Source organism: Ascaphus truei, chromosome 18 (genome assembly GCF_040206685.1).
Source record: "Ascaphus truei isolate aAscTru1 chromosome 18, aAscTru1.hap1, whole genome shotgun sequence".
NCBI classification, from domain to species: Eukaryota; Metazoa; Chordata; class Amphibia; order Anura; family Ascaphidae; genus Ascaphus; species Ascaphus truei.
In genome coordinates this window covers 41,089,446-41,161,534 of record NC_134500.1, presented here as the reverse complement: position 1 = coordinate 41,161,534, position 72,089 = coordinate 41,089,446, and the positions used below count along the sequence as shown (strand labels likewise).

The following is a 72,089-nucleotide window of genomic DNA, read 5'->3' as shown; positions in this document are numbered from 1 at the left end:
ACGGTGTTGCACACACACTGAAACATGTGGAGGATGGAGAGGGATTCCTCCGTAAGGTCCTTGGCCCCCCGCAAAGCCCCCCTCACCTGGTAGCTGCTGAAGATGGCGCCCCCTCAACCTCATGGCGCGCAGCTGGGAGCCTACGATCCGCAGCTAGAGTTGTGGAAGAACCGCCGAGCTCCACATAGACTCTGCGATTCAACCCCAATAAACATCTAAATTCTCCCCCAAACTCCCCAGCAGGATCCTCTGGAAGGCCCTAGCCAAGGGGTGCTTGTCCGGGAACCCCCATCGACCCCCCCAAGGAGATAAAGAAAACTTTCAGCCCCCGCAGGTCTACTCACTTTTTTTGAGGGGCAGCCATCTTCTCCTGCTCCTTCCCCGAAGCGAGCGGGAGCAGCCCTGCTCTTCGCGGGATGCCTCGATGACGTCACTGGCTCCCGCGAGATTTGAAGCGGGACGCATGCGCGGAGGGACACAGCGGCGACGGCACCGGGCGATGACGTAGCCGAAGCCCTAGACGGCACCAACGGAGTCTCACCGGCACCCGGACTCCCCCCCCCCCCCCCCCCCGAGACCCAGATATGTCCCTGAACCGGCGAGACCTAGCAGCCGGACACACCAGGCGGCGCACCCGGCGATGGGAGCAGAATGAGATGGGACCCGCAGCGGGAGAACCCTTCCGGGCCGGTCCCGATCCCCTTCGACTGCGCAGCTGCATGCACGCGGTGAAGCGTCGGCCACTGGGGGACGCAGGAGAATTGTGTTCCCTGGCTCCGGCACGTCGCGCGATGTGGCTGAGGGCCATAGGGGAGGGGGGGAAACGGGGAGGAGTGTGCGGTGGGTGGGTGGGGGGGGGGGGTCTGAGTAGCAGAGATGCCTATATGTATATGTGTCTGGATGTCTAGATGCCTGTGTGTGTGTGCCTGAGTGCGTGAATGCCTGCCTCTGTCTGTGTGTGTGCGTGTGTATGTGTATAAGTGCCTGCCTACATATGTGTGTGTGGGTATGTATGTGTATGAGAGTACCTGTATATATGTAAGAGTGCCTGTGGGTATGTGAGGGAGCCTGTGTGTGTGTGTGAGAGTGCCTGTGTCTGGGTATGTATGAGAGTGCCTGTGGGAATGTGAGAGAGCGTGTGTGTGTGTGTGTGTGTGTGTGTGTGTGTGTGTGTGTGTGTGTGTGTGTGTGTGTGTGTGTGTGAACTTGTATGTGTGTGAGAGAGCTTATGTGTGTGTATGAGAGAACCTGTGTGTATGTATGTGAGAGTGCCTGTGGGTGTGTGAGAGAACCTGTGTGTGTGTGTGAGAATGCCTGCGTGTGTGACTGAATATGTGTGTTGCTTATGATCAGCAACCCCAGCCCAAGCCCGTGAAAGGTGGAGGAGGGGGAGAGTAGGGGGTCCCTCCGCTCGGGCCACGCCCCCTGCCGTTCAGGCCTCCCGATCCCGACCACCCCCCGCTCCGTCTCCCGTTCCCTGCAGACCGCATATCGCGGTCGGTATATGTCGGCGCCTCACCTGTCAGCAATGCAGGAGCACTGAGGGAGGGAACGGGGCCCTGATCTTAGAGGGCTGACGGAGTGGGCTGGTGGGCGGGGGAAGGGGGATGCAAATGCATGCCGGGGTCATCCGAGGGTTGGGGAATCGGTGGCTGCCTCCTGCTTGACCCCACATGGGAATATGGAACACCATAGGGAGATAGGTCTGCATGTAGTCGACTAACGTCAGCGTCATGTGCGCCAGTGGCCCCTCCGCCTTCTTGGATGCAGCTATATGGTTACAATACATGCAGACCACCGGCACATTAAACGTTCACCACCCACACATTAAAACACAGAGGCACTTAAAGGAGGGGAGTCCGGCACCCTACCATATAGAGAGTAGACACTCACATATAAGAGGATAATGAAAATTAGGTAGCCGGTCCTCTGAACTCCTCACCAACAAGAGTAGTCGGGATTGGCGCTACGAGGACCGCACAATAGGAACCCTTTGGGGGGGCACGGAGCTCCTTACAACCTATAGTCACATAGAGGGCAAAAACAGGAGGAGTAGGGAGAAGTGGAGTTTTGGGGGAAACTCTTTAGGTGGATGTTATGTAAATGAGAGTTTTTTATTGCTAAAGTTATAAGTTATGCTGTTATTTAACTGTTGTCTGTTTAAAGGAGATGCGCCGGCAGGACAGTTCCCTGATCGGCGTGTATGTGTCCTCCGCTACGATCCCTACAGAATAGGGGTCGCAAACAAGTCCCAGGGAAGCCAGGACCCAGCAGGCAGGGAAGATCCCGTCGTCAGTCTGGGCCAAAGGATCCATCCCTTGGGCGCAAGGGCCACTCCCGGGGGCTCCCGGAGTGGGCTCTTGTCTTCATGTTTGTATTTGTTTTTTGTACATTACAGTATCTGTTGTTATGTGTCGTGAACCCAATCCCCTTGTTGTTGACCCTCATGTGCTACTCCCAGTCCCCCCCTCCCCTCCCCCTCCCTCCCCGTTGCCTCCCACTCCCTCCTTACCCTTCCCTCAAATACCTATCTACGAGTAAGCGCCCTGAAGGCAGTGATCGTCCGGCCCTACACATGGAAGCCACGGGTAAGTCAAGCAACATAATGATGCACGTAGTCACACACAGCAATAAATGGCGTTGACTTTTATATCTCACAATGTGCAGGGCTTTAACAACCCCACTAAACGCAAACTAGCCTTCACAGATTATAAAAGAAAACATGCAGATGTGTTGCTCCTACAGGAGACACATTTCAGCAAAACCAATACCCCCAAATATCTTGATAAAGACTTCTCCCAGGTTTTTTCGGCCTCTGCTGAAGTCAAAAAGCGTGGAGTTGCCATCCTATTCCGTAATAGCATCCCTTACGAAGGTCTGATAACCAAACGGGATAACGATGGCAGATTTATTATAATAGTAGGAACTATTAGGGGACAGAAGATCACAATCGCCTGTATATATGCCCCCTGCGAAAAGAGTGCAATTTTCTTCGAGAAATTCTTTAGAATCCTAAACTCGGTTGCACAGGGAAGCGTGGTCTTAGCAGGAGATTTTAATATGGTCCTGCAACCTCACATGGACAGATCAGGTGGAGCTACCCTACACAATAAAGGAGCAGGTATATCCCTACGAAGAGGTCTCAAATGTAACCAACTAATAGACATTTGGAGAGAGCTACATCCAGCAGATAGGAATTACACATTCTTCTCGCACCCACATTGCTCATACAGTAGGATTGATTACTTCGCAGTGTCCTGTCACCTGGTCCCCAAGGTCACCCAAGCGGAGATCCATGATATTTCATGGTCTGACCACGCACCCATAGAGCTCCGGTGCAACAATATTCGAACGGGTAGACCAGGAACGAACTGGAAGCTAAATGAATCCATTCTAAAAATTCCAGAGATCTGTGATACTGTGGGTAATGAGATAGACCAATTTTTCAAAGTAAATGCCGGCTCTGTCTCCTCACATCTGGTCCTCTGGGAGGCGCATAAAGCGACTCTCCGAGGTGCCCTCATAAATATCACGGCTAGACGAAAAAAAGAGAGAGAGGCAAAAATTGTCACACTCCAAATTAAATTACAAACTCTCTCCGCCAAACATAAAAAGAAACTAGACCCGCAAACCCTACAAGAGGTAAAAGACACTAAAATTGAATTAAACATGATACTGACCTCCAGGGCTGATAATTCATTGAGTTGGTCAAAGAGGAAATTTTACGAAAAAGCAAACAGGCCGGATACGATGCTGGCCCGCATGCTGAAAGACAGGCAAATTAAATACAACATCCAAGCTTTACGCTTAAAATCTGGTACCCCTACTTCAAACCCACAGAAAATAGTAGATGAATTCGGCTCCTTCTATGAGACACTCTATAATGGTGAGAAAGTGGCACATAATCCTAGCACGAGCAGTAAGCTAAGAGATTTCCTGGCTAGCTCCAACCTGGTGAGATTGACAGAATCAGACAGAGCCTCCCTAAATGCCGACTTCACACACGAGGAGTTGACACAGGCCATTAAGGAACTCAAACCTTCAAAGGCACCGGGGCCGGACGGCTTCTCAGGGTTATACTACAAGAAATTTATCAAATTACTTGCCCCAAGGTTGCTCCAAGTATTCAACGCTATTTTAGCGGGAGCCCCCATCCCCAAGGAGATGTTACAGGCGTCTATATCAATCATCCCGAAACCAGGGAAAGACCCACTAGACTGCAAAAGTTACAGGCCCATATCACTAATCAATACAGATATCAAGCTATATGCAAAGTTATTGGCCAATAGAATATGTCTTATCCTACCCAGACTCATACATCCAGATCAGGTCGGATTTATCAAGGGCCGACAAGCCGCAGATAATACCCGTCGATTTATAGATCTGATAGATTTGGCCACTATTGACACTGCTCAAAGTATGTTGTTAAGTCTGGACGCCGAAAAGGCTTTCGATAGGATAGACTGGCCCTACCTAAAGGAGACGCTTGCGGCATTTGGCTTTGGAGATCGGGTGAGTGATGCGATTCTATCGCTGTACTCTAACCCCACCGCCAGGGTTGTACACCAAGGCTACCCCTCTCGGCCCTTCCAAATTAGGAGTGGTACGAGACAGGGTTGCCCATTATCGCCCCTCCTATTCGCCCTCTGTATCGAACCCCTGGCGGCGCAAATCAGAGGAAACCCTGACATCTCAGGGTTAAACGCATACTCCCAAACCCATAAAGCGGCCCTGTACGCAGATGACATCCTCTTGATGATCACGAAACCCCTCACCTCACTACCGAACTTATTTGACCTGCTAAACAGGTTTTCTAAAATTTCCGGCTTCAAAATCAATCAAGCCAAATCTGAGGCTCTCAATGTCAATCTCCCCAGCCATATAGAAAAACTATTAAAACTAAACTTTAAATTTCACTGGCAACACAAATCTATAAAATATCTGGGTGTCCACATCACCAGAAACGTTAAAGAAATATACGACGCAAATTACCCCAACCTAATCCGGACACTAAAATCAGACCTACAAAAGTGGACATCTAAAAGGATCTCCTGGATAGGAAGAATCCATAGTGTTAAAATGAACTTACTCCCCCGTATTTTATATCTCTTCCAAACTCTCTCAGTGCCACTCAGATTGAAGGACCTGCACTCGCTTCAATCCGACATCTCCAAGTTTATATGGGGAGGTAAAAAACCAAGAGTCAGCAAAATTAATATGAAAAGGCCGGTCTTGGCTGGGGGTCTAGCGGTACCCTGCCTGTTATCATATTACAAAGCGGCACAGTTGAGCCAAATTGTGCAATGGCAGTCTGACCCGAGATCTAAGAGATGGGTCGAATTAGAGAGCGCAGCCTGTGAACCTATAGAATTACGTAATCTAATCTGGCTCCCCAAAATGGTGCGAAAAGGCGCCAACATGCCGCTATCCTCAATGACCAACTCATTGTCAATCTGGGAGGCCACAAAATTTAAACATTCCCTCACAACGACACGCTCTATGATGTCACCCCTGTGGAACAATTCCGAGTTCGTGCCGGGCCTATCGGTCGGTAATATCTCAATTTGGAAAAAGAAAGGTTATAATCGGATTAAAGATCTGGAAGGCCATGACAGAAAAGTTAAGACGTTTGATCACATCAGATTAGAAAAAGAGATCCCCCACTCAGAATTCTTTAGATACCTCCAGATCAGGGCGTTCTATAACAAATTTGCCCCGTACCCACAATTGACACCCTTCGAAAAGCTCTGTCTGGCAGAGACCGACACAAAGGGACTTACCTCGCAGCTATACAGCGAAGTGATCAGTTCTAGCAAACAAACCCATGAGATACCCTCATTTAGATTGCGCTGGGAAACAGACATCGGAGAATGTCTGGAAGACGAGGACTGGAGTGCTATTTTTCTAGCCACAGCAAAGTGCTCCATATGTACCTCCCTCAAGGAAAACGCATATAAGGTCCTGATGCGATGGTACCTTACCCCACTAAAATTATCAAGGTTCGTGCCGGGATCCTCCCCGCTGTGCCCGCGCCAATGTGGAGGATCAGCAGACCTGCTACATATGCTGTGGTCTTGCCCGCGGATCTCCTCATTCTGGGAGACAATTAGACTTTGGATACAGAGACTGTTTGATCTCACTATTCCCCCAGATCCGTGGCTGTTTCTCTTGAACAGACCACTAGCGGGTCTCTCTAAAGCTCATAATAAACGTATTGCTCACTTTGCACTCGCAACGCGGTGTGAGATCGCAGCACTATGGAAAAGCTCAGACATACCAACCATCCCAAAAATTCGGAATCGTATCTGGTTTATCTGCCAGATGGAAAAGTTAACGAGTCTGGTTAACGACACTGGCGACAATTATCTAAAAGTCTGGACGCCTTGGCTGGCACAGACAGACATCCCGGGGTTAGAAAGGGCATCAATCTGGCTATGATAGTTTCCAAGTCCGTTCTCCTTGGGAGAGGTGTGCTACACCCATGCTCGGCATAAGATGATTACATCTCAAACAGGTAACATACCTAGAGAGGCAGCGTAACAACTCTGAGACACACTCACGAACACTAGCATCCATCCCAACCCCCTCTTCCCCCCCTCCCCCCCTCTTCCTCTTGGATCAATGTTTGTCTACCGGTTTGTCCGTCCGTATGGTTGATTGTTTGTCGGTCTTCACGTTTGTTTGTCTACCCATGTAGTTGTCTACCTGTCTATGTATACGTCGTCTGGATGAGTCGTGTGTCAGCCGACTAACCGGCAGGGCGGTTATTGATTCGGTGACTGAGCTTTTACACCTGGTCCCCCCCGATTAGAAGGGGGGTTTGACACCATAATATGGACCCCGGAAAGCGAGCCGTGTCTCGATACCCCTTTAGGCCCACCAGTCTGACCACAGATTAAAGTTCTATTCCATTGATATTAGTAACATTATACTTCCAGATACACTGAGAATCACCATGACATAATGTATTTTGAAATGTATTGTATTGTATAATATTATAAAATTATAAACTAATAAAATTTAAGTTACAAAAAAAAGAAGAGCAGATGAGGGAGAACTAGAGCCATTGTAATCTGTGGTCTGGATTTTCCATCCAGCTGCCTGAGTTAATGGGAAGCTGTGGAACGGATCATTAACTATTCCTGCACTTTCTGCTCTAAAACGGGGCAGAAAGCTGCCTAACATCTTTGGACTATGTCACAATATATATATATATATATATATATATATATATATATATATATATATATATATATATATATATATATATATATATATATATATATATATATATATATATATATATATATATATAATATATATATACAGTGCTCGACAAATAATGATAACCAGTCGCCCGTTGCGAGTGGATTTAGGCAGCTGGCGACCCGTGCTGCAGCTCAATGAATTCCCCTGCTCGTGCCAATTTTTTTTTTTTTTTTTTAAATAAATAAATAATCCCCCTCCCTGATTGGGTTAAAAAAAAAGTTAAAAAAAATGGCGGCAAATCCTGTGGTCCCGGCGCGCGTGCACAGGGCAAGCAGAGTGTCCTGCCATTTGCGCTGCCTGTTCCCCCCAGCAACCCAGAATCCCCCGCATCCCTCCCCCCCCCCACTCCCCACGTGGGACAGAGGGGGAAGCCCAAACCAAGCCCTGCGCGCAACCCAGCCCCCCCCCTCCGCTCCCCACGTGGGACGGAGGGGGAAGCCCAAAACAAGCGCGCGATCCAGCCCCCCTGCACGCTCCGCTCCCCACGTGGGACGGAGGGGGAAGTGCCAACCCAGCTTCCCCCATGCGCGCCTCCTGCGCCAGTCCGCCTCCTGCCCATGATCTCCCCCTAATCACCTGCCCCCGATCCTCGCTTGCTGCCTCGTGGTGTCTGGGGAGCGTGCTGCGGCGTCGGCCGCTTCGGGGTGGGGGGGGGGGGCTGGCTGGGGGACCTGCTTCTGCTGCTGCTGAGGCCCACGCTGCGCTGTGTCCCATGTTTTGGAGAGGAACCCCAGCCATGTGGAGGGCCCACTGCCGTGCAGAGACCCCACTGCTGCCACGTGTGACCCGGTGAGTGTGTGAGTGACAGACTGAGTGTCTGTGAGTGTGTGAGTGTGCCTGTGTGTCTGAGTGTGTCAGTGTGCCTGTGTGTCTGTGAGTGTGCCTGTGAGTGTGTCAGTGTGCCTGTGTGTCTATCAGTGTGCCTGTGTGTCTGTCTGTGAGTGTGCCTGTGTGTCTGTCTGTGAGTGTGCCTGTGTGTCTGTGAGTGTGCCTGTGTGTCTGTCAGTGTGCCTGTGTGTGTGTGTGTGTGTGTCTGTCTGTGTGCCTGTGTGTCTGTCTGTGAGTGTGCCTGTGTGTCTGTGAGTGTGCCTGCGTGTCTGTGAGTGTGCCTGTGTGTGTGTGTGTCTGTCAGTGTGCCTGTGTGTCTGTGAGTGTGCCTGTGTGTCTGTCAGTGTGCCTGTGTGTCTGTCAGTGTGCCTGTGTCTGTGAGTGTGTCTGTGTGTCTGTGAGTGTGCCTGTGTGTCTGTCAGTGTGCCTGTGTGTCTGTCAGTGTGCCTGTGTGTCTGTCAGTGTGCCTGTGTGTCTGTCTGTGAGTGTGCCTGTGTGTCTGTCAGTGTGCCTGTGTGTCTGTCAGTGTGCCTGTGTGTGTGTGTGTCTGTCAGTGTGCCTGTGTGTCTGTCTGTGTGCCTGTGTGTCTGTCTGTGAGTGTGCCTGTGTGTCTGTGAGTGTGCCTGTGTGTCTGTCAGTGTGCCTGTGTGTGTGTGTGTGTGTGTGTGTGTGTGTCTGTCTGTGTGCCTGTGTGTCTGTCTGTGAGTGTGCCTGTGTGTCTGTGAGTGTGCCTGTGTGTGTGTGTATCTGTCAGTGTGCCTGTGTGTCTGTGAGTGTGCCTGTGTGTCTGTGAGTGTGCCTGTGTGTCTGTGAGTGTGCCTGTGTGTCTGTGAGTGTGCCTGTGTGTCTGTGAGTGTGCCTGTGTGTCTGTGAGTGTGCCTGTGTTTCTGTGAGTGTGCCTGTGTGTCTGTCAGTGTGCCTGTGTGTCTGTCAGTGTGCCTGTGTGTCTGTCAGTGTGCCTGTGTGTCTGTCAGTGTGCCTGTGTGTCTGTCAGTGTGCCTGTGTGTCTGTGAGTGTGTTTGTGTGTCTGTGAGTGTGCCTGTGTGTCTGTCAGTGTGCCTGTGTGTCTGTCAGTATGCCTGTGTGTCTGTCAGTGTGCCTGTGTGTCTGTCAGTGTGCCTGTCAGTGTGCCTGCGTGTCTGTGAGTGTGCCTGTGTGTCTGTGTGTCTGTGTGTCTGTGAGTGTGCCTGTGTGTCTGTCAGTGTGCCTGTGTGTCTGTCAGTGTGCCTGTGTGTCTGTCAGTGTGCCTGTGTGTCTGAGTGTGCCTGTGTGTCTGTCAGTGTGCCTGTCTGTGTGTCTGTCTTTGTGCCTGTCTGTGTGTGTCTGTGTGTGTGTGTCTGTGTGTGTGTGTGTGAGTGTCTCTGAGTGTGTCTGTGAGTCTTCTGCGTGAGTGTGTCTCTGCGTGAGTGTCTGTGTGAGTGTGTCTCTGCATGTCTGTGAGTGTCTGAGTGAGTGAGTGTGTGTCTGTGAGTGTCACCCTCTCCCTGTGTCGCCCTCGCCTTCTCCCTGTCGCCCTCTCCCTGTGTCGCCCTCTCTCTGTCTTTGTCTCTCATTCTCTCTGTGTGTATTCTGTGTCTCTCTTTTTTTGTCTCTCATTTTTGTGTGTCTCTCTTTTTCTGTGTCTCTCTTTTTCTGTGTGTGTCTCTCTTTTTCTGTGTGTCTCTCTTTTTCTGTGTGTGTCTCTCTTTTTCTGTGTGTCTCTCTTTTTCTGTGTGTGTCTCTCTTTTTCTGTGTGTGTCTCTCTTTTTCTTTGTGTGTCTCTCTTTTTCCGTGTGTGTCTCTCTTTTTCTGTGTGTGTCTCTCTTTTTCCGTGTGTGTCTCTCTTTTTCTGTGTGTGTCTCTCTTTTTCTGTTTGTGTCTCTCTTTTTCTGTGTGTGTCTCTCTTTTTCTGTGTGTGTCTCTCTTTTTCTGTGTGTGTCTCTCTTTTTCTGTGTGTGTCTCTCTTTTTCTGTGTGTGTCTCTCTCTGTCTCTCTATCTGTCTCTCTCTGTCTCTCTCTATCTGTCTCTCTCTGTCTGTCTCTCTCTATCTGTCTCTCTCTATCTGTCTTTCTCTATCTGTCTCTCTCTATCTGTCTCTCTCTATCTGTCTCTCTCTATCTGTCTCTCTGGCCGAGTCCATAGAAGGACAGGCCGCGCTGAGCCGTGCGGACGCTCCGCGCTGAGCCCCTGCATACTCAATGAGGATGCCTTGAGAGGGGGCTCACGCGAGCGTCCGCAGGCGTGCTGAGGCGCTGGAGTTTTCAGCCGACAGCCAAGCTGTTTTTCAAAGCACTGTCGGCTGAAAACATCCAATCAGCGCGGAGCAGCGTCAACGTCACGGCGCCTTGACGTCTCTTTATCTGTCTCTCTCTGTCTCTCTCTCTGTCTCTCTCTCTGTCTCTCTCTCTGTCTCTCTCTCTGTCTCTCTCTCTATCTCTGTCTCTGTCTCTCTCTCTGTCTCTCTCTCTCTCTCTCCCGCTCTCTCTCTCTCCCGCTCTCTCTCTCTCCCGCTCTCTCTCTCTCCCGCTCTCGCTCTCTCCCGCTCTCGCTCTCTCCCCCACACACTCTCGCTCTCTCCCCCACACACTCTCGCTCTCTACCCCACACACTCTCGCTCTCTCCCCCACACACTCTCGCTCTCTCTCCCACACACTCTCGCTCTCTCCCCCACACACTCTCGCTCTCTCCCCCACACACTCTCGCTCTCTCCCCCACACACTCTCGCTCTCTCCCCCACACACTCTCGCTCTCTCCCCCACACACTCTCACACTCTGGATCTGGATATCTTAACTGCCCTATACTACACTGAAATAACCTATACTGCTTACTTCCAGATCTGACTCAAGCTTCACACGGAAGACATCGAACCCTCCCTAACCCAGAAGACAGGTAACGAACACCTCCCCTCCAATGTATAACATTGCGGGAATGAGGGTACCTGGACTTTGAGGGTCTGCGGATCAGGTAAGATCCCAGACGGGATTGCTGCTTTAAATATTGTGAAGCGGGGGCATCCAGACACTAGTTAAGGGGTGCAGGAAACTAGTCATTCACATCTGGCTTTTTTTTTCTAGATTCGACATTTATACACACACACACACCAAGGACTAATTGTAGTATAATGTAATACAATAAATAAACTAATATCAAAAACGAATGTTCTTACTAGGAATTTATTCAATTTATGGCTTTTTTTAAAAATGTGTGGCTGGGGGCGGGACTAGAGGCGGGGTTGGGGGCGGGACTAGGGGCGGGACTAGGTGGCGAGTAGATTTTTTGGTTCGGCGAGTAGATTTTTGGGTGATTTGTCAAGCACTGTATATATATATATATATATATATATATATATATATATATATATACACTGTATATAAAATCTACTGTTTGTTTTTGGTGCATGGGGCACAGGGAGTTAAAGTGACTTGCTTTTTATGTACTGTATTTGGGGGTTGTCTTTGGGGGTTTATTCATCAAATTATTATGATGAACTGCCTTTTGAAATTACAGTGCTATTAACTATTTCAGCCACACACCTCCAGAGTTTCTAATCCCTCCCTAGCCAAGCGTCACCCTATCCTACCAACCCCCTCTCTCCACTGGGTCATTAATCTTCTGCATATTGCCATTGTGTTCTTAATCCACCCATAGCCGAGCTACAGTACAAAGACTGCGTCTAATCACACCATCCCCCTCCCCCAACCCTTAGAGGCCTGTTGTGTTAACGGTAACGCTTTGGAAAATCCCCTCTCAAATTTGAAATGTAAATCTGATGTGCACAGCACTGTGAGAATTGAGAGTAAACTGATACTGTATTTCATCAGGGTGTGAAAAATTTTGTCAGTCATTATGGTTTACAGTCACATGTTTTAAATACAATACAGTACATTCTTTAATATCTTTAAAATAAAAATATATAAATATATAAGTATAATTTAAAATAATCCGTTCTGTGGGTCTGAGCGGGTTGAATTGGAGAAACATTTACAAAACATTCTTATTCATTGGTGCACTGTAGGGGTGGCTGTCAATGATTGATTCGCAGGAAAGTGAATAAATATTTATTTTATTTTATCAGGAACCAAAAAATACAAATATAAAAATAATCAGGAATAATACATAATGCAGTCTTTATTAAGTTCTTTTGGCAGCTTGAAATTGGATAACCATTTGGAAAACATTTGTAAAACATGGGGAAACATGAGTAATGCACATTTATAAGAATATTATTTAATACTATATACAGTACTGTAATGTACTGTATAATAACTACTGTAGGTGGCTGGTGCAGCTTTCTCTGGAAAGAAAAAAATGGAGCAGTTAGTAGGCAGTTACTGTAGTACTGTCAAACTAGTCTACTGTACACTGGAACTACTGTATACTCTGACTACTGTTAAATTCTATGTACTGTAACCTGATGGCTGGTGCTGCTCTCTCTGTAAAGAAAAAACTAACTACTGTATGCTCTTACTATCTGGAAAGAGTATAAAAAAAGTCTGGAAAAAATATGTGCCATACTTACCTGTATCATACAGTACTTACAATACTTACAAAAGCCAGCCTTGACAAAGCAGTACTAGCGAAACGTACGTCGGCGATTGATGACGTCATCACGTCAGAGGGGCGGGACATGTGCTTACGGTCGGAGTGCTTCCTATCCCCAGCAGGCTCCGAAATGGGGCTTCGCTACTACAGCATTCTGTAAATAGTTATCTAAACCACGAGCGCACCCCTGGCTGATACATTTGAGCACCCGGTTTCCAGCTGATGGTGCCCGGCCATGTCATTAGAGGTATGCTCGTGTACACAGGACGAATGAATCCCGTGATTCCTCCATGGTTCATGTTAACAGGCACTACTTGTGTACTGTAGTAGCACTTACCAATCTTGCTCTCTACACTGTATGGATGCACACATGACTATATGATTCATGTTTACAGGCACGACTAGTGTACTGTAGTAGCAGTTACTGACTTTATACCCTATGGAAACACACATGACTATACGATTCATGTTAACAGGCACGACTTGTGCACTGTTCAGCAGCTACTGACTCTGCACTCCATACTGTCTCCATACAGGCGGGGCAATTTACGGTCCCTATGCATGTGAATTGGCACTGTGTGTGCAATCATAGAGTCATTATTGATACATCTACGACCTACTGATCACTGGGCCGTACAGATACTCACCTTGATACTTACCTGTGTGGATATCTGCACATGTCCCTGCTGTAGATCACCATCACACCATTCTTTACATACTGTGGTGGTAGTAACTAGGACCTAGGAGTCTGGACCCTATATTACCATCTACATACGGTTCCCCATATTGGGAATCTAACATGTTAACAGACACTACTTCTGTACTGTTTAGATAACCACTAATACGCACTGCTTATTTGCTAGTAGGCTTATAGTTATTCACTGTGACTATCTACCTCAGCACGTACAGTATCTGGCCATATCCTTATCATAGGACATCAGTGTTATCCCCTACCACATACTACGGTGGGGACTATACTGATATGGGCAGTTGTCTACATCAGCATTGGTCAATATAGGCGTTTAGATAGCACATGGACTGTTACCCTGGTCCATTCGTCCAATTTTAATTCGCTGTATACTGGCTCATAATAGTATCTCACTTGACCCACAGCGTTTCCCCTATATTTTATTGTTCTGAATCACGACTCAAATAAAGGATTATATAATTTTACAGTTCACTCACTCCTCCCCATCACCACATGGTATCTGGTATACCTGTTCATATATACTAGTGTGTGAGTGCTCTCCTTGGGGCTCTTGCTCTTTTGTTGTTACCCTATCTGTTTATCCCCTGATAGTAGCACCTCCACTTCACATACATCCAGCTAGCAGTAGCGAGGGTTCCCTTCCCCCCCTCTCCCTCTAGTACTTACAATACTACAGCACAGTACTACTTTCCTAATGCTTGCCCATTACGCGCGATGACAATGGGCAACACAGTGGCAATATGGTCTATATATTTATTGCAGCGTTCCATGGTGAGCACATCGTTCCAAAAACTCATTATGCCTTTCAACAACTCGTCCTTTTTGGAGGGTTTCGCCACTTTCCGGATATCGTTCTTCAGCTGATGCCAGACCATTTTGATCGGATTGAAGTCTGGCGATCTGTCATTGGAAAGAAAGGACAATTGGTTTAAGAGCTAAAAACAGTGGGGAACAAAAATGGGACACAGTCTACTGCACTTACTACGCTGGCGTCTTCACCCAGTTGATGCCGCGCTCAAGGATATGCGCCGTTGACGCGGTGTGCTTGGGATCGTTGTCCTGGTAGAAGCGGTGACCATTGGGGAAGTCGCGTGTGAGGTATTGCACTATCTCGGGCACAATGTTGTCTTGGAAGAAAGCTTTATTCATGATTCCTATAGCAAGAAAAGAAAAGTGCTCAAAAAACTGCACAATAGTACAGTACAGTGCATACGGTAAGGCAACACTAGTCAAGTACACTGCATTAGGCGACATTATATTTGATAAATTTTACCTTCAAAGATGACAATGCATCCCAGTCCACGCCTAGAGATGGCACCCCACACATGCAGCTTCACAGGGTGTTTTGGCCGTGGCTTCAAAGATATGCGGCCTTTTTTGTGGAACGCAAATCCTGCAAATCTCTCCAGCGACACAGTAGACTCATCAGTGAAGATGCAATCCTGGAAAGTCTCCCCGCTGTCGATCCATGCCTGGGACTGGATCACTCTTTTGATTTTGTTTGCGTCCCGTATCATGGGGTACGCTCTGTAATGACAAGGAATAAAAAAAATTAGCGGCACAGTGCAGTACAGTTTGCGAAACAACACTTTTACCTCCTGTACTGTCCAGTACTAACCTCACACGTCCATATTTCCATCCAATGCTGAGTCTCATCTTCTTTATGCTGGTCTCGGATACAGTCAGGTTGTGCTTTTTCTGCAGAGTGTTTTTAACCCTTAATGCACTCCTCTCATTATTCTCGTCACTTAATTTGTCCACCAGAATAGTTGTCTCCCTACAATGTAAAGAAATTATATTGTTTTATTAATATGCAGCAATATAAAATGTATATAAATGTAATGTTGTAATATACAGTCAATATAAATATACAAAAAATGTATACCTTTGTACTATAAATATAAATATACATAATAAATATACTGTTGTAATATAAATATAAATATACATCCTATACTGTATATACCGTTGTAAGATTAATTGAAATATACAAAAAATGTATACTGCTGTACTATAAATATAAATAGACAAAATATATATACTGTTGTACTTTAAATATAAATATACTGTTGTAATATAAATATACATCCTATATATACCGTTGTAAGATTAATTGAATTATACAAAAAATGTATACTGCTGTACTATAAATATAAATAGACAAAATATATATACTGTTGTACTATAAATATAAATATACAAAATACATATACTGTTGTAATATAAATATAAATATACATCCTATGTATACCGTTGTAAGATTAATTGAAATATACAAAAAATGTATACTGCTGTACTATAAATATAAATAGACAAACTACTGTATGTTGTAATATAAATCAACAGAAATAACAACAGTATTACAGTAGATACAGAACTGTACTGTAGATGTACAGTACAGTTTTCTATATTTATTTTTGTTAAGTTTTATAAATTTACTTACGCGTTAGTTACCCTTGGTGCCCTTTTCCGGTCTCTGTTTTTTCCGTATGCATGATAGCTCACGGTGTTTGATGGCACAACGAGGCCAGAAGTAGCTAACCAGCATTGGATAGCAGCAATTCGGTTTCCGCTCGTGTACATCGCCTTAATTAGCATGCTGAGATCCTTTGAAATCTTTTTAACAGGTATTGCTGCGAGTAGAAAGAAATACAAACACAAGCATGTATATTCGATGTTTAGTCGATGTGTATTATATGTGCAGTCAATCCACAAAATGGATGGTGTATTTATACGGTAATGACTCACATTAGAGTACGCCCACTTTCAACACCTGTACCTGGTCGCCATGCATAAAAGGTCACACACTTTGCATATAGTGTGTGTGCAGCGCACAGCCAAGAAGGGGATGAGGAGCAGGTCTGGCAAAAAATCTTTATTTTGAGTCCAAAAAAACGGGGGTTACAACCTTCAACGCGTTTCGTGCATCGCAGGCACTTTATCAAGAAGTGTAATGTGTGGTGTGCAGGACATTTAAATAGCAGCTGATTCTGTTTTGGCGCCAAAAACCCAATGACGTCATAACCCATATTAACCAATAGGTATGATCCCGCATCCCGATGCACGAAACGCGTTGAAGGTTGTAACCCCCGTTTTTATGGACTCAAAATAAAGATTTTTTGCCAGACCTGCTCCTCATCCCCTTCTTGGCTGTGCGCTGCACACACACTATTTTGGATCTCCCTCACCAGGATACAGCTGCACGCAGATGGAGATAGCTACTGGAGGCTTTATTTTGTGAGTACTTTACCTGAGGCCAGCCCAATGAGGTAAAGGAGGGTGTTTTCATGCACCTACCCCTACCTTCAGGGTGACTGGAGCCCCATCATAGGTTGTTGTACTACTTATAGTTACTGAACATTCCCCAGTTAGCTTTTATTCTCCCTTTATTAATATATAGGTCTGTGTACTCTGAGCACCATATTATCATCACTGTACACACACTTTGCATAGCCCACCACTCCATGATCTTTATCTGAACTTGCCCTTGTCCAGATACTGTACTGCATTGTGTCACATGCTTCCATGGAGCAACCCCGGTTCTATGGACGCAAGAACCATCTCACCTCTGCCGTGCCTGTCATGCTGAAAAAGCGAAAGGCGGTTGCCGTTTCCACGCCAAGGGCAAAGCGACAGGCTAAGGTCAATAAAGAAAATCTTCTGCTGACCCCAAAGGTTAAGGGTTTAATTAGACGTAAGCCTCATTATGTGAAGAAGATATACGGTGATGTACTCTCGACACAAAACGATTGGCAGCCAACCCATCGAATCCGCAGACCACTTCCTCCCATATGCTTTGACGACTCTGCTGTAGCTGTCCCTGAAATCTTCATCCCATCTTCTCCACCCCCATCTTCTCCGGTTCCATCTGACGACGCTGCCGCCTCTGAAATCCACGGGTCACTGTCTCCTTTGCGCTTAGACGACTCTGCTTCTCGCCCGGAAATCCATAGGTCACTTTCTCCATCCCTCTTCGACGACGCTGCCGCTTCTCCTCTACCGGGTATCCACAGGTAAACCTCCTCCACTCTCCATCGATGCTGCTTCTGTCCATGGAACCCCCATCTCATCCTCTGTTGAACCCATCCCCCCAGATGTCCAGACGCCATGCACAAGAATCAGCTCGTTAGACCGGATGCTGAATGGGATAAGTGTGGATCTCCCTGGGAATTCTATTGTGCTGGCAAAGATAGATCTGCTTCTGGAGACCATGTTAAATGTGGAGCAATGGATGCTACAAATGGAACAACGGATGGATCAACGGATGGAGAAGATAGAGGCTGACATTGCGGGCATACATTATTTGCTCGGTGCTAATGCCCCTGTTTCCCCGACGCCAGAGCAGGGATAAAATTTGCCCCTAGATGTTAGGAACCCCCTCACTTGACCCCAACAGGGTCCGAGCAGTAATGGCGGCGAGAAAGGGTGACGCCGGCGAGGAGGGTCCTACCATTGAGCGTAATGGCGGAGAAAGCTTTGAACCGGCTAAGTCAGAATGAACAGAAACCTGGAACCCACAACTCCGGTTCTGTTCAACCTAAAGGGCTCAGATTCGGTCACCATGTAGTCCTAGTTGCGGCAGGATTGCATGGCAAATTGCGACCCTCTCGTGGCAACAGAATGGAGTCAGGGTAATGTTAAAATTCAGGTTTCTGCCATTGACTTGCATGGCAGAAAAAAAGCCACTTTGGTAATGTGCTTTTAAACTGTCTTTTGGTATCTCCGGTTCCGGGGGTCGTGCAAGGCTGATATTTTGCCACTATGGCAAGGGTCCTTCCGCATGAGGACCAGGAGAATTTCAACCCACTCAGACCCACAGAACGGATTATTTTAAATTATATTTATATATTTATATATTTTTATTTTAAAGATATTAAAGAATGTACTGTATTGTATTTAAAACATGTGACTGTAAACCATACTGACTGACAAATGTTTTCACACCCTGATGAAATACAGTATCAGTTTACTTTCAATTCTCACAGTGCTGTGCACATCAGATTTACATTTCAAATTCGAGAGGGGATTTTCCAAAGCGTTACCATTAAAACAACAGGCCTCTAAGGGTTGGGGGAGGGGGATGGTGTGATTAGACGCAGGCGTACTGAGTCTTTGTAGCTCGGCTATGGGTGGATTAAGAACACAATGGCAATATGCAGAAGATTAACGACCCAGTGGAGAGAGGGGGTTGGTAGGATAGGGTGACTCAGCCGATTGACGCTTGGCTAGGGAGGGATTAAAAACTCTGGAGGTGTGTGGCTGAAATAGTTAACAGCACTGTAATTTCAAAAGGCAGTTCATCATAATAATTTGATGAATAAACCCCCAAAGACAATCCCCAAATATAGTACATAAAAAGCAAGTCACTTTAACTCCCTGTGCCCCATGCACCAAAAACAAACAGTAGATTTTATATACAGTATATATATTGTGACAAACGCCCCTCTTTTGTAGCGCTGACGTCTGTCTGGGTTCTTCCCGACACAGTCTTCTAGGGTTATTTATACAAAAAACGGGATCATGCAAAGTATTACATTGCTTAACTCAGGCTTCTGCCTGCTTTATTTTCATCCCAATAAGGGACTGCAGCTTTAACATGTGTAGGTTAGAGGCACTCAGATATTTTCATTCAGTGGTTTACTCATATCAGTGTTATAACATTTCACACAATGTCACTTTTAAGAAATAAAAACCAAATCATATAAAGAAATCCTATCCCTTTCAGGGATCTAACTACACATCAGAAACAGCCTCTAACTGCGGCTGGGCCAACTAACCTGGTTCCCCAGCTTAAAACAATGCCCTCTCATTTAGGGTCACTAGATACAGCACAGTCTTTTAGCAACAGCAATAAACATTTGTTTTGTCTTATCTGTTCGTGGTGGGAACACGGTCCCAAGTGTCCAGTTAAATCCTCTGGTACTGTGATACTTGGAGGGGAAGTCCACCCCGAAACTGGATACAGGGGAGCAGCGATACCCCCAGCCTCCAGGCTCTAAGGAGAGAGAGTGAAATGCAAACCTCTCTGTTCTAAATACCTGTGCAAGTGATTAGAAGAGCAGGTGAGGGAGAACTAGAGCCATTGTAATCTGTGGTCTGGATTTTCCATCCAGCAGTCTGAGTTAATGTGAAGCTGTGGAATGGATCATTTTTAACTATTCCTGCACTTTCGGACCTAAAACGGGGCAGAAAGCTGCCTAACATCTTTGGACTATGTCACAATATATACTGCATATATACTGTATTATAAATTAATATTCATACAGTATAAACGTCCATTTTTCAGGTATCTCCATGTTTTACAAATGTTTTGTAAATGTTTCTCCGATTTCAATGTGGCAGAAGAATTTAACAAAGTCTGCAGTATGTATTATTGTGTGTTGATGGTTATAATTGCTGTGCACTTTAAATGTTTAAACATTGTACAGTATTTGTAAATAAATGTTTTTGTACTGACTCCACCAATAAAAGAACATGTTGAATTGCCTCACATTGTTTCCATTTGCTCCTTTGACAGTGTAACAAATGTAGAGGATTGCTGCACTGTTTTTTTACTGCCTGACTGCAAAGCAGCAAGATTGGCAACATTGTAAAAAAAGAGCAATGAGGGCGCAATTGGCGTGGGAACTAGGTCAATTGGCGTGGGAACTTCTGTTCTAGGGCACCTAGAAATAAAATTCATTTTATTTGGCAACAGAACGGAGTCAGGGTAATGTTAAAGTTCAGGTTTCTGCCATTGACTTGCATGGCAGAAAAAAAGCCACTTTGGTAATGTGCTTTTAAACTGTCTTTTTGTATCTCCGGTTCCGGGGGTCGTGGAAGGCTGATATTTTTCCACTATGGCAAGGGTCCTTCCGCATGAGGACCAAGCGAATTTCAAACCGCTCAGACCCACAGAATGGGTTATTATACATTATATTCGCGCAATTGGCGTGGGAACTACTTAGGGCCCCGGTCAAGTTCACGGGCAATTGGCGTGGGAACTTGTGTTCTAGGGCACCTAGAAATAAAATTATTTTTGCCCATAGATGTTAGGCACTGTATACCACTGTACAGTATACTGTAGAAGACACATAATGAAACGATACTGAACATGTAGAATAAATGCATAGTTTTATTTATTCGGGTTTATTACACAGTATACTGTACGGCCGGAAAACATCAGCATACAGTACAATATTATCTATCGAAATCCTCCCATTAGCCATTTTCTTTTCTGAGGAAAAACAAAAAGAAAAGTTTTAATGTACAGTAATGGTCAGCCCCCTAAAGAAGTACCCAGCCAGCCCCACCAAAATAATACGGCAACAATAAAGTACACACCATAGAATTTCCCATTCAGCTGGCACCGGCGCCGGTCCACTGGCAGTCCAGCTTTCTTCATCATCCACGTCGATAGTTTGCAGTGGGACTAGTCCACCTGTAGTCAGCAGGTGAGGCTGGAAATCGCTTAGGTACATGCAAGCTTCATCAAAACTGCACGCAAAATCCGACTCAGGCTCAGGGTTGTCACTGACAGTGGGACCGTCATTGGAAGCCGGTGCTGGTGCTGGTGCATTGCTTGGCAGCGACTGTCGCTTCTTAGTTGGTTTTAACATGACCCTTCGCCTTTTGCCGCCTTCATGATCATAGATACTGGAAAAATCCGGTGACACACACCAATACCCTCCAACAAATTGGGGCTCAATACGGTGAAAACAGTGATCGCTACATAACCTTTTCCTTACTGCACGTTTCCACGTATGAGGAGTTGGCGAAAATTTGTAAAAGTCATAGTTTTCGATAAAATACTGATAAATTTGAGCAACTGTTGCCATCTTATCATCTGTTGCATTAATCGCGGCCCATATCAAATACGCGTAACTTCTGTCGGGTTTTTGGAAAGCGGGCTGCACTTGAACACTCATGGCGGGTGGGTCTCTGGAGAATAGTGTAACAGAAACTGAAACTGGTCTTTGTCTTTCTTTAATATGAAAAGCCTAAATTGATACATTTTTGCAACTCTTCCTTCAGTCTCAAGGCCAAGGCCAAGTTACAATAGCACACTGTGGTACAGTATATTTTTTAAACGAAACACCTGCAAGCCGACACATTACTGATTCGGCGCATTACAATGCATGAATTTCTGCCATCTGGCGGACACGCGAAGCATTGCAGCCTATTAAAATCTGAACCATTATCAATAAACGCATCAGCCGGGCATGACCCGTGGCTGGGAACGCAAGGTGAACGCGGCATGCGCCAGGTGAACAGCGTCGCATTCCAGGAACAAGCCAAGGACAAACCGGTGATTTGTTAGAATAAAAGCTGCCGCAGCAGTATATGTGTAACTCTGGTTCCGAAGGTCGTAGCAGGCTGAAACTCAGACCATATGGTGTCCCAGTTCCGGCATTGAAATCTGGGTAGTTTGGACCTGCTGGACCAAATGGAACCTGATATTTTAATATGTTTGTATTTTTCCTATAATACTGTATCCCAAGGCAGGGATAAAACCCAGAGGAAATTCATTTGCATACAATGAAGCATATGGTTAGAGAGGCGACCCAATGTCTAGGACCTAAGTACTGTTCAAAGGGTTTTGCCACCCTCACTGTTTACCTGAGGGCGGAGACGACTCAAACCAGAGCAGTCTGTGAGTGTCATATTGTACACCTTCCAACAAAGGGTATCCTGCCAGAAATTCCATTTGGTAGACTGGCTGGCATTCCCGATGTAAATGTGGGGCTACAGAAATGAGACCCCAGGGTCCTAGTGCGCATGAGCTAACTAGCAGGAGGGCATGGATTAAAATGTGTTCCCACGTTAAAGATTGGATACAGAAAATTGTTATCCAATAGCCTGTAATTAAGGTTAAGGATAGGGTTACAAAAGATATATAAACTGTGGTCAACCCTATATCCTTGGTCTTCTGATACCATCTTGATTGTTACCTGATTGCTGGAGAATTGCTATCTGATACTTCTCATTCCCCACCCCAAGTAAGTGTTACTTCTTGCCTGTTACTGTACTATATTGCTGTGTTCACCTATTTAAGGAATAAATATACTTTATTATACCTAAGCCTCGTTCAGTTCAACCCAGTTATTTGGTGTATTATTATAGCCTGTCACAAAGCTCCCGTCACAGCCAATAAATAAAAATAAATGTTTATGTATTCCGTAGAGATAGGCAAACACACCATGGATTACCATAGACAGAAGAAAATACACTTATTGGGGGTTTGGGGTTGAAAACTAACTTTCCTGATTGAAACAAAGTCTTTAAATAGTTCGTTGGTTGACCGGGACTTAGCCCGAAAAGTCCTGGAAAGTCCTGGAGCTCACATCGGCATGAGCCTCCAGCAGCTCCCACTCTTTCCACTCCAAATGGTGCTGAAAGTCTCACTTAGAAAATATCTGGTTCCAGACTTCAGACGCTGTCCGCTGGAAATGTTACTGAAAGTGGGACTTAGAAACGTTTCTGCTTAAAGTCCTGTAGCTGTTTCCGTGCTGTCTCCTTCGAAATATTCAAACTTTTGATGGAGAAGAGAAAGACCCCCACATAAGTGTCCCTACCACTTGCACTCAAAGTAACTATTTGGATATAAAGATCTCAAATGATCCTACAGATTCTAATATCCAGATTAAGAGAACAAAGTTATGATATAAATATCCTCTTATGTAGCACTAATACCTGGAAAAAAAATACAGTTTTATTAAACATTTGACGTCGACGATTCGTGATTTTATTTACAGTGCAGTAAAATTCCCCAATGAGAGGATGCATATATCAAGTAACATGTGTATGTATCCAAACACCATGGATTAATTGTGTAGTTTCTGTCCACAATAATACACTAATAGGTGGAATATTTTTATTAGTAAAAAATAGATATCCATGTATAATCTAGACCTCTAATTTGATGTAGTATCTTCACATCATATAACTCCTCATAGATGTTTAATGTCCATAGAGGTCTAAGTCTTTAATCTTGTATTCCACTTATAGCTTATATAGAAAGGTGCAATCGCATAATAACCATATAAGGATGAAGTCAGACATCAGAACTAAAATATCCAGTTATAAATGAACAGATGGTGAATTAACCATCTACATTTGCATACATGCTTTAATATTTAGAGGTGTAATAGGTCACGATAATACAATAAACTGCAGCTGTATCTCTCTATGTATAAATGGCTAGCCCATAGTATATTATTGCAACCACCTGCTTATATATAGTGCCAGTAAGGACATAAATATGCTCTTCGTCACAATATTAATAAGTGTGGAGTGTAGAAAAACGACCACAAGACTAAATATAGTCTGCATAGCATAGATACAAAATAGCATCATGTGTCCTAAAGTCTAAATAACAAACTTCAATGATCAAAACGTTACATGGAGTAGCCCAAGCACACACAATTGAGTAACATTGTATTGAGCATGAAACGAAGCTTCTAATGCATGCTAATATCCAGCAAATGTTAACTAGCCTGACAACCTGACCAGCTGAGACGGCTGTATGTATCACCAGAGCAGAATAGTTTCTGCAATTAACTCCTTCTGTATAATATCACCAAGTGGTAATAGATCTGAATTGCACACTTCAGTATTCCAAGCAATATAGCACACAGATTCGTTACATAGCATTCAAAAATTCCCATGTCAATATTTATCACAGATTGAGTATCAATACTTAGCACATATAGGTAGATGTTGCAGCGTGACTGTCTGGAACAGCTGTTAATCTAGCCTGAGCAGAGTGAATCCTACAAATGATCTCCTCATATTCACGCATAAAGGCAACATCGCGATCACTAGTGCTCAGTATTGGATGACGGCACAGCACAACTTAGCCAGGAGAATGAAGCTATACAACCTGATCTTGTCAGTGAGGGACAGAAAAACTACCGCAGCCTCTCATCATTGGCGCCACCGTCGTAAAACCGGAGAGGGAGAAAGTGCTACACAGGTTTTGTATAAAAAAACATACAATTATAACCAAAGAGAACAAACCAGAAAAATACAAAGGTTACTGTGATCCAGGCAGTGGCTTCCAGAGTGTTTACTAAAACAATTATTCATATGTATAATCTAACAAACATGGAAGGTGTATCAATTTATAAGTGTGTGAAAGGGTCTTGCACATCTTGAAGTAGGTAGCAGCACATTGCTATGCATATGAAGAGAAAGGTCTACACATCCTGCAGTAATGTGGCAGCAAATTGCTGGATGTGTTGTGCAGGAATTAAAAACATATCATGGGCAGGATAGCAATCTCCTGTTAAGAGGAAACTTCGCTTCACACAATTTGGTTAACGATTATGGTCACAAAACATTGCAGTTCCTATAAAGAGTGCTAATACAGGAACATTACAGTACATGGTTACATAACAACCCACAGGCTGACTAATGACCTATTCATCCATTAATATATACATATTATTTGATAACTGAAATACAACTTTATAACACATCACAATTCTGTTATAAAGCTTAAAAAAATATTTGTTTTATTGTTACATTATTAAAATATTTACAGTAATTCATATGATGTGTATGTTACTATGAATTTTTTTCTTCTTAGAAAACATGTTACATACATAGAATTCTAAACTAATCATTTGCAGAACAGGTGTAATACAGGGTTTTTGAATCTCCCATTCAATAACAAATATTCATATCTGACAATTAAATAATACAGAGCTCAGTACGGGGGTAATGGAACAACATGACAGCAATGCAGACTTCTGTGCTACTTGTACATATATAGTGAATCCCCAGACCATCTTTATATATTGGTATGCACTTTATTTGAAACTGATACTGTACAATAATATGTTCTTTGTGTCACTGTATGAGGATGGAGGTGGCACATGTAGTCTGAGCAAAGTAAAAGTGACAGAAATAGACAGATATGAAGACAATCTGGCAAATCCCATGATACAGAGCCGAACTTTCACCCATTATTCCTAATTGTGTTTGTACTTTTCCAACAACAAAATGATACAACAGTGAAGAGAATATAATTCCTTATAAATGAAATGCAAAAAGGGGAATTGTAGTAATAATTAGAGGATAAAATGCCCTTTTCTTGCAGCCTCAGAAACACAAAGTCAGAGCAGTGTTTGTGATCCAGGAGGATGAGAGACAGGGGCGGGGCTCATTGATTATAACCAATGAGAGAGAAGCTCACTCCGAACACTAACCAATCAAAGAGCAGCAGGCTCTGTATATAACTCCCGGCAGCCCCCCGCCCCAGTATAACTTTCTGTCTCTGTGTTCCGGGATTTTACCTGCTGCAGCTGAAATGGCCGAGACCGCTCCTGCGCCTCCTCCTCCTCCAGCTGAAAGCTCCGCCAAGAAGAAGCAGCCGAAGAAAGCGGCGGGAGCCTCGAAAAGCCGCCCAGCAAAGTCCGGTCCCAGCGTGTCCGATCTTCTAGTGAGAGCTGTGTCCGCCTCTAAAGAGCGCAGCGGGGTCTCCCTGTCCGCTCTGAAGAAGGCTCTGGCTGCAGGAGGCTACGATGTGGAGAAGAATAACAGCTGCCTGAAGCTGACTCTTAAGGGCTTGGTGAGCAAGGAAACCCTGATCCAGCTGAAAGGGAGCGGAGCCTCCGGATCGTTCAAGCTGAATAAGAAGCAGCTGGAGAGCAAGGAGAAGGCGGCCAGGAAACAGGAGGCGGGGAAACCCAAGAAGCCAGCGGCAAGGAAACAACCCGCCAAGAAGCCAGCGGCAAGGAAACAACCCGCCAAGTCCCCCAAGAAGCCCAAAAAGGCTCCTGCGGGAGTGAAGAAAAGCCCGAAAAAGGTGAAGAAACCTGCGGCCGCCAAGAAGGCAGCAAAAAGTCCGAAGAAGTCTTAAAGTTGCCAAGCCCAAGAAGGCTGTGAAGAGCCCGGCGGCTAAAAAGGTTGCAAAGCCCAAAGCTGCTAAGAGTCCAGCTAAGGCCAAGGCAGCAAAGCCCAAGAGGGCAGCAGCTTCTAAGAAGTGAGACCGAGAACTTCAGCCTCTTACAAACACAAAGGCTCTTTTAAGAGCCACCACAACCCCACAAAGAGAGCTCTGCACATAATGTGTAACTTAGAATGTGTCTCCATCTTATCACATGCAATGGTTTGTTTTACACCGGAGAACAGGCAAAGAAAATAAACCTAGTATGGGCTCTCAGACACCAACTGGATGTGAAATGAAATAGATACAACATCAACTCTTTAATAACCAAAATTAAAATGATGGGTTTTAATACGAGTATTAAACGCTAGGATCCTAAGGTCTGAACACTGTTCAGTGTTCTGGATCAGTAAATATGACTGCGAGTAAACCTCAGTGTGTAACAAGCAGTGGTGGACTAGTGGATAAATCAACTACTGTCCCCAAGGAATCAGTCATGTGGTCACTGTAACGGACTACCGTAGAGCTACAATCAGTGTAGTTGCTGTATCAACCCAGATCCTAGCCTGGTCTGCCTCGTTGGCACAGCGCACTATATAGATAGATATCCAAATCAGCAAGTGAGGATACTACTATAATGTGGTGAAAAGAGACCTCGCCTCATTAGTGTAAACAGGTATTCACCCTAGGCCAGTGTTTGCCATTAGTGATTTGCAGCTATCAGTACTTACCTAAGAGCACACCCTGTAAGATTTGTTCCTTACCTCAGATCCTTATAAGGACTGTTTAGTGTGTTACTTGAATCTCATAGAACACACTACTACTTTAGACCCGGAACCTATACAGTTCATTGTGGAGGTAACAATACTAGATAATTATGTAGTTAGGGTACAGTGGGTGCTAAACAATGAGCAAACAGACAGGAACCTATCAAGTATCAAGCACAAAAGTTCCCATAAAACTTCAGTTTGATCTCCGGAGGCACATGAAAGTGACGTAGAAGGGGGAGAATTACTACTTTCTATGTACAACATATGAAATCAGACTAGCCAGGTTTCTTTTTAGTTACGTGTGCCTATATATAGCGTACAAAAACGATTGTATGTGTATATAAAACATCTTAAACTTATATGCACAACTACCGAATATGCCTTTATCTATATTGTGACGCCTAAAAGGGATGTGGATACGTCTCCTTTATAATTCTCTATATGGAGATCACTATACGTATCTGTTAATATTGATCTATTAGCCAATTTGATTGATAATTTGGTGGCTCTGAAAAGAGCCTTTGTGTTCTGGGTGTAAATGAAGTGGGTGCAGTTAGCCTAAGCTCTCTCCCCTCTGATCCTGCGGGCCAGCTGGATGTCCTTGGGCATGATGGTGACTCTCTTGGCGTGGATAGCGCATAGGTTGGTGTCCTCGAAGAGCCCCACCAGATAAGCCTCGCTGGCCTCCTGCAGAGCCATGACGGCCGAGCTCTGAAAGCGTAGATCAGTCTTGAAGTCCTGGGCGATCTCCCGGACCAGGCGCTGGAAGGGCAGCTTGCGGATAAGCAGCTCGGTGGACTTCTGGTAGCGGCGGATCTCCCGGAGAGCCACAGTACCGGGCCGGTAGCGGTGAGGCTTCTTCACTCCGCCGGTGGCCGGAGCGCTCTTTCTGGCAGCCTTGGTCGCTAGCTGCTTACGGGGAGCCTTTCCTCCGGTGGATTTCCGGGCGGTTTGCTTGGTCCGGGCCATCCTTTGCTGTGACAGTGATCCTCTCCGATCCTAACCTAACTCTGACTAAAAATCACTGACCGTTCTGTTCTGACTGACAGATTAAATCTGTCAGTGGTGATATTGGATACCGAGGCTTGAGCCTCATTACTCCAAGTTCTCTTGTTGAGTGTATTGTCGCACTCTTTAGGAAGCTTCTTGATCTGTGTTACTTGCCACAGTTGAGTTGGTTTCACAGGTTCAGCGCTGTGATGGGTCGTGGGTAGCGGTCAAATGGGTTTGCAGAGATCGCAGCAAGCTTCTTGATCAGCGGATTTGAGTTCTGGTCCAGTTCCTTGTAGAATTTCTTGTTGAGCTTCTTTAGATGTTCATCTAACATCTCGATACCCAGTTCCCTATGAAGGTCTGCTATTCTTGTAGGAAGTGGAGCGTTGGACGCAATCCGCAGCGCCTTGTTCTGTAATTTTTGGAGAGATGATCTTTGATGTTGGTGGCAACCACTCCACACCGGGGAGGCGTATGTCATTGTGGGTCTAATGATCGCCTTGATCACATTGACTTTGCTCTTGATGGGCATGGTCCTTGTCTTCAGCAGAGGGTACAGTGCTGCCAGCTTGGTTGTTGCCTTCTGTTGAATCTTCTCAATGTGGTTTCTCCAGCTTAGTTTGCTATCTAGGATTACACCTAGGTAAGAGCTGTTTGGCTCCCATTTGACAGCCTCTCCGTTGAGGGTGTTGGCGGGTGTGCCTTGATCCTCTTTTTGGTAAACAGTGTAGCTGTAGTCTTGCTGGAGTTCAGTCCTACTTGCCAGTCGCTGTACCATGTTGATAGCATGTCTAGTGCTTTCTGGATGTTCTTAGCTACTTCTTTCTCTCTGAAGGACTGGGAGATGACTGCCACATCGTCTGCGTAGAGTGCCAGTTGAGTCTTGTGGAGGTCTGTGGGGATGTCATTCATGAAGAGGTTGAAAAGGAAAGGTCCCAGGACTGATCCCTGTGGCACGCCAGCGCGGATGGGGCGTGTTGTTGAGAGCTCTTCCCGCACAGCCACGTGGAATGTGCGCTCCCGCAAGTAGCTTGCAGTCAGCTTAATCAGGTAGTTTGGGAATTTCAGGTTGATCATTTTGTGCAGTAGTCCTTCATGCCAAACTCTGTCAAACGCTTTGGCCACGTCCAAGAAGACAACTCCAGTTGATTTGTGGATGTTGAATCCATGGCTTATTATGTCAACGACTCGCAGCAGCTGATGGTTGGTTGAGTGGTCCTTCCGGAATCCAAATTGCTCCTTTAGTAGAATGTTTTTACCAGAGGCAAAGTGGCGGAGGCGCGTAAGAATAACTTTCTCCAGGAGTTTCGACAGTCCAGAGAGCAGGCTTATCGGACGGTAGTTTGCAGGATCCCTCCGTGGTTTTCCAGGCTTTGGAAATACAATGACCTTGGCTTCCTTCCAGGATTGAGGAAAGTGCTGGAGCCGCATGCATGCATTGAAGATTTCTGTGAGGCATTCCATGGCTGCCGGTGGAAGCTTCTTGATGGCCAGGTTGGTAATTCCGTCACTTCCTGGTGCTTTGCCATTTGCCAGCTTTTCTGCAAGTTGCGTTATCTCAGTCCTGGTGCATCCTTCAAGGGTTTCCGCTTCGGTCTCTGGTAGGTGCTCGGTAAGATGCCTGTTAACTCCTTGCTCAACTTCCCGTGCTATTTTGCTGGCTTGGTTAGGCCTAAAAGTTGTCTCCAGTGTGTCAGCGAGAACCTCTGCCTTGTCCTTGTTGCTACATGCCAGGTGGGTCTGGCCCTGGATCGATGGATTAGGCTCCTTCTTCCCGGTCAGGCGTCGGGTCATTCTCCAAACAGAGTTGTCGGATTCCTTCAGCTTGGCTGCTGCGGCCTCCCACCTCTCCCCCCGGTGTTGGCTGATTTGCTGTCGCAGTAGTCTGGCAAGTGAGTTGTACTTTACCAGAAGGTCAGGTGTGCGGAACTTCTGCCACTGGCGTCGGGCCCTGTTTTTCTCAGCAATCGCTTGCTTGATCCCGCTCGGTAGGTCGTAGATGGAGCAGCGTTTGGGCATCTGTTTCGGGACGCTGTGCTCTATTGCATGTTGGACTGCGGTAGTAAAGGTGTTAACAGCATCATCAATGTCTCCGTTGGTGTCCAAGGGGCGGGGGTTTGTGATGTTGCTCAACGACTAAAAATCACTGACCGTGCTAGGTATTTATAGAAGATGGATCGCTGCGATTGGCTGCTTTGTGACCCGCACCTCGCTCTGATTGGTTCTAGGAAAACCGTTGGGATTTTCAAACATCCCGCCTAATCTAAGTCCGAGATCGTCCTAATTAAGTTAGGATATATTTAGCGCCTGAAAGCAGGACAATGAAAAAGATGTATTGTAATAACATTAGTGTTTGCACAGATCCAGCACAAAGCTCTCTGACACGGAACATGTATTTATACCAAACATACAAATGATCTTTAATCGGTAAAATGAGGGTTTTTCTTTCCCGGTTCTTTATTGGTTCATCTTCTTATAAAGTTTACATTGTGTTATTATAAACCCGAACACAAAGACACAAAGACAGCGGAGCAGCGCGGCTCTTTATCTTTATTTAAATTCGCGCAGTTCATAAATCACCACACGGTGGCAGTGCTGCGCTATAAATGAGGCTTCAATAAATGTATACTCGCTGTCACTGCTGTGTGTTATCTGGTCAGTTCCTAACGTGGATCTTTGGGTTCCCTCTAATGCTCCAGTCACATTACTTTCCTCTCAATCATAATACCAAGACTATATATTTATATACACAATCTGTTATAATTTTTTCCTATTTATTTAATTACCTCACTGCTTATGAAATATTAAATAACAATGTAAATCACACTTACAAAAGCTGATACATTTAAACATAATCGGAACTGTATATTCATATCTCCATTTTTTCTTTGTTCTCAGAAAAATATTAGCCTTTAAGCAGACTATTTAATTATGTGTTACATGTTGCTATGTTTTTACATCAATTTCCAATGTTTATCTATGTCACAATTTAGGCAGACCTGGATAGGGTATATTTCCATTGATTCAACGTGTGCGTATAATCAACACTGGCCACAGGTGACTTGTTAATAAGAAATGAGCATGCTGCTATTGCTAAACCCTGCAACACTCATTAACTAATAACAGATGCAATATCTGTGCAATATATATTAGCAGTGGTTGACAAATCACCAAAAAATCTACTCGCCACACAAAAAAATCTACTCGCCACCTAGTACCAAACGTGTGCTGCTTGGGCCAATATTTACTCGCCCGGGGGTTAAATCCACTCGCCCGGGGCGAGCAAATGAATAGGTTTGTCGAACACTGTATATTAGCATACATAGGATTATATAGATTCTCATTATACCTAGACATATATTTTTATGAACTTCATTCATGCTCATTTCTTATTAAAAAGAGACCAGTGTTGATTAATGCTGGATTAATTGCTATATATTGCAAACTAGTGCATCACTCATCATTAGCCTTTGAAAAAGTCTTACGCAGAGACGAAACGCGTTAGGACGACACAGCGACACTACGTCATCACTGGTGGACCGGAAGCTGGCCGGTCCGGACCCCCGCTGTCTCTGGCTGTCGGTGCGGGGAGCACTTGGTTTCCTGCCTGTCTCTGGGACAATCACCTAACAGGGAGGCTCTCCATCGATGCAGCCCAAGAAAGAGTGAGGCAGATATGGTATCTATACCGCTGACTACCCGGATGATCTACTTGGACCTCTGCCAGTGACGGGGTGATATATATCACTATCATGCATGGCCCATAGCGGGATATTGTTTCACATTTAATATTTAAAATAATGGGGAATAGGCTCACTCACAAAGGTCATAGAATTAAGAGCATGTAGTGATATATATCACACCGTCACTGGCAGAGGTCCAAGTAGATCATCCGGGTAGTATATATACACACTAGCTGATATACCCGGCGTTGCCCGGGATTGAATTTTCCCGCTCCCCCTCTCTCTCCGCTCACCCCTATCTCCGCTCCAGCACCCACCCCATTGACACCTCCTTCCGTCCCCCGTTCACACCTCCGTCCCCCCCCCTTCACATCAGTGATGTGACTGACTGGGCGGGTGACTGAATGACTGACTGGGTTGGTGCGGGTGACGGAATGACTGACTGGGTGGAGGTGGGTGTGGGTGACTGAGTGAGTGACTGGGTGGGTGAATGAGTGAGTTACTGGGTGGGTGGGTGACTGAATGACTAGGTGGGTGTTGGTGACTGAATGAATGACTGGGTGGGTGGGTGACTGAGTGGTTTGGTGAGTGGGTGACTGGGTGGGTGGGTGAGTGACTGTGTGGCTTGGTGAGTGACTGAGTTGGTTAGTGACTGGGTGGGTGGGTGAGTAACTGACTGACTGACTCGGTGAGTGGGTGGGTGATTGACTGGGTAAGTGACTTTTAGTTAGTGGCATCTCATATCTCTCCCCCCCTGCATGTCTCCCCCCCTGCATGTCTCCCCCCGCATGTTTTCCTCCCCCCTGCATGTCTCCCCCCGCATGACCCCCTCCCACCCGCATACCTCAGGCGGCAACGGAGCCATGCAGGTAGCGGAAACTTTCAGGAGGCTGTGGAGGAAGGTTCAGAAGATGGCAGGGTGGGTGGGAGGGACGGGGGGAGGGCGAGACACATCGCGGAATGGGAGGTGGCAGAGGAAGCTTTCGACAGTGTGGGTGGGAGTCACAGGTGGGTGGAGAGGCGGACTGGGAGGAGCCGGAGGAAGCTTTCGGCAGTGTGGTGGGGGGGGGGGGGGCGAGACACACCGGCCAATGAGAGCCGTGGGAGGGCGGGACACACGGGGGGGGTGAGACACATAAGCCCGCCCGCCCGCCCCCACACCTCTCATTGGCCTGAGGCGGGGTGACGACACACACACACACACACACACACACACACACACACACACACACACACACACACACACACACACACACACACACACACACTCTGTTGCTTGGCCTCACTCTCCCCCGTCAGTTGGACCGCAGCTCACATTCCACACACCCCCACTCCTCTCCCGGTGCCCCTCCTCTCCCGGTGCCCCTCCTCTCCCGGTGCGCCTCTTCTCCCGGTGCCCCTCACTCTCTCCCCCCTCCCCACTTCACCCAAATCCCCACGCTCTGCAACATCCCCAGCCGCAAAATCACCCTCACCTCCTGCACTCCCCCTCACGTGTGTCGGCTCCTGGAGAGGGGAAGCGCGGCCCTCCTGCTATGCAGCAAACTCCAGGCTCCTCCCCCCTCGCTCACAACGAGGAACGGAGGGGAAGTGCGGCGTGGCCTGGGCCTCCTGCACTCCCCCTCACGTGCGCCGGCTCTCGGACGGAGGGGAAGCGCGGCACGGGCCTCCTGCCACTCTTGCCCCCCCCCCGCCAGCTTCCCGAACTCACCTCTTGCCCCAGCCAGATGCCACGGGGTCAAGGTAAGACACCCACCGTCTCCCACCCACGCACTGTCACCCAGTCACCCACCCAGTCACCAACACACGCACCCAGTCACCCAGTCACCCAGTCACCCAGTCACTTTCACCCAGTCACCCACTTTCACCCAGTCACCCACTCACTCACCCACCCACTCAGTCACCCACCCACTCACCCACCCACTCACTCAGTCACCCACCCACTCACTCAGTCACCCAACCACCCACTCACTCAGTCACCCACCCACCCACTCACTTAGTCACCCACCCACTCACTTAGTCACCCACCCACTCACTTAGTCACCCACCCACTCAGTCACCCACCCACTCACTCAGTCACCCACACACCCACCCACCCAGTCACCCACACACCCACCCACCCAGTCACCCACACACCCACCCACCCAGTCACCCACCCACCCACCCAGTCACCAAGTCACCCAGTCACTTTCACACAGTCACCCACTCACTCAGTCACCCACTCACTCAGTCACCCACCCACTCACTCAGTCATCCACCCACTCACTCAGTCACCCACCCACTCACTCAGTCACCCACTCACTCACTCAGTCACCCACCCACTCACTCAGTCACCCACCCACTCACTCAGTCACCCACCCACTCAGTCACCCACCCACTCAGTCACCCACCCACTCAGTCACCCACCCACTCAGTCACCCACCCATTCAGTCAGTCACCCAGTAACCCACCCATTCAGTCAGTCACCCAGTCACCCACCCATTCAGTCACCCACCCATTCAGTCAGTCACCCAATCACCCACCCATTCAGTCAGTCACCCAGTCACCCGCCCATTCAGTCACCCACCCATTCAGTCAGTCACCCAGGCACCCACCCATTCAGTCAGTCACCCAGTCACCCACCCATTCAGTCACCCACCCATTCAGTCACCCACCCATTCAGTCAGTCACCCAGTCACCCACCCATTCAGTCAGTCTCCCAGTCACCCACCCATTCAGTCACCCACCCATTCAGTCAGTCACCCAGTCACCCACCCATTCAGTCAGTCACCCAGTCACCCGGGGGAAGCCCAACCCTGTCGTCCGCCCCCGTAAAATTACATCCCGGGCAACGCCGGGTCTCTCAGCTAGTATATATATATATATATATACACATACATACATACATACATACATACATACATACATACATACATACATACATACATACGGGTTAGCTTGGACACCTGTTTGGACATCGTTCCGATTGTAAAGAACACATTACATTTAATAAAGTATATTTCACTATACTTCTGAGTCTTTGGGTAGAGGGGACAGACAGGGAAATATGTTGTAGTTTTATTTCTATCTGCCTTATTCCCCACACACTATCTTTTGGACTCAGTCTGGACTCTCAGAGTCCCCCCTCAACCTTATATACAGTTAGGGTACCCACAACCCATTTACTGGTTGTGGGTCACCTGGGCACTAGCTGAGGTACCCCATTAACATAGGAATTCCCTCAGCTACAGGAATTTATGTTTTATCCCTGTGTCCCATTCTCCTTTCTAGGCTGTGCTGAAGCAGGGTACCCTAGTGGTGAGTCACACTTGCATTTACAAAAGGAGATATTGTCGGGACAATGTGCCTACATGCGTCTGAGAATTAGGCATGATTCTCGAGTACATTTATGGGGGGACCGACAACTCCTAGGCATATTCTGTCAACGGTTCATCCGCAAAAAACCCCTTGAAACTCATACCCTAGCAAACCCTGCTTGCTGGCATGCCCGGAAATGGAAAACACAAACACTGCTCTTATTGCATACTTACAACAGAATGGTACAATGTCACTGGGGCCAAGAGCTAACTCTCTTGGACCCTTATACACGTATCAGGGGTAACCAAAATGGGCTTAACCTTTATTTTTAGAGCCTGGTTACCCCCTACCATCACACCGGCGTCTATGCAGATTCCCTGGCTGATTGTATGGAGTCTTATAACAAATATATAAAACATTACAAAGTGCACTTTAATAAAGTATGGTCTCTGGGGAACCTTATATTTATAAGGAAAATTGGATATTTGGGCTAGAAACTCAAGAGTCTGGGGGACACTGGGTTGCCCAGGTGTAATTCACCCCGCATAACAGCAAATCATGCCTGCTCGCCGGGGAGAATTAAAGGACTACCGGTAACTTTGGCCCCCGAACTCCTGCAAACAAAATGATTGCATCTCTACCCAAATACCCACCTAAAACTTGCACATAAGAAGTTTTGCCGTTCTAGGGCAAAGGAAACATGTAAACAGGAAAGCAGGGGTCATTTTATTTTCCACATGTATAATCCCTGGTCCATTGCTTATGGTGCTATGTAGCTACCAGGGACCCTATAGATTTAGGGGTAACCAGATGTACTTAAACCTTTAATGTATAGCCTGGTTACCTCAACCCGTCACAGCCTACGTCATTTCCCTACTAACGGATGAGAAAGGTAGTTAGTGATTAATGCGCTCAGCGCTGGACACTAATTATTCATATGATGCAAATAGATTCACAGAATGGGGCTAGTGAGATTAATGAAGATGTAAAGTACACTGTGGGGCCAAATGATCCCTGAAGATAAGGCTATTGAAAAATCCCCTATGTGTTCCTCATGGGGATGGTCCCTTGACTCACAAAATAACACAATGGTCAGAATAAAGTCAAATCAAAGATACTCACATATATTGCCCCAATCTGAATATCCTGAGTGGAGTTCACTTTATCTCCCGTACACGAAACACGTAGGAGGGTGCTAACCTCCGCTTGTTTTATGGATTAATAAAGGATCATTCTTCAGCTATTTCTTGGTGACCCACTCATTTGGCTGTGCGCCAGTTCTCCTTTTTCAACATTCACTAACGGATGAGGCCTTGGCCTAGGCTTCCCCTCTGTGGAAGAGAGAATCCCCAATGATCAACTACTCTATTGCCTTTCTCAAAGCATCTTTGACGCCCCTGGTCGCTGTCACGGTAGCTTATGACAAGATATAACAAACACCAAATATCTGGGTTGAACTGAACGATGCTTAGATATAATAAAATATATTTATTCCTTAAAAAGGTGAACACAGCAATATAGTACAATTAACATGCAAGAAGGTAACACTTACTTAGCGTTGGGGAATGGAGAAGTATCAGCTAGCAATTCTCCAGCAATCCGGTGACATTCAAGGTGAAATCAGAAGAACTAGAACTGTAAGTTGACACAATTTATATACCTTTGTAAACCTATTCTTAACATTGAATACAGACTATTGGTGAACAATTATCTGTATCCAATCCCTAACGTGGAAACATAGTTTAACCCATTCCCCCCAGCTAGTTAGCCCATGCGTACTGGGACTCTGATGGTCTTATTTCTGTAGCCCCATTATTAAATCAGGGGCGACGACCAGTCTACCAGATGAAGTATCTGGCAGGATATTCATTGTTTGTAGGTGTTGATATAACACTTACAAACCACTCCAGTTTGATGCTTCTCCGCCCTCAGGTAAACAGTTAGAGTGGCAGAGTCTTTTGATCGGTACTTGGTTCCTAGACTTTGGGTCGCCCCCCTGACCATTTGCATTCCTTTGTGAGAAGGAATCTGCGCGGGTTTTTATCCCCGCCTTGGAATACAATATTAAAGTTAAAACACAGACATATTAAAATATCCGGTTCCGTTAGGTCCAGTGAGTCCAAACTTTCCAGATCTTAATGCTGGAACTGGGACATCAAATGATCCAAGTTTCAGACTGCTGCAACCTTCAGGACCAGAGATTCACAAATACCACTTAAACCGTTTCATACTTTAACACAAAATTCTCCGCTGTAAAATAAATCACAGTGTGTGTGTGTGTGGTGCAGACACTGACATTATAATAAAGGAAAAGTACCTGGCTGCTCCTTCTGGATACAGTGCAATGAGGAAATAAATATATAATAAAACGTAACGACCTTATATAGTGGCTAAGGTTCGTTGCTGCTTCCGTGGTCTCTTCCTATGACTCAAAAAAACCCTGTAGGACCTATCCAGGATCCTTATTGGTAAAGAAAAAGGGGGAACACACGGGGAGCACAGGTTTGAGAAATATTAAACGTATATGTTCAATGGGAATGGATCAAAAAATGCTCCTAGATTAATAGGTGCAGGGGTGGTGGTGTATAGAATATAATAATATCATAAACACTTACACGGCCTTGTGTAAGCACTCTCGCGTAAGTGTTTCTTTCCGCTTCTCCTTCTTCCTTTTTTCTTTCTTTTCCGTTCTATAGTTGTTCTTCTGCTTTCGTCCAAACGCACCTCTCTTCAATCTCTCAATGAGGTTCAATCGTAAGATGTCACCCTCGGAGCAACAAATAAATAAAATTGAGGTACAAATGATACAAAGATATAACAGGTACTGTTCAGGTGGTCATAAAGTATATATGCAGCAAATCCTGCAAGCACTCACACGGGCAGGTGTGAGTGCGGTCCTGGCGGGGGGGGGGGGGTATCTTTATCCTCCTCCTGCGTGAAAGTTCACAAACGGAACTTTAGTCCTCCACACAATAAATCAATTGATGGGGAAAGGGAGAAAAATTATAAACAAAGCTAAAACAAAGATACTCACGCGGCCATGTGTGAGCTCACACCGTGAATAGGTATCTTTGAAGCTCCTGCTTAGGAATCCAGCGCTGCTGCCAAGCAAAGAATAGGCAGAATGAGATAATGTGAACTATATTAATCTTTAATGAACATAAACATATAAAAACAGTCTAAAAAACACTCAGTTTACACAACCAAATACGGCACGAAAGGCCAGTCCTTGCGGGAACTTGCGCAGGTAGCTCGGCTCTCAGCTGACTCTGCCCGCGTCCGGGCGTTGAGCTGTGTTCCTGCTTCCTACTCCCGACGGTGGCCACGAACATCCAAAAGGCTCTAGGGTTTTGAGCTACGCGTTTCGCCCTTGTTTGGGCTTCCTCAGGCTCAACACAAATACAACTTAAACCGTTTCATACTTTAACACAAAATTCTCCGCTGTAAAATAAATCACAGTGTGTTTGTGTGGTGCAGACACTGACATTATAATGAAACATGGGAACAGGGGAACATACACTTTCCTGACATGACAAGGTGTAAGCCACATTCCTGGACCGCAGTCCAGTTAACCCCTTGCCTCCCTGGTGAGGTCAGGGGGTAGCCATATGGGGTTCAACCCCTTTAATACCAGGCCAACCCCCCTCTCCCTCTACACTTCCCCTTTTTAGGCCCACTGGTCCTAACGGGGAGTGGGGCACTGCTGGCATCCTTAACGAACTCAGTCTCAGAGGGATAGTCCTTACGTGAAAGTCCATTAGCATTGCTGTTTTCACTACCCTTTTTGTGCTGAATAGTAAAACTCAAACTCTTGCAAGGCCAAGCTCCACCTTAGCAACTTGGCACTCACCCCTGATGCCCTCTGCAGCAAACTCAGGGGGCTGTGGTCTGTGAGGACCGTGAAAGCCCTTCCATACACATAGGGCTGGAGCTTTTTGAGTGCCCACACAATGGCCAAGCACTCTTTCTCAATGGTGGCATAGGCCAATTCTCTATGGAGTAGTTTTCTGCTGAGGTACACCACAGGGTGCTCTCTGCCATCGTCCCCCACTTGGCTCAACACAGCCCCAATGCCATAGTCCGAGGCATCCGTCTGTATAAGGAAATGTTTGGTATAGTCCGGGGCAGCCAGTTTGGGGGCCCCAGAAAGCGCAGTTTTCAGTGCCTGGAAAGCAGTTTCACAGGCAGGAGTCCAGGTGATAAGCACAGGCTGTTGCTTCTTAGTCAAATTAGTCAGGGGGTTGGCCACGGCGCTGTACTGTGGGACAAACTTCCTATAGTACCCTGCGGTGCCCAAAAATGCCATGACCTGTTTCTTGGTTTTTGGAACAGGCTACTGATTTATGGCTTCTACCTTTGCTGGCTCTGGTTTGAGGTGCCCTCCACCCACCCTGTGCCCTAAGTACAGGACCTCTGCCATCCCTACCATACACATAGTGGGTTTCAAGGTAAGCCCAGCCTCTCTGATCCTATACAGCACCGCAGCTACATGTCCTAAGTGGGAGTCCCAGGAATTACTGAAGATAGCGATGTCATCTAAGTAAGCCCTGGCATAGCTCTGCATCCCTTCCAGTAACCTATTGACCAGGCGTTGGAAGGTAGCCGGGGCATTCTTCATCCCAAATGGAATCACCAAAAACTCATAGAGGCCACTTGGAGTGATGAATGCTGACTTCTCTCTAGCCTCCAGGGTCAGGGGGATTTGCCAATAGCCTTTTCTCAAATCCCAAGTGGTCAGATACTTTGCCCCCGCGAGTTCATCCAGTAACTCATCCATGCGGGGCATGGGGTAGGCATCTGACACCATCCCAGCGTTGAGCAAGCGGTAGTCCACACAAAACCGTGTGGTCTTGTCCTTCTTAGGGACTAGAACTACCGGGCTTGCCCAAGGACTGTGGGATAAAGTAATTACCCCTAGGGTCAGCATCTCCTCTATCTCCCTTTCCATACTGGTCTTGACCTCTGTTGACACTCTATAAGCGTGCTTATGCAGTGGCTGCAGATCCCCTGTGTGCACTGGGTGTTTTGTGAGATGTGTGGTCACTGGCATGTCAGTGAAGAGGGCCCTAAACTTAGCTAGCATGTCCCTGGCTTCTAGCTGCTGCCTAGCACTCAACTGTGCCCATATCTCTACCTGCTCCACAGTGTTTCCCTGCCTAGTCTCCCCTAGGAGATCAGGCAGAGCATTGCACGCCAGATCCTCCAGCAGTGGGCTACAAATGGCCATTACTGCTCCCATACTCGGTGCTCTGTATTCTTTCAGCATATTGACGTGATATGTCTTATGCCTCTCAGGCTCTACCTGTACAACGTAGTTGTACTCATTCACCTTTCGGATAACCGGGTACGGTCCCGACCAGGAAGCCATCAACTTGTTCTCCCAAGTGGGTTTGAGAACAAACACCTGCTGTCCTGGGATGAATTCCCTGCTACGGGCATTCCGGTCATACCATTGCTTTTGCTTGGTCTGAGCGGCCCTGAGGTGGTCCTGGGCCACCCCCATGAGCATCTCTAACCGGTCTCGGAGATCTACTACATACTGTATCACTGAAGCATCAGTAGCAGTAGCCTCCCCTTCCCATCCCTCATGGAATAGGTCCAGAGGTCCACGTACCCTTCGGCCATATAGTAGCTCGAAGGGGGAGAAGCCTGTAGATTCCTGCGGTACCTCTCGGTTGGCAAACAGCAAGTGCTGTAAATTAATCTCCCAGTCTTTCCCCTCCGCCTCTATAAAGGTCCGAAGCATCTGCTTCAGGGTACTGTTAAACCTCTCACATAATCCGTTTGTCTTTGGGATGGTAAGGGGTAGTGCGCCGGTGCTGTACACCGCATGCATCCCAGAGACAATGTAACAGTTTACTCATGAACTGTGACCCCTGATCGGTTAGGATCTCACTAGGGAAACCTACCCTAGAAAAAATGTTCAGCGAAGCTGCTGCCACTGTCTTGGCATCTATGGTGCCAAGCGCTACCGCCTCAGGGTACCGGGTGGCAAAATCCACCACCGTGAGGTTGTAGCGCTTTCCTGACCTGCTAGGAATCATAAGGGGTCCTACAAGATCCATCGCTACTTTCTGGAAGGGTTCCCCTATTATAGGTAGGAGTTTCAGGGGTGCCTTCACACGGTCGCCCGCCTTACCCACTCGCTGGCAGGCATCACAAGAGCGGCAGAAAGTGCCCACATCTCGAGATGCCCCCGGCCAGTAGTAACACTGTAATAACCGGGCTTGCGTTCTGTTAACCCACTGGTGTCCCGCTAACGGAATAGAGTGAGCTACCCGTAACAGATGCTGTCGGTACCCCTAGGGCACTACTAGCTGTCGCTTACCGGTCAATCCCTCCTCTATCCCTGGGTCCCCTTCTTCTCTATACAGTAGTCCCTTATACCATAAGCAGTGCTCAGTGCCTTCCCCTGCCTGAGATTCAGATGCCCGAAGTCTCACGCCAGCCAGGGTAGGGTCTGTCTTCACTGCCTCCCAAAACTGGGCTCCTAATTCTGGCCACCCCCCAGTCATGTCATTGTCTGGAGAATGGGGAAGGATGAGGGGAAACAGTAAGTCAGTCTGTGGTTGCAACTGCTCCTGGCTTACCTCACCGGGCTCCTCTATGCCCTACGCTAAAGTTGGTCCCAAAGGCTGGGGGACTGGCGCCGCCACCATTGCCGATGACTTGCTCCGGGTAACCGTCGCCACTGCAGCGGGTTTCGGCACTCAGTCGTGGGTGCAGGTCATCGGACCCAGATCGTTGCCAAGAAGAACTTCAGCATCCAAACCGGGTAAAACCCCCATCTCCCGCACACCCTGGCCCTTCCCCCAATCCAAAAAGATTCTGGCCACTTGCAGGAAACATGGTTCTCCGTCGACCACAGTGATCTGTATCCCAGGGCCTAGGAGTAATTCCTCTGGCCGGACCATATCAGGTCGGACCAGGGTTACTGCTGCTCCTGAATTCATCAAGCCGACTGCTTGCTGGTCCCCGACTGTGACCGGGGTGAGATGTCTGCTCCAGCCGTCCATCTGCTGCAGGTCCGCGCTGAGATGTCCTCCGCTCCTGGCTGTAGGCAAAGATGAAACCAGGACAGGTGTGGCATGGGACGTCTCACTGGGAGTTGGTTCCATGACCGGTCCGGAGTCTTTGTTGGAAGCCACCCGCACGCGGGCTACCGGCTTCGCAGCTGGGGTGCGTTGCCCCTGATGGGGTCCGCCGGAACGCAGGAGTTCCGGGCAATCTGGTCTGATGTGACCAGGGCGGTTGCAGTTGTAGCAGCGGCGCTCGTGCCGGAGCTCCCCCGCCTTCGGTGGACTGCTGCCCGCAGGCGGCCTCTGAGTCCATTGGGGGGGTATTGGCAGACTTTTTGGCCGGTGCCGCCGCCACCGCCGCCTTGGCTACTGCTTTGGCGGGCATCAGGGCTCGGCTGGCCAGATAGTCGTCTGCAAGCCTCGCCGCCTTCTTGTAAGTCTTGGGCTTCTTGTCGTACACCCAAGCCCTCACCGCCGGCGGGCACTGCTGCATGAGCTGCTCCTTAAAGATGAGGTCCAGCAGGCATTGGTAAGTCCGTGCCTCATAGCCCTCCACCCAGCGTATCCCATACAAAGCCATGCGGATCACGGAGGTAACATAGGACTCCAGGGGCTGCCTCTATTCCGGACGGAATTTACCCCGGTAGGCTTCAGGGGTAAAACCGTACTGAAACAGTAACTGTTCTTTCAGCTGGTAATAGTCATCAGCATACTCATCTGGAAGCGCCATCATCGTCTGCTTAGCCAAGCCGGACAGTAAGGGGTCCAAACGTGCAACCCGATGCTGGGGAAGCACTTTGTACCGCCGACACTGTGTTTCAAAGTTCTTTAGAAAACTGTCGATCTGATCGGAACCTTCCACGAACTTGGTGAGACTGTGCTGATCCAGTTTGAGTTCATCTTTGTTGGGTTGGACAGGGGGGCAATAAGCGGGTCTGTTCACTGCCATAGTGATAAACTGCAGCCGCTCCTCCGGTGTCCCTCTGTCACCCCACGCAGTAATCAGTGCCAACATTTCAGGGGTGAACGGACTGGTAGCCGCAGCAACCAGTACCCCTCCTGTTGCACTGCTCCCGGGAGGTGCACTCGTTCCCTCCCCGAGATTCCGCCGCCCCGGCACGGGGTTCCATCCCTGATCTCCGGGTGGCTGTATAAGGGCAAGCTGAGCCGTATCCTGAGGCTCTGCAAGCCGGGCTTCATAGTCACCGATTGCGTCAACCATGTCTGCAACCTCCTGGTTCTCATAGGGCAGTCCATATTCATGGCACTTGTCCTTCAGCTGAGCTCAGGTCCTCATTTTGGATGAGCCTTCAGCCTCGCTCATGGTTCACAGTCGCAGCAGTGAGGTGGTGTTGATACTTGTGTTAACTGTTGCACTACTGTGTGTTCAATATCTTTAGTCCCAGGAACTCGCAATTCCATTCGAGTTCCCACTATATTACAGGGTCCCGCAGTACGCTGTAATACAGTTTCAGTTCAATCCCGCCGCTGCCACCAGTTAATTATACGCTTGTCACAGTAACTTATGACAAGATATAACAAACACCAAATATCTAGGTTGAACTGAACGAGGCTTAGATATAATAAAATATATTTATTCCTTAAAAAGGTGAACACAGCAATATAGTACAATTAACATGCAAGAAGGTAACACTTACTTAGGGTTGGGGAATGGAGAAGTATCAGCTAGCAATTCTCCAGCAATCCAGTGACATTCAAGGTGAAATCAGAAGAACTAGAACTGTAGGGTTGACACAGTTTATATACCTTTGTAACCCTATTCTTAACATTGAATACAGACTATTGGTGAACAATTATCTGTATCCAATCCCTAACGTGGAAACACAGTTTAACCCATGCCCCCCAGCTAGTTAGCCCATGCGTACTGGGACTCTGTGGGTCTTATTTCTGTAGCCCCATAATTAAATCAGGGGCGACGATCAGTCTTCCAGATGAAGTATCTGGCAGGATCTTCATTGTTTGTAGGTGTTGATATAACACTTACAAACCACTCCAGTTTGATGCTTCTCCCCCCTCAGGTAAACAGTTAGAGTGTCAGAGTCTTTTGATCAGTACTTGGTTCCTAGACTTTGGGTTGCCCCCCTGACCATTTGCATTCCTTTGTGTTAAGGAATCTGCGCGGGTTTTTATCCCCGCCTTGTAATACAAAATTAAAGTTAAAACACAGACATATTAAAATACCCTGTTCCGTTAGGTCCAGCGGGTCCAAACTTTCCAGATCTAATGCCGGCCGGAACGGGGACATCAAATGATCCAAGTTTTAGCCTGCTGCGACCTTCAGGACCGGAGATACACAAATACCACTTAAACCATTTCATACTTTAACACAAAATTCTCCGCTGTAACATAAATCACAGTGTGTGTGTGTGTGGTGCAGACACTGACATTTTAATGAAACATGGGAACAGGGGAACATACAGTTTCCTGACATGACAAGGTGTAAGCCACATTCCTGGACCGCAGTCCAGTTAACCCCTTGCCTCCCTGGTGAGGTCAGTGGGTGGCTATATGGGGTGCAACCCCTTAAATACCGGGCCAACCCCCCTCTCCCTCTACAGTCTCTTGTCCTCTGCTTCTGCTTCACTTCTTTGAATCAGACAAGGAACCTGTACCGCAGGCCAGTATGCCATTGATTTCTGAACCCTTGCTGCAGGGACAGCTGAAATAATGAAACTCTGGTGACAGCATTTTGGCTGGGATTTCTGAGTTTTTAAAGGACAAACGTACTTGCCGGGGCATTCCCAAAGATCTGGAGGAACTTATTGCCCTCTGTATCAGAATGGACCTCCGGATATGAAAATGGCAGACCGAGTGAGACCACTCTCCAAAAACCCCAACAATTCGGTTAGCTCCCCATTTCAACACTCCTCTTACTGTACCTCGCCAAGGTGAGGAACCAATGCAATTAGGGGATGCCAAATTATCTGATCAGGAGAGAAGTAAGAGATAAACCAGGGGGCTGTGCCTGTAGTGTGGTCTCAAAGGTCATTGTGTCCGAGACTGTCCTATATCAGGACAACCCCAATGCCCAGTGAAGATATAGAGGAATATTCCTTGGACATTTCTTCTATTCTTCCTTCACCACAACCTTCATGGCTCCTCCTGCCGGTTTCACTCTTCTGGGGACCAGCCTCCATCTTCACTCAGGCTTTTGTGGATTCGGGAGCCACAGGATATTTCGATTCCTCTACGCACTAAGGAGATTCCAGTAGCGGTAGTGGCCATTGACAGAAGACCCCTGATACCTGGGACAATCCCCCACAAAACAAATCTGTTGCTGGTTTCGGTTGGGGAACTTCACAAAGAAACACAGTCTTTTAATGTAATTTGCTCACCTTCAACTCCAATGGTCCTAGGCCTTCCCTGGTCCTGGCACCACAACCCCAAAATCGATTGGACAAGCAGTCAAGTGACAGCCTGGGGACAACATTGCCATAGATCTTGTCTTCCGGTGTAATGCACCTTCTCCGAGGTTCAGCTACCCACAGAGACTTTCTCATCATGCCTTCTGGTTTTCTACCAGGACTTTTCTGATGTATTCAACAAAAAAACAGGCAGAGGAGTTACCACCACACCGACATTATGATTGTGCCATTGATCTGCTCTAAGGGGCCATCCCTCCTCAATGTCACACTTACCCCTTGTCAGAACCGGAAACCAGAGCAATGTGGGAATACATTTCAAAGAACCTCCAACGAGGGTTATTCACAAATCTAGTGCCTCCGCTGGTGCGGGTTTCTTTTTTGTTTCCATAAAAGTCACTTCTCTCAGGTCAAGTATTGATTATAGAGGCCTAAATAAATAAATTTAAAAAAAAATCTGTATACCCTACCCCTCATCCTTGAACTTTTAGACCACTTATGCAATGCTACGATCTTCACCAAACTGGATCTTCGAAGAGCATGCAATTTAATTAGGATCAGATAAGGTGATGAATAGAAGACAACCTTTTATATATGTGATGGACACTAAACATAGTTGGTCATGCCTTTCAGGTTATGCAACGCACCGGCAGTATTTCAAAACTTCATGTAATGGTTCGGGGGACCCGCTCTTCCCAGCATGTCCCTGTCACCTTGCATCCTCCACCGGCTAACCTCTCCTTACCGCCTCAATCTCTGCCTCATCCCCTCGCGGCACGATCTGTATGCTCCGGCTCACGCTCTGCGCGCACGCGCGGTCCCCTCACTGTGCACGCACGTTCCCGGTCCCTGGTCTCCCGTCGGGGGACTCACGCCCCTTGGCGTGCATCCGTCACCCCAGCCCCTTCCCTACCTGATTCCTCCGCTCCTCCTTCCTCTCTGACTCCTCTGCCGAACACCTCCTCCGCGATGCTTCCCCCACGCTCTGGTGGTCGCACGGTGCGCGCGCGTAACAGTGTTACAAAGGACGCGCACACCCGCTCTACTTACCAACCGTCTCCAGGCACTGGCTCCGCCACCCGTAGGTTGCAGGCTATTTCCCTTGATTACTTCACTGTCTCCTCCCCTGCTCTCACTGACCTATCCCTGCAAGCTCCCAGACAAACCCCTGCTCCACCCCTTCCTGCTATTTGTCCTCCTTCCTTTATAACCCCACTCTGTCCTCTCTTTCCTAAACTGATTAAACCAAATCAATCAACGAGGCTCAAAATGTCCATCGGGGCACTCTGAGAGCCTGTATAAATCACACGGGCAGGGAACCGCATCAACTCGCGGTGTGAGACTGTGAATACGGTAGTAATTAGAACCCTGCGCGTGCACGTATGGAAACATAGCCGTATACACCATACTTACCACAGAAGAATTAGGGGCCTATGCAGAGAGCTGCGAGAAGCCCTATCTCACCAGTTTTTTGCCAAATATGCCTACAGCAATTTAGTAAATGGCGAAAAACTGGCGAGATGAGGAAAATCCGCCAGTTTTTGTTTCTTGAAAAAAAAACTCACCGCGCGGGTGGCGAGAAGCAATATCTCGCCAGTTTTAAAACCCGCCGTATTCAAGTAGCCCCGATCACAGCATCTCGGTGCTGATCGCGGCTATAAAATGGAGAGATTTTCTCCAAATCACTCCGTCAACAAAAGTTGGGAAAAAGCTGGAGCTGTGCGGCGATAGGTGACATAAAATAAAAACAGGCCCTATTCCTGGCTCAGATTAATGCAGGGGAGCTCCAGAGCTGATACCCAGGAATATCAGCACCGAAGCCCCCCCCGGCATGCATCAGAGGCAGGAAAAATGCATGTACAGCCCACTTTATTACCTTAGCGGCTAACCGCTAAGGCAATGAAGGGGTTAACCCACCGTGCCAGCTTTATTGTGGGAAGCGGGGGTGGGTGAAGGGGGTATTTGGCCCTTGGTGTGAGTTTAGGGCTTGCGGGGGGGTTTCGGGTGCAATTAACCCCTTCGCGACCGTAGCAGTTAATATCGCTACGGTCATGAAGGGGTTAACCCCTCCCGCTACCCCCCCCGCAAGCACTAAACAACCACCGTTGGGGATAATACCCCCTTCACCCACCCCCGCTACCCACAATAAAAAAAATCACACTCAGCAGACCCACAATAAATAAATAAATCTAAATAAATAAATGAAAAAAAAAAAAATATATATATATATATATATATATATATATATATATATATATATATATATATATATATATAACATAGAAAAGGAAAAAGTAGGGTCAAAAAGGTGCACTCAAACACTGTATAATGAAAAATAGAAAAATATGGACTTTATTAGCAAAAAGTATAAAAAACACATAAAACAGACCCACACAGATCATATAACAAATCGCTGTGTGACACAGCGTAGAAACACCAAAGAGGTACAATAGGTCTGGTAAGAACCAAAACAAGGTAACAATATGTTGTTGCAAATATACCATAACAAAACCAGGGGGAAAATATTTTTTCCCCCAGTAGTGTGACTAAGATCGGCCGATCTAATGCAATAGATAGTAATTAATATGAATGGTAAGTAAATGCAGACCACAGAAAAAATATATAATAAATATACATAAACCTCTTAATGATGGTGAGAGATGGTAAGACACACAGCTGAAAATGAATAACAATTAGACCCTATAATGTGCTACAAATCAGCTCTGTAAATTGATGCCCGGACTAAGCTGCACATATGGAATAAGCAGCAGGAGAGAAAAGTCCAAATAGTGCACTAATAGCACTCATGTAAAATCCCCAGAGATGCAGAGCTCAAAGGTAATGAGCAAAGATTCTATGAAAGTAGCCCAGGGACATGGAGCACTTCAGATAGATAGTGTACAGGGCACTGAGGAAGTCCTGTGATAAAGACCAGCGTCTCCATTAAGGCAGCAAGGAAGTCCTGTGATACAGACCAAAGTCTCATGTTATGGCATCAGCGACATCACAGAGGAGGATCTCAAGCAGTCTGGTGTTGCACACGGGTCACAGGGTGGTGGGGGTGCTGTCACAGCTCTGCTCCGACGGCCGTTTCGCCAAAAAGGCTTCTTCCGGGAGCGTACAATGTCAGCATAAACAAACACTCTTTAAAGGGCTCAGTTTTCGCGCCAAAAGTTCACTCGCGGCAAACAGCCAATAGGAATTTCTGAAAAATAGAACCGCGTCAGCTGTTGCTAAGTGAAAGCGAGCAGAACTTAGGAGGCAGTAAACCTTAAAGATACAGACATAAAAGGGCATGGGAAATAACATAATGTGATTAAAATAAGCATAATTGCTAAGCAGGGTGTTGAAAAACAAGGAGGTATGAATAAAAGTTAAATAAAACTAATTTGAAGAGTAATTATATTGACAATATATTAAGGGATGTGTAATGAAATAACATATTACTAAGTGAGATACCAAATATTAATAATATTACACATAAGCATAAAGTATGGAAGATCAAAGGAGAGATGAACCATAAGGTGTGATTAAGACTTAGTGATAGATTTCTAGGGAAGGCAAGGTAAGTTGCATAAAACAAGACAGAGTGTCTAAGTGAGTAAAAAGTTAAGGAACATTTCAAAACTGAGATAGTCATTTAATTCAGTTGGAATCATGGTCCCCAATTGAACTATCCATCTGCATTCTTTTTGCAGTAGGAGCTGCTCCACATTACCGTCGCGAATGCCTATGTTGATTTTATCAATGGCAAAGGCCACCAGGGATGAAGGGTCTGAGTTGTGCACATCACGGAAATGGCGTGACACACTGGTGATTTTTTTGAAGCATGCCAGGTCTTTGGTTGCATTTTTAATGTTACGTGTGTGCTCCAGAACCCTTACACGAAGTTCCCTGGTGGTCATGCCAATGTAAATCAGGCCGCAGGGACAGTTCAGATGGTAGATGACATTCCTGGATTTACAGTTTAGAAAATAAAAGATTCTGAAGTCTCTGGTGCCTTTAGAGTTATGAAAGACATCAGTCTGCTTCATGTGTCTACACGCGGAACAATGTCCACATTTGTAGAAACCTTTTAAATTAACTTGATTGAGAAAGGTAACTTTTGGAGGGGTAGTGTAATGACTCCTGACCAGCAAATTCTTTAGGTTCGGTGCTCTCCTACTAGTGAGGTTAACTCTGTCACCCAGAATAGCCCGGAGATCCTGATCTACCAAGAGTATGTCCCAATGTTTTTGAAGGATGTTTTTGAGACTGTTCCATTTGTTATTGTAAGTTCCAATGAACCTTATTGTTTTAGTTGGTGTGGGTTTGGGTTGTAATAGAGTTTGTCTGTCTAGTTTATGACTATTTTTAAGACCCCGTTTTATGGCCGATTGGCTATAACCCCTTGCCTTAAATCTTTTGCTCATTTCTATGGATTGGGTGTTAAAAGTATCCATAGTCGAGCAATTGCGGCGAAGTCTGATAAACTCACCATTGGGTATTCCCCTTATCTGGTGCGCAGGATGAAAACTGCTTGCGTGCAGTATGGTATTGCAGGATGTCGTTTTCCGAAAAATATCGGTCACTATACGGCCATCAGAAGCAACACTGATACTGAGGTCAAGGTATTTTACGTTAGTTGCACTTGAAGTATAGGTGAGCCTGATATTAATGCTGTTGTGATTCAGAACATCGATGAACTGTTTCAACAGTGATGCAGTGCCCTGCCAAAGAATGAAAATATCATCGATGTATCTCAACCACAACAGCACATGGGATGTGTACTCACTATTGGCTTCCGAAAAGACCTATTCACGTTCCCACCACCCCAGGAAAAGATTTGCATAGGAGGGCGCACATGTTGCACCCATAGCCGTTCCTCTGATCTGTAAATTATAAGTATTTTTAAATAAAAAATAATTATGTTTCAATACGAAATCCAGGAGTTGTATTAATGTGTTTGTAAGGTTAGTACTCAGGTTCTAATTTAGAAAGCTATGTAGAATGTTATTATAGATTTATACATAATTTTACACATTTTATATTCCAATTAATTTTACTGCGACGCCAAGTTCTAATTTTTAAATAAATTGTAGTTTATATATTTTTCTGTTTTGGACTCCATATATGTTGTAATATGGAGATAACATCAACGTATATGTAATCTTGAAATATGTTGTAACAATATATACACATTTATTCATAACAATTTGCATAACATCTAAATCAAGTACTAATTAGAATGTCTGATACTTGAGACATTTAATAGCACAGCTTGCACTTTAGCCAGAAATAAAGGAATATCCCTTTAAGACACTAATTAAGTGTTGATCCTATCAGTACACATGTTAGGGTATATAATCTAGCCATAGTATCATCACCAACACTCCTGAAGAAATCCTAAGGGTAGAAACGCGTAGAGTGAAGGTGATTCACAGCCAGCCCTCAGAACCGGAACTCCCGAAGTCTCACTGACGTCACATCCGCCCTGCTGGGACGCAGGAGTGAGACGCACGCTGAGAAGAGGGAAGGAAAAACTGCACCAAGATACCGGAGGCAAGATGCATTGCGTATCTAAATGCTTTTAAATAGCATACATCATGTGAGTGTAGTGTTATATTTTTAACCACTTGAATACAGTTTTTAAACAGATCGCGCTATGTTGGCTTTTCTGTGTTTAACCATTTAAGGAATACATTCCCACACCGAGGTCCCAGTCAGCTTATCATCACTGCAGACATATACCCAAAGATACCTTTACGTACACAGTATCATCCTCACACTTGTGAGTATAAATAACAGCAGACTTAAAGAAGAATACATATTTATTTGTCACAATACTGCACCATCAGTTTTATTTTTTATATCTCCACATGTTTGCGCTTCCCTTTGATCACCACGTCGCCATATTCACCTGGGATTGAGAGAGCAGTCCTGCACTGGGTCACAGCAGCATTCAAGGATTTGTTTGTATCACTTATATTTATTCAATTTATGGTTTATATGTTAATATTGGATTAACACGTGTTTAAAGCTTATAATAGAGCGCCACGTTTAATATATCACTATTTGCACTAGTACTCAGGTTCTGCATGGATATAAAGAATCTTGTGGCAAAAATGCCATCTTCATGGCGGATACAGGTATATAGTGTTTCAACGTCACAGGTGACTAATATGGTGTCGTTGTCAACAAACACATTATCCAGCATTGAGAGTATATCCATGCTGTATATAAACACACAAAAATACGTCGCTGCACCAAACCAACGGACATAGAAACACAAATTACTTGGTGCAAGCGGGAAACCGATAGAAGCCACATAAATAATCAAAAGATTATACACAGCCCCCTGTAATTGCACTCAAGGTAAGTGACAAAATAAATGTGATGTCAATAGAGGCATGAGGCAGTGAATAGCCAAATCCTAGTATAGGATACACTAACAAAAAGGTCACACTACTATATAAAATAACAAAACTTTAATAATCTATACTGTAAAAACCGACGAAACACTATAAAAAATGCATAACAGTGCATTATTAAAATCCCCAGATGTGTTGGGTAACGGTGCTTATTGAACACTATGTGTTCCAAATAGCTATGAGGTAATCAAACGCTATATACCAGGCTACAGACTAGAGGGTACAAGTATACTCAATAGAAATGGGTAATGTAGTGTAAGAATACACCTTATAGGGCCTCTATGGGTAACCACTGTGTATGATAATGAGCTTATTCTCTCCTTAGACCAGCTCAATAAGGTCACAGCTAATAGAGGACCCCAGTATTGCCCACAACTCAAATGGCGTGTCCCCAGCAATACAAATCCCTGCTGCAAGATAAATCATACAAGCAGCGGGAGCGAGAAAAGAGGACCCGCAGTATGTAAATACACCCAGCAATGATTATGCAACTAAACACAGTGTGTATTACTACGTGTGCTCAATGGTGGATATATAAACCAGGTAAAATAAGGTCAAGGTGCATAGAGAATACTATAACTGCCCGCATGGAACGTATAACACTCAGGTAAGGCACACCACCAGGGCGTAATAAAGTATCCCTGGAACGTGTAAATCAAAGCGGGTCCCAGTTGGGCGCAATACGACCTGACAAACTGGAATCTCCTGCAGCCTGTTAGCTCCGTATGTAATTGGGAGCTGCCGTTACTCCAAAACACAGATCGCGCATGCGTCAGCGTAATGACGTCACGGCGTTTCCCCGACGTACGTTTCGCGCGTCATCACGCGCTTTCTCAAGGGGGAGGAGTAAGTAGCGTGAGTAATCGGGTTGTGAGACCTTTTATACCCTCCCTGGAGGGGAGGGACAAGAGACGTATGCCTAATTGAATTAAAGAGGCATAACTGGCACATATGTAGTCGTCACATAAACATAAAGGAATCGGGGAGAGGGCGAAGGGAGGGGGGGGGAAATAAAGGGGATCCTGAGGTGAGAATAGAAACTGACACAGTCACTAATGATGGAAATAAAGGGTATATACTGTGTAGGTCAGTCCATAGCAAACACACTAGTGAGACTAAGGGCTAAGGAGGCATGTAAATGATGCACACAAGGGGTATAATGAAGGCAATAAATGAGGCTGACAGAAAAAGTATGTATAATGTCAGAAGTGTAGGAATGAACTACACTTGGCGGAGCCGCCTAATAAGTAAAAACGACTCCTTCTACGCTAAAAATTAAATATCTGTATACCAGGATCCCTCTAACCCTGTGAAAGGAATGAGGAAAAAATGAAGCCTTCATTAAGACCATGGGGTGCCAGTGTGTTTAGACAGTGGATCCAACGGCATTCATGTTGGCGTAGCTTGATATCCCAGTTGCCCTTACGTGGGCCCCAGGGTATGTGTGATATGCCGATGAACTTGAGGCAAGAGGAATCCCCAGAATGTGCATCATTGACATGCCTTGCCACTGGTTTATCCAATTTGTTTCGCACCGACCCAAGGTGCTCTAAAATCCGAACCTTAAGTGCCCTGTGGGTTTCGCCAATGTACTGTTTACCACATGTACACTGAATAAGGTACACCACACCTGTAGTTAGTGTATAAAAGGTCTCACAACCCGATTACTCACGCTACTTACTCCTCCCCCTTGAGAAAGCGCGTGATGACGCGCGAAACGTACGTCGGGGAAACGCCGTGACGTCATTACGCTGACGCATGCGCGATCTGTGTTTTGGAGTAACGGCAGCTCCCAATTACATACGGAGCTAACAGGCTGCAGGAGATTCCAGTTTGTCAGGTCGTATTGCACCCAACTGGGACCCGCTTTGATTTACACGTTCCAGGGATACTTTATTATGCCCTGGTGGTGTGCCTTACCTGAGTGTTATACGTTCCATGCGGGCAGTTATAGTATTCTCTATGCACCTTGACCTTATTTTACCTGGTTTATATATCCACCATTGAGCACACGTAGTAATACACACTGTGTTTAGTTGCATAATCAATGCTGGGTGTATTTACATACTGCGGGTCCTCTTTTCTCGCTCCCGCTGCTTGTATGATTTATCTTGCAGCAGGGATTTGTATTGCTGGGGACACGCCGTTTGAGTTGTGGGCAATGCTGGGGTCCTCTATTAGCTGTGATCTTATTGAGCTGGTCTAAGGAGAGAATAAGCTCATTATCATACACAGTGGTTACCCATAGAGGCCCTATAAGGTGTATTCTTACACTACTGCTGCGGCACAGTTTATTCGAGCATTTGCCCGTTCTGTGCCGCAGCAGTAGCCTGGCGCGCGCCCGAGTGTGACGGGCGCACGCCGAAGCAGCGGAAGAGCGCCCTCCGATCGGGGCGCTCTCCCTACCGCTGCCGGGTCCGCCAGGTCCCCCGGAACCCCCTGCCGCTGTCCCGCGATCGCGGGACACCAGGGCTCCCTCGGGGAGCCCCTGGACACGCGTGCAGCGGGCGCACGCTCCCGATGACGCGTGACCGCGCGTCTATGACGCGCGGCACGCCGAGGGGCGGCCACTAGCAAGCCGGGAGATTTCCTGGCTTGCGGTACCGACCACACTTCAATAAAGTGTGTCGGTAGTGTACATTACCCATTTCTATTGAGTATACTTGTACCCTATAGTCTGTAGCCTGGTATATAGCGTTTGATTACCTCATAGCTATTTGGAACACATAGTGTTCAATAAGCACCGTTACCCAACACATCTGGGGATTTTAATAATGCACTGTTATGCATTTTTTATAGTGTTTCGTTGGTTTTTACAGTATAGATTATTAAAGTTTTGTTATTTTATATAGTAGTATGACCTTTTTGTTAGTGTATCCTATACTAGGATTTGGCTATTCACTGCCTCATGCCTCTATTGACATCACATTTATTTTGTCACTTACCTTGAGTGCAATTACAGGGGGCTGTGTATAATCTTTTGATTATTTGTGTGGCTTCTATCGGTTTCCCGCTTGCACCAAGTAATTTGTGTTTCTATGTCCGTTGGTTTGGTGCAGCGACGTATTTTTGTGTGTTTATATACAGCATGGATATACTCTCAATGCTGGATAATGTGTTTGTTGACAACGACACCATATTAGTCACCTATGACGTTGAAACACTATATACCTGTATCCGCCATGAAGATGGCATTTTTGCCACAAGATTCTTTATATCCATGCAGAACCTGAGTACTAGTGCAAATAGTGATATATCAAAAGTGGCGCTCTATTATAAACTTTAAACACGTGTTAATCCAATATTAACATATAAACCATAAATTGAATAAATATAAGTGATACAAACAAATCCTTGAATGCTGCTGTGACCCAGTGCAGGACTGCTCTCTCAATCCCAGGTGAATATGGCGACGTGGTGATCAAAGGGAAGCGCAAACATGTGGAGATATAAAAAATAAAACTGATGGTGCAGTATTGTGACAAATAAATATGTATTCTTCTTTAAGTCTGCTGTTATTTATACTCACAAGTGTGAGGATGATACTGTGTACGTAAAGGTATCTTTGGGTATATGTCTGCAGTGATGATAAGCTGACTGGGACCTCGGTGTGGGAATGTATTCCTTAAATGGTTAAACACAGAAAAGCCAACATAGCGCGATCTGTTTAAAAACTGTATTGAAGTGGTTAAAAATATAACAATACACTCACATGATGTATGCTATTTAAAAGCATTTAGATACGCAATGCATCTCGCCTCCGGTATCTTGGTGCAGTTTTTCCTTCCCCCTTCACGGCGTGCGTCTCACTCCTGCGTCCCAGCAGGGCGGATGTGACGTCAGTGAGACTTCGGGAGTTCCGGTTCTGAGGGCTGGCTGTGAATCACCTTCACTCTACGCGTTTCTACCCTTAGGATTTCTTCAGGAGTGTTGGTGATGATACTATGGCTAGATTATATACCCTAACATGTGTACTGATAGGATCAACACTTAATTAGTGTCTTAAAGGGATATTCCTTTATTTCTGGCTAAAGTGCAAGCTGTGCTATTAAAAGTCTCAAGTATCAGACATTCTAATTAGTACTTGATTTAGATGTTATGCAAATTGTTATGAATAAATGTGTATATATTGTTACAACATATTTCAAGATTACATATACGTTGATGTTATCTCCATATTACAACATATATGGAGTCCAAAACAGAAAAATATATAAACTACAATTTATTTAAAAATTAGAACTTGGCGTCACAGTAAAATTAATTGGAATATAAAATGTGTAATATTATGTATAAATCTATAATAACATTCTACATAGCTTTCTAAATTAGAACCTGAGTACTAACCTTACAAACACATTAATACAACTCCTGGATTTCGTATTGAAACATAATTATTTTTTATTTAAAAATATTTATTATTTACAGATCAGAGGAACGGCTATGGGTGCAACATGTGCGCCCTCCTATGCAAATCTTTTCCTGGGGTGGTGGGAACGTGAATAGGTCTTTTCGGAAGCCAATAGTGAGTACACGTCCCATGTGCTGTTGTGGTTGAGATACATCGATGATATTTTCATTCTTTGGCAGGGCACTGCATCACTGTTGAAACAGTTCATCGATGTTCTGAATCACAACAGCATTAATATCAGGCTCACCTATACTTCAAGTGCAACTAACGTAAAATACCTTGACCTCAGTATCAGTGTTGCTTCTGATGGCCGTATAGTGACCGATATTTTTCGGAAAACGACATCCTGCAATACCATACTGCACGCAAGCAGTTTTCATCCTGCGCACCAGATAAGGGGAATACCCAATGGTGAGTTTATCAGACTTCGCCGCAATTGCTCGACTATGGATACTTTTAACACCCAATCCATAGAAATGAGCAAAAGATTTAAGGCAAGGGGTTATAGCCAATCGGCCATAAAACGGGGTCTTAAAAATAGTCATAAACTAGACAGACAAACTCTATTACAACCCAAACCCACACCAACTAAAACAATAAGGTTCATTGGAACTTACAATAACAAATGGAACAGTCTCAAAAACATCCTTCAAAAACATTGGGACATACTCTTGGTAGATCAGGATCTCCGGGCTATTCTGGGTGACAGAGTTAACCTCACTAGTAGGAGAGCACCTAACCTAAAGAATTTGCTGGTCAGGAGTCATTACACTACCCCTCCAAAAGTTACCTTTCTCAATCAAGTTAATTTAAAAGGTTTCTACAAATGTGGACATTGTTCCGCGTGTAGACACATGAAGCAGACTGATGTCTTTCATAACTCTAAAGGCACCAGAGACTTCAGAATCTTTTATTTTCTAAACTGTAAATCCAGGAATGTCATCTACCATCTGAACTGTCCCTGCGGCCTGATTTACATTGGCATGACCACCAGGGAACTTCGTGTAAGGGTTCTGGAGCACACACGTAACATTAAAAATGCAACCAAAGACCTGGCATGCTTCAAAAAAATCACCAGTGTGGCACGCCATTTCCGTGATGTTCACAACTCAGACCCTTCATCCCTGGTGGCCTTTGCCATTGATAAAATCAACATAGGCATTCGCGACGGTAATGTGGAGCAGCTCCTACTGCAAAAAGAATGCAGATGGATAGTTCAATTAGGGACCATGATTCCAACTGAATTAAATGACTATCTCAGTTTTGCAATGTTCCTTTAGCTTTTTACTCACTTAGAGACTCTGTCTTGTTTTATGCAACTTACCTTGCCTTCCCTAGAAATCTATCACTAAGTCTTAATCACACCTTATGGTTCATCTCTCCTTTGATCTTCCATACTTTATGCTTATGTGTAATATTATTAATATTTGGTATCTCATTTAGTAATATGTTATTTCATTACACATCCCTTAATATATTGTCAATATAATTACTCTTCAAATTACTTTTATTTAATTTTAATTCATGCCTCCTTGCTTTTCAACACCCTGCTTAGCAATTATGCTTATTTTAATCACATTATGTTATTTCCCATGTCCTTTTATGTCTGTCTTTTTAAGGTTTACTGCCTCCTAAGTTCTGCTCACTTTCACATAGCAACAGCTGACGCGGTTCTATTTTTCAGAAATTCCTATTGGCTGTTTGCCGCGAGTGAACTTTTGGCGCGAAAACTGAGCCCTTTAAAGAGTGTTTGTTTATGCTGACATTGTACGCTCCCGCAAGAAGCCTTTTTGGCGAAACGGCCGTCGGAGCAGAGCTGTGACAGCACCCCCACCACCCTGTGACCCGTGTGCAACACCAGACTGCTTGAGATCCTCCTCTGTGATGTCGCTGATGCCATAACATGAGACTTTGGTCTGTATCACAGGACTTCCTTGCTGCCTTAATGGAGACGCTGGTCTTTATCACAGGACTTCCTCAGTGCCCTGTACACTATCTATCTGAAGTGCTCCATGTCCCTGGGCTACTTTCATAGAATCTTTGCTCATTACCTTTGAGCTCTGCATCTCTGGGGATTTTACATGAGTGCTATTAGTGCACTATTTGGACTTTTCTCTCCTGCTGCTTATTCCATATGTGCAGCTTAGTCCGGGCATCAATTTACAGAGCTGATTTGTAGCACATTATAGGGTCTAATTGTTATTCATTTTCAGCTGTGTGTCTTACCATCTCTCACCATCATTAAGAGGTTTATGTATATTTATTATATATTTTTTCTGTGGTCTGCATTTACTTACCATTCATATTAATTACTATCTATTGCATTAGATCGGCCGATCTTAGTCACACTACTGGGGGAAAAATTATTTTTCCCCTGGTTTTGTTATGGTATATTTGCAACAACATATTGTTACCTTGTTTTGGTTCTTACCAGACCTATTGTACCTTTTTGGTGTTTCTACGCTGTGTCACACAGCGATTTGTTATATGATCTGTGTGGGTCTGTTTTATGTGTTTTTTTATACTTTTTGCTAATAAAGTCCATTTTTTTCTATTTTTCATTATACAGTGTTTGAGTGCACCTTTTTGACCCTACTTTTTCCTTTTCTATGTTATATATATATATATATATATATATATATATATATATATATATATGTATATACATATATATATATATATATATATATCTCCAAACAAGAATGACCTAGGCGTAAGTAAAAACAAGAAGAAAAACAAACATAGGGTAATACGTTCAAACAATTTGTCTACTAGATGGTACGATATGCACTTACAGCAGGTAGAATAAAATCAGGCCTTGTATCCACTCTGGGATCAGGAACAATGAATGATGATCCAGGACAGCCAGCAGCAACTCATCTACAGGAACCGTATCCTCGTGTGAAGTGTCACATATAAGAAGAGAAGTGGAACACATACATAGTGTAACACAGTTTATTATAAAATTTAATAAAAAGACAATAAAGTAAAATACTCACACTTTGTGAGTTTGGGTAAAAGCGTTTGAGAATTTGGAGCTTCTCACACTCATCAGGGGTAAGTATCCATGGACTTATATACAGCTCCAGTAGACTCGTAACACAATGTCCTTAGAACCACATGTAATGTTACTGTCTAACTTCCAGGGGTATGGAGTCATTTGTTTAGTCACTTCCAATGTTGTCCAGTGCTTCTGAGAGCGGGGTACTATTACAGTTGTAACAAAAAAAACGTAATTAAGGGCCTTGTGTCTCTAAGACCGCACTTGATGTGCTGGTTAGTACTCACACTACTCCAGGGGTATGATGGAGTATTTTACCCCTCGATCACTCTCTCACTTGTTGGTCTGTGGATCTCTCTGCATTCACTCACTGCTCCTCTCCTCCCTGGCCGTCCGCCTGCACGCGGGTGCGTGGTGACGTCACGTCTCCTCGCGAGATTACGTCTCCAAATCTCCCGGTCGCTGTGTAAGTCTGCGTCCTGTACCAACTGATTGGAGACTTGTACCGAGCAGGTACACCGATAAAAATCACTGCCAGACAGCTAGAAATTGCTGGCTAATCTCCCCAATGTCCTGTGTTCACTCTCACTATGTCAAAAACCACGCCCTACGCGTTTCTCCTTTCGGCTTCGTCAGGGGATGATCTCACTGTGTGTCCCTATTCCTGTGTAGATATACCCTCCTCCATTACGTGATTGGCTATCTAGTTAATTAGTAATTACAAAAAGCACCTCTCAAATTGAAATTCTTAATTCCGTTTTGCATAAGAAAGTGTTCTCTAAGGGTTTAGCTTAATAACTAATGTTAGCAATTTAAGTGCATTTAAGTATGTTACCAACTGGTGAATAAAGCAAATATTACATCAGTCTATATACATTTGCTATCCTTACAATTACACATAAACCTCTGATTCGAACTTAATAAAGAGCAAATAAATATAATTGATTAACCATTTGTGTCTTTCAATTTGGACAGGACTCACTATAGTTAAGTATTTTTTGGAAATACCTTCTTTAGAGAGGCTATATATTTGTATACCATATTACGTACTCATACTTTTTGTTGGACAATTTTGTATAAGTATTTGTAAATGGGATATATTATTCCACTTATTTTCAATATGTTACTCATAGGGGGGTGGTGTAAATTTAAAACTCGTTACGTTAATTGTAACCACTGTATGATATAATGGCATTTCAAATAGGATAATATACACTTACATTCATTCATTAATTTGATACCTTTGGGTTACTTCGTTTAGGCCCAATGCATTTTATTGAGACCAAAACTTAATATAACAACGTATTTTTTGGATATATATTGACATGATGATGACATATGTATTGTATCAAAATCTACAAATGGTTGCATATTTGCCAACTAATGCTAGGCAATAATTTATTACATGGCATATTTAATGGAGATATTATATTCAGAGCAATAGCATATATAAATATATCTTACTAATACATAACAATTCTTACACACAAGTTGGAACTTGAATTTTCCAAAGGTTGTTTAACCACATCTTTATAGTTGTATGATTACAGATCTTAATCTTATATTTGGGAGAGGGATAATTTTATCATACTGTCATCCACTTTGTTTTTTACTGATTTGGATGTTGAACATAATGTAAGACATATATTTAACACAGATATTATCTAACACAGATATTATTTAATCTCTTAGAAAAAATCCCAGGTCTATGTCAATATTGAGACCTAGCGGAGTTAATGTTTTGAGGGCATAGATCCAGTATGTTTCCTGTCTTGATATTTTGTTCACAGGGTTACCCCCTCTCCAGCTAGGTCTAATTTTCTCGATACCTACAAATTTTAGACCTTTAGGGTCCTGGCCATGGAAATCTTTAAAGTGTTTTGACACACTGTGTTGTTGTAAACCCTTTTCTATGTTTCTTACATGTTCCGCTATGCGGATTTTCAATTTTCTCGTAGTTCTCCCAATATATTGTTTATTGCAAGGGCATTGCAACAAATAGACTACAAAGCTTGAGTTACAATCGATCATGTCTTTTATGTCATAAGTGTCATTTTTGACCCTACATTTTCCTTTTCTATGTTATATATATATATATATATATATATATATATATATATATATATATATATTTATATATATATATTTTTTTTTCATTTATTTATTTAGATTTATTTATTTATTATAGGTCTGCTGAGTGTGATTTTTTTTAATTGTGGGTAGCGGGAGTGGGTGAAGGGGGTATTAGCCCCAACGGTGGTTGTTTAGTGCTTGCGGGGGGGGGTAGCGGGAGGGGTTAACCCCTTCATGACCGTAGCGATATTAACTGCTACGGTCGTGAAGGGGTTCATTGCACCCGAAACCCCCCCGCAAGCCCTAAACTCACACCAAGGGCCAAATACCCCCTTCACCCACCCCCGCTACCCACAATAAAGCTGGCACGGTGGGTTAACCCCTTCATTGCCTTAGCGGTTAGCCGCTAAGGTAATAAAGTGGGCTGTACATGCATTTTTCCTGCCTCTGATGCATGCCGGGGGGGGGGGGGGCTTCGGTGCTGATATTCCTGGGTATCAGCTCTGGAGCTCCTGCATCAATCCGAGCCAGGAAAAGGGCCTGTTTTTATTTTATGTCACCTATCGCCGCACAGCTCCAGCTTTTTCCCAACTTTTGTTGACGGAGTGATTTGGAGAAAATCTCTCCATTTTATAGCCGCGATCAGCACCGAGATGCTGTGATCGGGGCTACTTGAATACGGCGGGTTTTAAAACTGGCGAGATATTGCTTCTCGCCACCCGCGCGGTGAGTTTTTTTTTCAAGAAACAAAAACTGGCGGATTTTCCTCATCTCGCCAGTTTTTCGCCATTTACTAAATTGCTGTAGGCATATTTGGAAAAAAACTGGCGAGATAGGGCTTCTCGCAGCTCTCTGCATAGGCCCCTAATTCTTCTGTGGTAAGTATGGTGTATACGGCTATGTCTCCATACGTGCACGCGCAGGGTTCTAATTACTACCGTATTCACAGTCTCACACCGCGAGTTGATGCGGTTCCCTGCCCGTGTGATTTATACAGGCTCTCAGAGTGCCCCAATGGACATTTTGAGCCTCGTTGATTGATTTGGTTCAATCAGTTTAGGAAAGAGAGGACAGAGTGGGGTTATAAAGGAAGGAGGACAAATAGTAGGAAGGGGTGGAGCAGGGGTTTGTCTGGGAGCTTGCAGGGATAGGTCAGTGAGAGCAGGGGAGGAGACAGTGAAGTAATCAAGGGAAATAGCCTGCAACCTACGGGTGGCGGAACCAGTGCCTGGAGACGGTTGGTAAGTAGAGCGGGTGTGCGCGTCCTTTGTAACACTGTTACGCGCGCGCACCGTGCGACCACCAGAGCGTGGGGGAAGCATCGCGGAGGAGGTGTTCGGCAGAGGAGTCAGAGAGGAAGGAGGAGCGGAGGAATTAGGTAGGGAAGGGGCTGGGGTGACGGATGCACGACGAGGGGCGCGAGTCCCCCGACGGGAGACCAGGGACCGGGAACTTGCGTGCACAGTGAGGGGACCGCGCGTGCGTGCAGAGTGTGAGCCGGAGCATACAGATCGTACCGCGAGGGGATGAGGCAGAGATTGAGGTGGTAAGGAGAGGTTAGCCAGTGGAGGATGCAAGGTGACAGGGACATGCTGGGAAGAGCGGGTCCCCCGAACCATTACATGAAGTTTTTAAATACTGCCGGTGCGTTGCATAACCGGAAAGGCATGACCAACTATGTTTAGTGTCCATCACATATATAAAAGGTTGTCTTCTATTCATCACCTAATCTGATCCTAATTAAATTGCATGCTCTTCGAAGATCCAGTTTGGTGAAGATCGTAGCATTGCATAAGTGGTCTAAAAGTTCAAGGATAAGGGGTAGGGTATACAGATTTTTTTTAAATTTATTTATTTAGGCCTCTATAATCAATACTTGACCTGAGAGAAGTGACTTTTATGGAAACAAAAAAGAAACCCGCAGCAGCGGAGGCACTAGATTTGTGAATAACCCTCGTTGGAGGTTCTTTGAAATGTATTCCCACATTGCTCTGGTTTCCGGTTCTGACAAGGGGTAAGTGTGACATCGAGGAGGGATGGCCCCTTAGAGCAGATCAATGCCACAATCATAATGTCGATGTGGTGGTAACTCCTCTGCCTGTTTTTTTGTTGAATACATCAGAAAAGTCCTGGTAGAAAACCGGAAGGCATGATGAGAAAGTCTCTGTGGGTAGCCAAACCTCGGAGAAGGTGCATTACACCAGAAGACAAGATCCATGGCAATGTTGTCCCCAGGCTGTCACTTGACTGCTTGTCCAATCGATTTTGGGGTTGTGGTGGCAGGACCAGGGAAGGCCTAGGACCATTGGAGTTGAAGGTGAGCAAATTACATTAAAAGACTGTGTTTCTTTGTGAAGTTCCCCAACCGAAACCAGCAACAGATTTGTTTTGTGGGGGATTGTCCCAGGTATCAGGGGTCTTCTGTCAATGGCCACTACCGCTACTGGAATCTCCTTAGTGCGTAGAGGAATCGAGAGGAGATCCGTACATGCGTGGTCAATGAAATTTCCTGCGGCTCCCAAATCCACAAAAGCCTGAGTGAAGATGGAGGCTGGTCCCCAGAAGAGTGAAACCGGCAGGAGGAGCCATGAAGGTTGTGGTGAAGGAAGAATAGAAGAAATGTCCAAGGAATATTCCTCTAGCTTTACTGGGCATTGGGGTTGTCCTGATATAGGACAGTCTCGAACACAATGACTTTTGAGACCACACTACAGGCACAGCCCCCTGGTTTATCTCTTACGTCTCTCCTGATCAGATAATTTGGCATCCCCTAATTGCATTGGTTCCTCACCTTGGCGAGGTACAGTAAGAGGAGTGTTGAAATGGGGAGCTAACCGAATTGTTGGGGTTTTTGGAGAGTGGTCTCACTCGATCTGCCATTTTCATATCCGGAGGTCCATTCTGATACAGAGGGCAATAAGTTCCTCCAGATCTTTGGGAATGCCCCGGCAAGTACGTTTGTCCTTTAAAAACTCAGAAATCCCCAGCCAAAATGCTGTCACCAGAGTTTCATTATTTCAGCTGTCTCTGCAGCAAGGGTTCAGAAATCAATGGCATACTGGCCTGCGGTACAGGTTCCTTGTCGGATTCAAAGAAGTGAAGCAGAAGCAGAGGACTGTAGAGGGAGAGGGGGGTTGGCCCGGTATTTAAGGGGTTGCACCCCATATGGCCACCCCCTGACCTCACCAGGGAGGCAAGGGGTTAACTGGACTGCGGTCCAGGAATGTGGCTTACACCTTGTCATGTCAGGAAACTGTATGTTCCCCTGTTCCCATGTTTCATTATAATGTCAGTGTCTGCACCACACACACACACTATGATTTATTTTACAGCGGAGAATTTTGTGTTAAAGTATGAAATGGTTTAAGTGGTATTTGTGTATCTCCGGTCCTGAAGGTCGCAGCAGGCTAAAACTTGGATCATTTGATGTCCCCGTTCCGGCCGGCATAAGATCTGGAAAGTTTGGACCCGCTGGACCTAACGGAACAGGGTATTTTAATATGTCTGTGTTTTAACTTTAATATTGTATTCCAAGGCGGGGATAAAACCTGCGCAGATTCCTTAACACAAAGGAATGCAAATGGTCAGGGGGGCAACCCAAAGTCTAGGAACCAAGTACTGATCAAAAGACTCTGACACTCTAACTGTTTACCTGAGGGGGAAGAAGCATCAAACTGGAGTGGTTTGTAAGTGTTATATCAACACCTACAAACAATGAAGATCCTGCCAGATACTTCATCTGGAAGACTGATCGTCGCCCCTGATTTAATTATGGGGCTACAGAAATAAGACCCTCAGAGTCCCAGTACGCATGGGCTAACTAGCTGGGGGGCATGGGTTAAACTGTGTTTCCACGTTAGTGATTGGATACAGATAATTGTTCACAAATAGTCTGTATTCAATGTTAAGAATAGGTTTACAAAGGTATATAAACTGTGTCAACCCTACAGTTCTAGTTCTTCTGATTTCACCTTGAATGTCACTGGATTGCTGGAGAATTGCTAGCTGATACTTCTCCATTCCCCAATCCTAAGTAAGTGTTACCTTCTTGCATGTTAATTGTACTATATTGCTGTGTTCACCTTTTTAAGGAATAAATATATTTTATTATATCTAAGCCTCGTTCAGTTCAACCCAGATATTTGGTGTTTGTTATATCTTGTCATAAGTTACTGTGACAAGCGTATAATTAACTGGTGGCAGCGGCGGGATTGAACTGAACCTGTATTACAGTGTACTGCGGGACCCTGTAATATAGTGGGAACTCGAATGGAATTGCGAGTTCCTGGGACTAAAGATATTGAACACACAGTAGTGCAACAGTTAACACAAGTTGCAACACCACCTCACTGCTGTGACCGTGAACCATGAGCGAGGCTGAAGGCTCATCCAACATGAGGACCCGAGCTCAGCTGAAGGACAAGTGCCGTGAATATGGACTGCCCTATGAGAACCAGGAGGTTGCAGACATGGTTGACGCAATCGGTGACTATGAAGCCCGGCTTGCAGAGCCTCAGGATACGGCTCAGCTTGCCCTTATACAGCCACCCGGAGATCAGGGATGGAACCCCGTGCCGGGGCGGCGGAATCTCGGGGAGGGAACGAGTGCACCTCCCGGGAGCAGTGCAACAGGAGGGGTACTGGTTGCTGCGGCTACGAGTCCGTTCACCCCTGAAATGTTGGCACTGATTACTGCGTGGGGTGACAGAGGGACACCGGAGGAGCGGCTGCAGTTTATCACTATGGCAGTGAACAGACCCGCTTATTGCCCCCCTGTCCAACCCAACAAAGATGAACTCAAACTGGATCAGCACAGTCTCACAAAGTTCGTGGAAGGTTCCGATCAGATCGACAGTTTTCTAAAGAACTTTGAAACACAGTGTCGGCGGTACAAAGTGCTTCCCCAGCATCGGGTTGCACGTTTGGACCCCTTACTGTCCGGCTTGGCTAAGAAGACGATGATGGCGCTTCCAGATGAGTATGCTGATGACTATTACCACCTGAAAGAACAGTTACTGTTTCAGTACGGTTTTACCCCTGAAGCCTACCGGGGTAAATTCCGTCCGGAATAGAGGCAGCCCCTGGAGTCCTATGTTACCTCCGTGATCCGCATGGCTTTGTACGGGATACGCTGGGTGGAGGGCTATGAGGCACGGACTTACCAATGCCTGCTGGACCTCATCTTTAAGGAGCAGCTCATGCAGCAGAGCCCGCCGGCGGTGAGGGCTTGGGTGTACGACAAGAAGCCCAAGACTTACAAGAAGGCGGCGAGGCTTGCAGACGACTATCTGGCCAGCCGAGCCCTGATGCCCGCCAAAGCAGTAGCCAAGGCGGCGGTGGCGGCGGCACCGGCCAAAAAGTCTGCCAATACCCCCCAATGGACTCAGAGGCCGCCTGCGGGCAGCAGTCCACCGAAGGCGGGGGAGCTCCGGCACGAGCGCCGCTGCTACAACTGCAACCACCTTGGTCACATCAGACCAGATTGCCCGGAACTCCTGCGTTCCGGCGGACCCCATCAGGGGCAACGCACCCCAGCTGCGAAGCCGGTAGCCCGCGTGTGGGTGGCTTCCAACAAAGACTCCGGACCGGTCATGGAACCAACTCCCAGTGAGACGTCCCATGCCACACCTGTCCTGGTTTCATCTTTGCCTACAGCCAGGAGCGGAGGACATCTCAGCGCGGACCTGCAGCAGATGGATTGCTGGAGCAGACATCTCACCCCGGTCACAGTCGGGAACCAGCAAGCAGTTGGCTTGATGAATTCAGGAGCTGCAGTAACCCTGGTCCGACCTGATATGGTCCGGCCAGAGGAATTACTCCTAGGCCCTGGGATACAGATCACTGTGGTCGACGGAGAGCCACATTTCCTGCAAGTGGCCAGAATCTTTTTGGATTGGGGGAAGGGCCAGGGTGTGCGGGAGGTGGGGGTTTTACCCGGTTTGGATGCTGAAGTTCTTCTTGGCAACGATCTGGGTCCGATGACCTGCACCCACGACTGAGTGCCGAAACCCGCTGCAGTGGCGACGGTTACCCGGAGCAAGTCATCGGCAATGGTGGCGGCGCCAGTCCCCCAGCCTTTGGGATCAATGTTAGCGTAGGGCGTAGAGGAGCCCGGTGAGTAAGCCAGGAGCAGTTGCAACCTCAGACTGACTTACTGTTTCCCGTCACCCTTCCCCATTCTCCAGACAATGACATGACTGGGGGGTGGCCAGAATTAGGAGCCCAGTTTTGGGAGGCAGAGAAGACAGACCATACCCTGGCTGGCGTGAGACTTCGGGCGTCTGAATCTCAGGCAGGGGAAGGCACTGAGCACTGCTTATGGTATAAGGGACTCCTGTATAGAGAAGAAGGGAACCCAGGGATAGAGGAGGGATTGACCGGTAAGCGACAGCTAGTAGTGCCCTAGGGGTACCGACAGCATCTGTTACAGGTAGCTCACTCTATTCCGTTAGCGGGACACCAGGGGTTAAACAGAACGCGAGCCCGGTTATTACAGTGTTACTACTGGCCGGGGGCATCTTGAGATGTGGGCACTTTATGCCGCTCTTGTGATGCCTGCCAGCGAGTGGGTAAGGCGGGCGACCGTGTGAAGGCACCCCTGAAACTCCTACCTATAATAGGGGAACCCTTCCAGAAAGTAGCGATGGATCTTGTAGGGCCCCTTATGATTCCTAGCAGGTCAGGGAAGCGCTACATCCTCACGGTGGTGGATTTTGCCACCCGGTACCCTGAGGCGGTAGCGCTTGGCACCATAGATGCCAAGACAGTGGCAGCAGTTTTGCTGAACATTTTTTCTACGGTAGGTTTCCCTAGTGAGATCCTAACCGATCAGGGGTCGCAGTACATGAGTGAACTTTTACATTGTCTCTGGGATGCATGCGGTGTACAGCACCGGCGCACTACCCCTTACCATCCCCAGACAAACGGATTATGTGAGAGGTTTAACAGTACCCTGAAGCAGATGCTTCGGACCTTTATTATAGAGGCGGAGGCGAAAGACTGGGAGATTCATTTACAGCACTTGCTGTTTGCCTACCGAGAGGTACCGCAGGAATCTACAGGCTTCTTCACCTTCGAGCTACTATATGGCCGCAGGGTACGTGGACCTCTGGACATATTCCATGAGGGATGGGAAGGGGAGGCTATTGCTACTGATGCTTCAGTGATCCAGTATGTAGTAGATCTCCGAGACCGGTTAGAGATGCTCAAGGGGGTGGCCCAGTACCACCTCATGGCCGCTCAACCAAGCAAAAGCAATGGTATGACCGGAATGCCCGTAGCAGGGAATTCCTCCCAGGACAGCAGGTGCTTGTTCTCAAACCCACTCAAACCCACTCGGGAGAACAAGTTGATGGCTGCCTGGTCGGGACCGTACCCGGTTATCCGAAAGGCGAATGAGTACAACTATGTTGTACAGGTAGAGCCTGAGAGGCAGAAGACATATCCCGTCAATATGCTGAAAGAATACAGAGCACCGAGTATGGGAGCAGTAATGGTCATTTGTAGCCCACTGCTGGAGGATCTGGCGAGCAATGCTCGCCCTGATCTCCTAGGGGAGGCTAGGCAGGGAAACACTGTGGGGCAGGTAAAGATAGGGGCACAGTTGAGTGCTAGGCAGCAGGTAGAAGCCAGGGACATGCTAGCTAAGTTTAGGGCCCTCTTCACTGACATGCCAGGGACCACACATCTCACAAAACACCCAGTGCACACAGGGGATCTGCAGCCACTGCATAAGCACGCTTATAGAGTGTCAGCAGAGGTCAAGACCAGTATGGAAAAGGAGATAGAGGAGATGCTGACCCTAGGGGTAATTACTCCATCCCAGAGTCCTTGGGCAAGCCCGGTAGTTCTAGTCCCTAAGAAGGACAAGACCCCCTGGTTTTGTGTGGACTACCGCTTGCTCAACTCTGGGACGGTGTCAGATGCCTACCCCATGCCCCACATGGCTGAGTTACTGGATGAACTCGCGGGGGATAAGTATCTGACAACTATGGATTTGAGCAAAGGCTATTGGCAAATCCCCCTGACCCTGGAGGCTAGGGAGAAGTCAGCATTCATCACTCCAAGTGGCCTCTATGAGTTTTTGGTGAAGCCATAGTTCAGTGGCCTGTTCCAAAAACCAAGAAACAGGTCATGGCATTTTTGGGCACCGCAGAGTACTATAGGAAGTTTGTCCCACAGTACAGCGCCGTGGCCAAACCCCTGACTGATTTGACTAAGAAGCAACTGCCTGTGCTTATCACCTGGACTCCTGCCTGTGAAACTGCTTTTCAGGCACTGAAAACTGCGCTTGCTGGGGCCCCCATACTGGCTGCCCCAGACTATACCAAACATTTCCTTATACAGACTGATGCCTCGGACTATGGCATTGGGGCTGTGTTGAGCAAAGTGGGGGACGACGGCAGAGAGCACCCTGTGGTGTACCTCAGTCGAAAACTACTCCCCAGAGAGGTGGCCTATGCCACCATTGAGAAAGAGCGCTTGACCATTGTGTGGGCACTCAAAAAGCTCCAGCCCTATGTGTATGGAAGGGCTTTCACGTCCTCACAGACCACAACCCCGAGTTGGCTGCAGAGGGCATCAGGGGAGAGTGCCAAGTTGCTAAGGTGGAGCTTGGCCTTGCAAGAGTTTGAGTTTTACTATTCAGCACAAAAAGGGTAGTGAAAACAGCAATGCTAATGGACTTTCACGTCAGGACTATCCCTCTGAGACTGAGTTCGTTAAGGATGCCAGCAGTGCCCCACTCCCCGTTAGGACCAGTGGGCCTAAAAAGGGGAAATGTAGAGGGAGAGGGGGGTTGGCCCGGTATTAAAGGGGTTGAACCCCATATGGCTACCCCCTGACCTCACCAGGGAGGCAAGGGGTTAACTGGACTGCGGTCCAGGAATGTGGCTTACACTTTGTCATGTCAGGAAACTGTATGTTCCCCTGTTCCCATATTTCATTATAATGTCAGTAAAAGGGGGAACACAGGGGGGAGCACAGGTTTGAGAAATATTAAACATATATGTTCAATGTGAATGGATCAAAAAATGCTCCTAGATTAATAGGTGCAGGGGTGGTGGTGTATAGAATATAATAATATCATAAACACTTACACGGCCTTGTGTAAGCACTCTCGCATAAGTGTTTCTTTCCTCTTCTCCTTCTTCCTTTTTTCTTTCTTTTCCATTCCGTTGGGCTTCCTCAGGCTCAAACTAGGGCGAAACGTGTAGCTCAAAACCCTAGAGCCTTTTGGATGTTCGTGGCCACCGTCGTGAGTAGGAAGCAGGAACACAGCTCAACGCCCGGACGCGGGCAGAGTCAGCTGAGAGCCGAGCTACCTGCGCAAGTTCCCGCAAGGACTGGCCTTTCGTGCCGTATTTGGTTGTGTAAACCGAGTGTTTTTTAGACTGTTTTTATATGTTTATGTTCATTAAAGCTTAATATAGTTCACATTATCTCATTCTGCCTATTCTTTGCATGGCAGCAGCGCTGGATTCCTAAGCAGGAGCTTCAAAGATACCTATTCACGGTGTGAGCTCACACATGGCCGTGTGAGCATCTTTGTTTTAGCTTTGTTTATAATTTTTCTCCCTTTCCCCATCAATTGATTTATTGTGTGGAGGACTAAAGTTCCGTTTGTGAACTTTCACGCAGGAGGAGGATAAAGATACCCCCCCCCCCGCCAGGACCGCACTCACACCTGCCCGTGTGAGTGCTTGCAGGATTTGCTGCATATATAGTTTATGACCACCTGAACAGTACCTGTTATATCTTTGTATCATTTGTATCTCAATTTAATTTATCTGTTGCTCCGAGGGTGACATCTTACGATTGAACCTCATTGAGAGATTGAAGAGAGGTGCGTTTGGACGAAAGCAGAAGAACAACTATAGAACGGAAAAGAAAGAAAAAAGGAAGAAGGAGAAGAGGAAAGATACACTTACGCGAGAGTGCTTACACAAGGCCGTGTAAGTGTTTATGATATTATTATATTCTATACACCACCACTTCTGCACCTATTAATCTAGGAGCATTTTTTGATCCATTCCCATTGAACATATACGTTTAATATTTCTGAAACCTGTGCTCCCCGTGTGTTACCCTTTTTCTGTACCAATAAGGATCCTGGATATGTTATGGATTACAGGTATTTTCTGGCATATAATGCATAATGAATACAGGTCACAGGCACATATATACATAGTATCATTATAAGGCCTAGTATAGCTTAGAGTATACTGTTAAAATCCTGGTTTTCTTGTCTTAGAAATAATAGCTTGTTTTGCTCAGAAGTGGCAGGATATTGGGACAGGTTACATAGACATAAAAGGGGATCTAACACCGGTAAACAGGCCGTGGTTTTAACGGTAACTTACGACATATATCATACGTCACTAACTGTAATTCCTAGATCGTAAACATCATACGTCACAAACCACAGAGCATGGACACATGACACGTGATACACGTACGCAGCAAACAATGCACTCTATAATAGGTTTGCCCGACTCCATGTTAGACCAGAGAGAGAACCGAACTTAGGTGTGAAGTCACACAGATGAGACTTGAGCTGGGACTGGCTGACCTATCGTAATATCTTTTGGTTTGTGAGTATTGACAATGCATATCTAGTTATAATCTCTGCATAGTTAGGAATGGATTGGTAACATACTGTAACTGCTAGCCATTAGCTTATAAGAAGCTTGTTGTGATATTTCTGATATTTCTGATATTTCTGAATATTGTTGTGATACAATAAATGATAAACCTTTTCTTATACAAACTCTGAGTAACCTTTCTTTATAATAATCTCACTATACCCTCCATAATATCATAATATGTGAGAGTGTGGCCGAGACTTTTT

General features: G+C 46.0%; 2 protein-coding genes across 2 annotated transcripts; one reads left to right on the top strand and one right to left on the bottom strand.

The window, feature by feature from the left end:
* The first annotated feature begins 25,595 nt into the window (after positions 1–25,595).
* Positions 25,596–26,484, top strand: LOC142469300 (histone H1.01-like). The gene is given in 2 exon segments (XM_075576230.1): positions 25,596–26,170; positions 26,172–26,484. Coding segments are annotated over 2 exon segments (678 nt in total). The 5' UTR covers positions 25,596–25,621; the 3' UTR covers positions 26,301–26,484.
* A 1,010-nt stretch (positions 26,485–27,494) lies between these two features.
* LOC142469299 (histone H3) lies at positions 27,495–27,989 on the bottom strand. The gene has a single exon (XM_075576229.1). It carries the CDS (start codon positions 27,937–27,939, stop codon positions 27,529–27,531), a length of 411 nt encoding a protein of 136 aa, XP_075432344.1. The 5' UTR covers positions 27,940–27,989; the 3' UTR covers positions 27,495–27,528.
* Positions 27,990–72,089: the final 44,100 nt, after the last annotated feature.

What these genes read in the sequence shown, in the direction of transcription:
- LOC142469299 (XM_075576229.1), bottom strand. Translation starts at nt 27,939, where the DNA reads ATGGCCCGGACCAAGCAAACCGCCCGGAAATCCACCGGAGGAAAGGCT.